This window comes from Netta rufina, assembly GCF_964035555.1.
Source record: "Netta rufina genome assembly, chromosome: Z".
NCBI classification, from domain to species: Eukaryota; Metazoa; Chordata; class Aves; order Anseriformes; family Anatidae; genus Netta; species Netta rufina.
The window spans coordinates 35,068,951-35,140,798 of record NC_140126.1 but is presented as its reverse complement, the minus strand read 5'-3'; the positions used below and the strand labels follow the sequence as shown (position 1 = coordinate 35,140,798).

Genomic DNA, 71,848 nt, shown 5'->3' with positions numbered 1-71,848 from the left:
GGTTTTGTTTTGTTTTGTTTTCCCAATAGGAATAGTTTGAGAAGGGAGTTTCTTTTTCCTTTGTTATGTTTTTTTTGTTTGTTTGTTGTTATTTTTTTTAATGCAAAGAATGTAAACTTTAATTTCAGTGCCAGTGGAGACAATATTGCACTGAATTACTATATGTATGTGTTGAGTATGGTTTTGGGGATTGCTTCAAACTCCTTCGATTTCAATGAGCTTAGTTTCATACTTTTATCTCACTGTCTGATGATACAAGGGCGCAAGACCTCCTTGTGCTCCTAAAATACAGTAACTGCATGAAAGTCTCACTCTGGGTCTATGTACGAGGGAACATGTGGCCTAGTATCGCTAACAACTTGCTCTGATTTTAACAAGCATTTTCAGAGCTTACATACATTTAAGGTTATGCCTAGATGAGACAGTTTAGCATCAAGCGGAACTATACAAGCTAGCTTAGGCATTGAAAATACGTAAAGTCATTTTCAGTGTGGTGTGTGTGTGTGTATCTTTTTTTTTTTTTTCCCTTGACGCAGAGTAGCCCTACTGAACAGCATGGTATTTTGGCTTGCATATGCCACCCTAAAGCTGCTGCACTGCTTGCTCATATAGAGTTAGCTCAGGTATCTTCACACTGCACTGGTCTGTGCTATATGTTTGCTAAAGTACACTCTTTTTTTTTCCATTATGTTTAATCATTCCTAAGGCTTTAGGATTTAAGATTTAAAATTTTCACATTCCATCAAGGCGTCTGCTTAAAAAGATTGTTTTTCATGTGTCCCAATTACATACATAGTAGCACACTTCCTTGGCAAATACAATCTGCAATTCTTTAACTTGGTTTCCTGATTCAGGGAGCATTTTTCCTCATGAATTTTGACATGAATTAATTGACCAAATTTCACATTCCAAAACCAAAGATCTGTGAGACATATGTTTTAATTCTCCAGTTACTGTCTGAAACTATTTTTAGGGAGTTGCATAATTTACAGCTTTGGCTTTCCTATAGGAATGTATTTTGGGACAGAGAAAGATTACGCAGCCTTGTGTACTATGTATGTTTGTGCTGTAGTTCTTTGCTTCCAGAGCTATGAATTATATCAACACTTTTGTTTAGTGGTAGTTCAAACCATGCCTGACTTTATTGCTTTCTTGCTATTCTGTGGGGTTGTTAAGAATGGGATTCAGTATTTCTTCTTGAAAGATTTGGCAGGGGGAGGAGGGGTTGCTTATTTGCAAATTGGGAATACAGAAAAAAATTCTAACAAGTTCAACACTAGCTCCTGCTGGCCCATTTACAAAGGGACTCCCTAGGAAAAGTACTGCCAGTGAGCTTTGGATTTGGATATGGGATGTGTAATGAGCAGTTTCACTCTTGTTAAAATTCAGGCACAAGGCAGGAACTCAGCTTTTTGATTATAGCTTTACTGGTGTCTGGTAGCTAGACACAGCCCAGACTTAGAACTGGAGAATCATCTTTTCAAGAATCTCAGCTGAAGAAGGAGCTCTTCCTGCAGCCCCATACGCTCCCTGCGAGCATGGGCCAAGATGAACAGTGTCACATTGAACATTCACATTGAGTGGGGTGCTTAGTGGTAAAGAAAAGAAGCCAGAATTTGGTGTGAGAGGGAGCCAGTGGAGAAATTAATATAGCCATGTAAAGAACAAATCAGAAGGTAGTTTCAATAGAGGCATCTTAAACAGAATTGAGTGAAGAAACACTCTAATGCCAGAAAAAAAGAAAAAAAAAAATTGAAGTAGGGCCCTCTGAGGTAGACCTAAAACCTCTTTCAGTTCTTTTCAGGCTTACACAATGAAAACTTAATGTTTTAGGAGAGTCAGAGAATGTGTTAGCCAGACTTCTTTGAAGCAATTTTGGGAAAGTAACTGAGGATCCCTCTGCGGAGTATTAGTCCTTGGGACTCTGTGGCTGTGTGCAGATAGCCAAGATGCTTGGTGCAGTAGGAGAATATCAGTAGATGAAAGTGGTTACTGCTGATACTCATACCTCTACACCGTATGCAGTCAGTGCCTACATATAGTCTGATTCCTTGGATGAATGTCCCCACTGCTTACATGGTTTGAAGCAAGCCAAATAATTGGTGCAGATGCTTGAAGTCTCTATTAGAGTTTGGAGTGTATTTGGCATGCAACTGAGCCTCCAGTGCAGATTCTTCTGAGAGAAACATAATCCTTTGTGGTATACCAAAACCGCCCTACAAACTGAACCAATATTCAGTCAGTGAGGCTGACTGGAAAATTCACTTCAAAACACCGCTACTATCTCAAACCAAAAATGCTGATAGAGGCAAGGACATAACACCATTCCCCCTCCATATTTATTGCCACAGAAAACAAATGAAAGCAACTTCCTTTCTCCTCCCTCCTCTTTCAAAAATATAAAATAATTATTAAAAAAAAAAAAAAAGTAGAAATAAGCCAGCCACACACTAAGGGGAGATGACTAAGTAGAAGAAAAGATAATTTTCAGTCAGCATAAATTGACATCATGCTACTGACTTAAGATAAAGCCTCTGGAAAAATGTACATGCAACTGTTTCCAGATGTCAGTCCCCATTAGTTGTCTTTCCAGATTGTGGATGGGATCTTTATTTTTAACGTTTCTTTGTGTTTAGCGTCAACAAACCTTTCAGACAAATTAAAATTAAGGGTAGTTTGTGGAAAGCTTGCTTGTTGGGACAATGTGTTTAATGTGTTCTATGTTCAGATGACCAGCTATTTATTATAAATGGAGTATATATGAATTACTTTTATACGTTGATCTCATTGTGTCACTTTAGTTTTTGATTATTAATGAAATGCAAGTAAGTATTGCTTATGCATTATGCAGAATTATTTGAATTATTCATGTTTGGCAAGTGGAGTTCTTCACTTTAAAATGTTGGCTTGGCCTAATGTTTATATTTATTGTGTGGTTTTGTGCAATCAGAAAGCTTTATAGGAAAAAAAAATATATGTTTGTTCATTGTACTGAGATTTTCATTATTGTAACTGGAATTTCTGTCAAAAAGAAATGTTAAAATGACCCTGTTTAAAAGTCTGTGCCTGATTGTACAGTCATGAATGAAAAAAAGTATAATGGTTTTATAAAAGCTGACACGAATAGTAATGTTTTAATTAAAAAATATATATTTACAGAGAAATAGATTTTTTATTCTAATCATGATTGTGCAGTGCAGATTAGCAAAATTTAATGATTCTTGCTAAATACCTGCTAGTCTGCTGAGCAAAGAATATAACTTTTATTGTATATTTAACAATAATATACATGTTTTGAAAAATAAGAAGCCTAACTTCTTTCACAGAATATCTCAATTTTAATTTGAAGTTATATTAACAATATTGCTCAGAGAAAGAGTTTCCAAAAATAAAAAAGTTAAGTTTTCCTATAAACAATTCTTAACAGATGACAGAGTGGACAGCTTCTAAAGTAACACTGGGTTTGTGTGAATAAATGGTAATATATTACATGCTGCCCTGTGTATAGTAGTGGTCAACACATCTCTAAAGAGATGGTGCACAAGTAGAAGGAACATCAGGAAAAAAGAAAGAAAAAAAAAAAAAGAAAAAAAGAAAAAAAAGAAAAAAAAAAACAAGGGATATGGGGAATTTGAGAAAAGACTGAAAAAAAAAAATCTGAAAAGATTTCAAAAGGCTGGTAGTAGAATGAAATATAATGCAAAGTAGAAAGAAGCTGGATTAGGGGAAGTCAGAAAATCACGATGATGTATCAGTGAAGTTTTAGGTGGGAAATGCTCAGAAAATAAGATATTTTTTTCAGGCTATATTCTGTTAAATCATAGACTTCATTCCTTCAGAAAGTCATTGAAGCCCAGATTTCCAAAGCAAAGCAGTTATTTATGTGCTTTAAAGAAGAACCCAAATTATCACAGCTAATTATAACACTTTTCAACCTCTCAAAATCTACTTCAAGATTTAAAACAAAATTACCTGTAATAACTCCAGTAGAAACCTAATACAAGTTATGCTTTATCTTCATGTCTCTTATGAAACATTTGGCATTGGCCAGGTCAGATACTGAAGCAGTCTGAACTCAGGGAAGAACCTCTGCTCATGCATGCCCCACACACCGTGCATCTCATGGTGCAATGATAACAGACTCCAGCACAAGAAGAAAAGTATCTGGTGTGGCTAGACTCCCAGAAAATGAGCTGTTTTAAAAATCAGGTTGTTTTCAAGTCCAGAACACTGCAGAGAGCACAGCACATTTTATACTGCACATACCTAATAGGGAACTTAAAGCTACCGGGAACTTTGCCCTGAAGTTTGTTGTTGTTGTTGTTGTTTTAAGCCCTGCTACTGTATGTGTAACAAATTGTGCTTCTCTCAAAAGAGAAGCAAGCAAATGACATCTGCAAGGCTCTCTTAAATGAAAAAACAGCAACAAAAACCATTCTTGGGAAGCCAAAAGGACATCAGCAACAATCTGCTATGTAAAGTTAATAAAACTGTTAATTTTCCTCAAAAGGCTGAGCAGTGCTTTTGGAGGGCAATTTCCTGGAAATTTCAATGGAATTTTTTTCTTGGAAAATGTCCTAAATCAGCGTGTGCTTCAATCAATGAGATCCCCTGTGGCTTCTGCAACCAGCAGCTATTTGTGCAGAAGTGAATGCAATAGGCATGCCTGAAGTCATACTTTCTCCCTGACCAGGACTCAGACTTGTGTGTTTAGTTCATGGTTTCTCACAGACTTCATTTTAATTTGAAAATAAGTGGTATGAATGAGTACAACTGGGAGAAGGATAAGGCTTGAAAGTCAATTTTACGCCAACCCACCTAAAACTTATACTCAAAAGATCTCTCCCATCAGGAAAGTATTATTATGTTTGCACAACTCTTAGGCTCAGTGTTTTGGCTTCATGACTTGAGTCAGCAGGTAGCAAACACTGCCAAGACCAGGATGTGAAATGTGAGCAGCTGACATAAACATAAGAACATTTTACCTTGGTCTGTGTTTGAGCCACAAGAAGCTTTGCTTAGCCTTCTGGTGGCTAGCTCCTAGGCTCCTTTACATAGAAAAACTCCCTGGAGCTAAGCCTTCAGTAGAAGGGACCAGTGTTGGTTACAACTGAAGATTTTGATCTCTGTGTCGTATCTGACCTGGCTTTGGGGATTGTTTGTGTGCTCCCTTAAAAGCTTTTGCTGATGAAGGTTTTAAAAAGTGATTACATGTATTCATTAGCTGTTGAAGATAGCAGACTGTCACCCTTGCTTCTATATGAGCCTTCTTTCCCCAGGGGAGAAGGAGCATTTTAATGCAGTGAGCTTTTCTGATTCTGGTCTTTGGTTTTGTCAGCTTGTCACCTATTGTGTGTAGGCTCTGTTTCATTCTTTCATGAGAAATACCAACCAGGAGTTATGTTGTTGAATGCCTCCTCCCTGTTGTGCTTATATGTAGCTTCAAGGAAGAACAATGTATTTGGAAAAAAATGCTATATGTGATTTCCTCTGTTCTGCTTGGTTTTGATCATGCTAAATGGGAACTTATGTGCTGTTGAAACAAAATAAAGTGGCCTTGTGTTTACACCAGCCCCCATCTGTTTCTGTGTTTGACTTTGGAGGAGAGAGGAGGAAGGTGGCAAGCAGACTAATGAAGATTTACAGTGAAGACCATAATACATGGCAAAGTGTCAGTGAAGCTCAATACTGGGAAACTCAGACACACCCACTGTAGGGGGTTGTAAACTGCTTCATATGTATGACATTATTTTAAGGGATCTTTTTCCAGACTCTAAATTCTTAGAGCATTTGATGTAGCTTTATTACCAGATTTGCTGGCTTGATAAATCAAAGCAAGTGCCTCAGTAGCATTTTTATTATTTTGTGTGGAAGTAGACTACCCTGAAATGCTTTTTTCTTGTGCTTGGCAGCAAGCACACAGAGTCACATCTCCTTTAATGTGTTTTTCTTCACTTTCTTTCTTTACAAAGCATAGACATATAAATGTTCCCAATCTAAGCAGCTCTGAATCACACCAAAAACAGATTTCCTTAAAACAAAAACTCCCATAGGAGAACCACTAATTAAACACTGAGGAATTGTGTGCTACAGTTTTGAGAATTATGTGCAAGTTGTTACCAACTAATGCAAAATTATGTGCACAAAAAATAAAGTCATTTTGTATTTTCATCAACCAATTTAGCATGAGTCATGCAAACTACAGAGGAAAGACAAAATAAAACTTCTTTGTTCTACTGTTTTTAATAGAAGGGCCTATTGAAGCTTTCAGCATTGGAATTCTATTGCTTAATATTTTAGTTTGGAAAATAGCAGTGAGAAATGCCTTCATGACATTTTGCTAGAGTACTATATTAAGTTTTTATCTGAGATTTTATTTAAAGCAGTATAAGCCCCAGACGTGAGCACAGTGAGTATGTAAGCCAGTTTGAAAATGCAGGAGCCTTTGGGTATGTTGTCAGTAAATCTCAGGTACAATTATCTGTTTCACTACAATTAATTGGTGCAGATATGGTGTACACATGTGAACGCAGAATTTGCAAGCTTAAAAAAAAAAGAAAAAAAGCCATTGTATAGTCATGAGCAGATTACCAGTGTAATTTTCACCGGTCTCTTCCCATGGCTATTAAGAAGAACACAAAGACTCTTCATTTGGGATGAGGTGCTGAATCATTTATAACTAAGCTTAATGGGTTTATAGTTCATGAGTTAAGAACATACTTAAAATGCAAAGGAAAGTTGCTTGCCCTATGCTTATATCCTGTAATTAGATGTCTTCTTTCCAAAGTAACAAGTTTGTGAGTTTAATTCTTGCATTAATTCTGATTAAAAATGCCCTTTAGGAATTAACCTAAAAATATGTTCAGAAATGCCATGAAATCCAGATGGAATGTGAGCAGTGCCTCTTTCTTTCCTATTTTGTCCTAAAGGTACCATTCAAAATATAATAGATACTCCGTCTATTAGAACATGGAAGTAATAAAATGGTCTAATCTCAGCCCCCAGTTAAAACAAATCGCAGCACTGGTGAAGGCCCATAGCTGCCATAGGCACAACTTCTCTGGTACTTCGTAAAGAATATCTGTTCCACTGCAAGCAGTGTTAACACTTGTTATATTTGCTATAGTGCCAACTAAACTGTTCCCTGAGCTTTTAATTTTGAAGAGAAGGGACAGAAATAGCTGTGGGACAAAGGGGGATTATAAAGATTGAACTTTGCAAAATTTTTACTGTTAGACTTACTGCTGCTGGTTCACTACAAGTTCTGCTTGGTAATACTTCTGATCGGTATATGGATTGTCCTTACATGTGAACATCTGTGCATTCCAATTTTGGCTAAATATACTTCAACTTTATACATTACCGTATCTTTGGAAAAATGCCTTTATGTGTGAAAATGTAACGGTTGCTTAGGAACTTAATTTATGATTCTGAGGTAAAAAAAAAAAAAAGAATGCGTGCACAGGTATTTGCATTAGCAACTCTGTTAAAATACTGTGACATTATTCATGACTTATTTTCATATTGTTTATAGAAGGATTACTACAAAGAGAATCTCCAGACAGGTCTACTTGTGTACATGCAAAGCTGTCTTTGAAAGTTAGTGAGTGCATCTATGTTAGCATTTTAGTTCAGAGCGCGAGTGAGCATTCAAAGAGAGTCTTCCAGTCACCTTCAATTCTGTGTTTGCTTTGCCTCACAGAGTGGTTTTGAACTGCATTGCTTTGTAATGAAATAGAAGATGTACTTAGGAGTGCACCTACTGTATTCAGTGGACATTCAACCCATGGGACTGGACCAGAGCTAGCCTGAAATAAAATGACTTGGAACGGAGTGTGAAATACATTTCTGTTACAGAATTTGAAGTTGGCATAAATACTTGCCATTGCTGAGTTGTAAAGCCTAACCCTTGAATCAATTCTCTTGTTATAGTTCATCAGTGCAATTCAATTTATGATTTATTCTCCCTTAAAAGATACATTTGTTCCTCCTTGACATTATTCTAACTATCATGTTCTTCATGATCTTATGAAGTGAGAAATTACTGGCAGAACATGATTTATGGAGATTTGGTTGAAGGTTACCTCTAAGATTGGAGTTAAATCTTAACCTAAACTGAAAGAAAATAAATCTTAATGAGAATAGTGGCTTTAATCACCATGGACTAAATATCAGAGACCAGAATGTACCATCACCCCCTGAAGAGCCAGTCCTGTTCCCCAGGTTTACTCACACTTGTACACACAAACAAGGATGTTCTTAGCAATCCCCTAGCACAGCACAGTGGCATACGATTCACAGACCCTTCACCTCATATGCTAATTACACGAGATGTCCCGATGAATTTGAAATTAACTAATGCCAAAAATGTTTAAATACAAAATTAGTTATCTTAAAAATACACAGCTGTGCCCTGCTCTTACTTCAGCAATAGTTCTTAGAGTAGGCAGTGGTTTCCTTTCACATTCAGCCTTGTGCAAATATCCTGCAGGTATCACATTTCTGACTGTTTGATTTTATTAAATTTTCCCTAAGAAACATCTAGGCTATTTAAAAAAAAAAAAAAAAAAAAAAAAAAAAAGTCTGCTTTTCTGTCTCTTTTTGCCAAACACATACCAGTAGTGCAATGACAGAGATTTACAGGTCACTGTCTTCCCTGTGAGCCCACTGTAAAGGGCCCTCTCATTTCCCAGTCTTGTCAGGTGGGCTTTTGGCACCCCCATCACCACATCGTTAGGTTGCAGAAGGCTAAGGTCACTTTTTAGCATCAAATATACAAAGATTATGAAAGAAAAGATTTGTGTTCTTTGGAAGTACCCTCCAAGTCCAGCTCTGCTTGCCACTGTCCAGCTTGGTGGCCTACCAATGACACATCCTACAACTGTGATCTTCTGCTCCTCCAGTGAGAGCTTTGCTCTTGCCTCAGTTGAGTGTATCAAGAATTTTTAAGCACATGTACTTTTTTTTTTTTTTCCTTCCCCTTCCCCCCCTTACAGTTACTTCAGAGCCCATCATATACACTCACAGTTGTGAAAACTCCATGTGTTAAAAAAAATACTGATTCTCCTGTGTTGGTCCTTAGGAGCAAGGAAGACAGGCTTTCATTTCACAAATGAAAAAGATAATACAGATCTCATGAAGCTTTGCCATGCATTTTCCCTTTGTTTTCATTTATATAGAATATATAATAGAACATATAATTTCTTATAAGTCTAACTGGACCAAATCTTGAACTCTTGCTGTTGTGGAAAGAGTGGCAACTATTGCTGGGTTCCTTCTGAAGTACAGAAATGATTCCTGACCCCAGAGCAAAAGGACTACTTCACTTTTCAAATGCCTATTGCATTAATATCTTCATGCTTAGATTTGAACCAAATGGAGTTCAGAACTCCAGCATTAAGATAAATGCACCTCTGTCCTTCCAATGCTGACCCACTGGCAGTCTCTCACATACATAAAACAGCCCCCCATCTGTTCACCCATTGCTTGAGAGCTTCAGTTTTCCCATCTGATGTGACCACAGTTGTGTAGAAAAGGTGAGGGTCACTGCGGCATTTGTACAGCTTGTGAAACTGCAAATAGATGTGCCAAAGGAGACCAGAACTGGCTAGCAGTGTATGCCAGTCAGCGCTGAGTTATCCTGACACCAACGGAGGGGCTGTGCATGTTGTGGCCCCTTCCAGCATCCTTATACCAAGGTGTGTGTGCTCCAAGAGACATTTGAGAGAAAAGAGGAGAATCTGAACTGTGTACAGAAGGTGCTTTATGGAAAGAGAAATTCACAGATTGTTAAATCTAAGCCTTTAAAGAGGTGAATGGTTACAATCCTCTGCTCTGACCTCTTCTAAAGACTGGCCCTGAGAGAGGCGTGGTTGGGGTGGCCCCACCTTCAGGGCAGAACCCTGTGAAAGCCAGAGCATCCCTTGATTATAAAGGGAAAGCAAATAAAGAAACAGAAATACCCCCTTTCAGGAAAACTTCACAATTGGTTCATAAACTAAGAACAGAAAGTTTAGATGCCATTGATTTCTTGTCTCTCATACCATTTTACAAAATTTACAAGATGTAGCCTGTAAGGGCAGAAATGTAGTGAGTATGTTTTTCATACATTACATGTTTGTGTGTTAACATAAATATATGTCTAAGAATTTTTATTTTGAAAAATAAAATCAACTTTCATATTAACTCAGCTGCAAAGAAGTAGGTTATTTTGTAAGGCCAGCACCGAGTACTAATTCAATGCCATTTTAGCTTGCAAACTGTATGTTTTCCCACGTGAGCCAGGCGCAGAGCTGGTTAATAATTTCCATTTTTGCACTTGAATAAAAAACTAGCGAAACAGATGAGAAGTTCATTCCAGTTCGACTCTGAGATTATGGATTTTTCATCAGATTTTTTTTTTTTCTCTTTTTTTCCGAGTAAACAGGAAGAAGGCTGTCCCCTCTGAAAGCAAAACAAGGAGAAGGGCTGCAGCCTACAAAACAAGGAGGCGGGCCGGGGCCGTGCCGTGCTGTGCCGTGCCTTGTGAGGTCCTCAGTGTCGGGGTCTGCCCGCACGGGGGCGAGGCAGCGCTGTGCCCGCAGCGCCCGGCTGGGCCTAGGGGAGCGGGAGGAGAGGGGAAGGGAGGGGGGGACGGGGGGAAGAAGGAAGGAGGGAGGGAGAAACAAAGGAGGGAGAAACAAAGCGAGGGAGGGAGGGAGGAAGAAGGAGGAGGGAGAAAAAGAAAAAAGAGTGAAAGAGCAAAGAAAGACATAGAAAATCGAAAGAGTAAAAGCAATAACGAAGGGAACTGAGCAGCAAGAACAAAAGAATACAAAGCCCTTTTCCCTGCTTTTCCCTGAACAGCCATCCTAGCCTCTCCATCGATAACACCCCCCAGCTGTGTTATGGGCTGCCGCTAGTCACTAGGTGTGCAGACCATCTTCACACCTCCAAATGTCGGTGCACCTCCTAGAGCAGCAACTGCTTGCAAGGAGCACACAGCTATTGCTCCACAAGGCTACTGCCATCTCACACTTCCTTCCCCAGCGTGTAAATGTTCCACAAAAAAAAGCTTTACTTGCGTGGGTATTTGAGGTGATGGATGAAGTCCAGGGTGGGAGAAGGAATGAGAATGTTACGTCCTTCAGTGTATGACAGCTGCAGTACTCCTCTGAACAGTCCTCCTTGCAACATAGAGGTCTGCACTGCAGAAGATGACACAACCTGCCCAAAGGAACACTCAGTTCCTTGGCATTTAGGCCTGGGAAACTGTATTTAGATTAAAAAACAACAGCGATAACAACAACAACAGTAATGCAGACCCTCTAGAGCCTGGGGAGTTCCCTGGTGGTTATTGCCCACAGAGCATGTGCTACACCAGCTGCAATGCTGAAGGCTGCAGCCTGCCAAAGCACAAAATACCACGATGGTGCTGGACCCCAGTGTGCCTGTCACCAGCACTGCTTGTACGTGTGTGGCTGCAGGATCACTGCCATGATCTGTGGCTGAGCTGCCCTATGGCATGCTGTGCAATAGGCTCAGATATGGTTCTGATGGGTGCAAAACCTCTTTATGATTTTCCATGCATTTCGTGCAAATGTAAGGTTTAAATGCCTAGGTTGGTAATACTTACCTGCAAAGACAAAAGCTGCTGAAGAAAAATAATTGAGATGTGATTTAAGGTGATGGAAAGATAAGCAAGTAACAGCCAAGGAGTGGGAGATGGGGTGTTGTAGCCACTTGTACCTTTCTGCCCCTGGCTTTCCTCATCCACACATACACACACGAGCACAGATCGCTCCGAGCAGCAGCCTCGGGGACTCTTATTCTGGGTTATTTTTCCCTTGAAAGACTGTTAAATCACAGAGATCAGGGAAATCCCTTATAGAGCCACAGCAGAAATAACTCACTCCCAAATTAGGCCCTGTCAAAAACCCACAAGTGAACTTTGACCCAAGCTACTAATGCTGTGGAAATATGACTGCAGGCAGTGGGGTCTGTCCCCAGACCATCTCCTGGGTGCAGTAGTGTGGAGGAGCTGTGCGGGGTGCCAGCCAGGGCTCATGCCCTCCAACACATCCCTCCCTGCCTCATCCCATCCCGGCACCTACCCAGCCTCTGGCCCTGCCCTGTCTGCCTCTATGAGGTTCACAGGAGCTATATGGTGCCCTTTGCTGCCAAAATACTGGTGACGTGTCCCCAGCTACATATGGGCTGCTGTCTAACTCCGTGAAGTTGAAGCTTGAAAATCAAAGCCTAATCCAGTGTAAGCGCTAGTTTGCCTTGAGGGAAAGTCAGCTCTTCCAGTCGCTTTATCCAGTGAATGTGTTCCCCAGCAAGGGATGTCTTTATATTAATGTTCCTGCATCTTGACCCCGAACTAGAAAGATTAAGTCCAACAGGAAGGAAGAATAGGTTACAATGGAATTTATTCTTAATATGCTTTTAGAAACATTTTTAATCCCTGCTTGAGTAAAGAGCATCTGCTGTTAATGATGGCAAAGGTGGTCTTTGCTTCTGTCTGTGATGGTAAATAACAACAGGAGATGCATGTATTCAGGCATAAGTGACCGTGTGGGAGGAATGAAACACTGTCGGTGCAGAAGAAACCAAAACTTTGTGAAATATGGGAATGAGAAAGGAAATGGCTCTGCCTCATTGTCACATCACCTCATTAAATCAGCACGTGGTTTCAGGTATGGAGTTTGTGAAGGAAACCATCAGGGGCCCACCGGGAGCCAGGGCACACTCCTCACCCCCTCCAGGCACAGTCTGGGCATGGGGTGGCTGGGAATGGGGTAGGTATTTGCAGAGCTAGGACCCTCAAGGGAGTCTTGAAGGGCACTGATGGGGGCTCAGTTCCCCACCAAACATGTGGCCACCCACCCCTGGCCGTTGTAAATACAAACAGTGGAGATGAGAAACGATTCTCCCCGCCCTGCTGAGGTGGCCCACTAAAGGTGATGTTAGCAGTGTGTCAAACAAGAAAAGGTAAAAATGTGCTATTAATGCACTTACTCTCTCAGCTTGATTCAAAATGAATTTTGTGTGGTGTATTTGTTTCCCATAATTAGTGCATGGAGGGTACTAATAGGGTATTTTTAGGGTATCCAGTAAATCCAGTTTCGGCTGCCAGCCACAGAAAGTTACCATGAGCAAACTGATGTTTAGTGGCATCTGCTAAACAAAATCAAACTGAACAGGTGGAAGAAAAAATCACCCACTGCAAGTAGAATTGATTAGCCACTGTCAAATGCTATCTGTAAATCCTGCCGAGCATACTAGGTTGCTGTGGGATAGTTTGGCCATCACACTGATGGCCCTGGCCCATCTTCAGACCAAAATTAAAATTAAAATAATAATAAAATAAAACTAATAAAAGAAACCAACACCCTTTCTCATTTATTTAAAATAGTCTGTCTGGGAAAAAGAAAGAAAGAGAGAGAGAGAGAGCAAGAAAGGAAGGAAGGAAGGAAGGAAAGAAGGAAGGAAGGAAGGAAGGAAGGAAGGAAGGAAGGAAGGAAGGAAGGAAGGAAGGAAGGAAGGAAGGAAGGAAGGAAGGAAGGAAGGAAGGAAGGAAGGAAAAAGAAAAAAAGAAAGAAAAAAAGAGCTATGTGAAAGAGGAGTTGGCTCAGGAGCCCAGGAGCTGTTGACAGGGCCAGGGTCTTCATGTGGAGAGCAGGGATGTCTTGGATGTCATGCCAGCCACTGTTGGTCACATCTGTTCTCCTGAAGGGGAAGCTGTGCACTTCTTTAAGCAGGGATGTCCTAACCTGGGTCAGACAAAAGGGATGTCCAGCAGGACTGTCCTGTTGCTAGTAAGGATGACAAACACAGATATCTGGGAGAACAGCAAGGTATGTCATGAGCCGAGGCTTCCCTCATAGCCTCTTGTGTTTTCAGCCAGGAAATCAAAGAATTTCAAAGCCAGCATTACAGAAGGGATGCTTGGTTTAGCTCTTCAGTTTGTCAAGTTCCTTCCTGAAACCATTTACATTTTTGTTTTCCACCACATCCAGTAAGAGTGAGTTGTACCTACTGATTATGTGATACAATCATTTATTCTGCTTGTTTTAAACCAGCTGCCTAAACGTGACCTTGTGTGCTCCCCTGGTTCCCAGAGTGTAGTCTATAGTGAATCACTGTCACCTTTTCCTTTAGCATCACTGTTCTTAAAATTAGTTTAAAGAAAAAAAAAATAGAAATATTTTATACTTATTATCATTTTGGCTTGTATTTTTAAAAAGGGTTTTTTCATTTATGTGTTTTGCAATTTGGCTTGGCAGAGAAATATTGTGGCAGGACAGCAAACTAAACATGAAGTAGACTGGGCTGATTTCACAGAAGGCATGGAGTGACAGCCAGTCCTGCCTATTCCTTTATGGAACAGGACATTTTATAGACCTGGGAGCAGCAGAACATTTTGTACATCTTGTGCAAGAGCCAAACCACTTGGGTTTGCCTGCTACCACAGAGACATCGTATCTCTGTCGGCCAAGGTTGGTAGACGGGTTGAATTAGACATCACTGAAGGATGGTGTCAGACTCAGCCTTGGCCAGAGTTTAGAAAAAATATTGTACAGCTAATGTCCTTTTTCTGATCCAAGACTAGATTAACCAAATCAGACATCCTTGGTTTCTTTCTGCCTGTACAAGCGTAGTGCAGGGGGGGAGAGCTGCTAAGAAAAAGAGAGGGCAAAGAGAGGGGAGGGGCAAGAGGAAGATATTTTCTCCTTCCTCTCCACTGGCTTTTACCAATATAGAACATAATTCTTAAAAGTGATCCTTTCCAATAGAAAAAGAATACTGTAATAACATGGTTATTTCATCCTCCTCTTAAGGACATGAGAGGAAAAGGCACTATCAGTGGTTTTGTTCCTCAAGAGTCCTTCCAGAGTAGTATTTTGAGTTCCTGCAGATGTGCTGTCCATGACCACGACACATATTTTATGTTCTGGGACAAGTTTAGAGCCCTACTTCAAAACCACCACCAGACTTGAGTTCTTACCCCAGCAAATTCACTGCTAAAGTACCTTAACTTTAGACACAAATAGTGCAAGATAATAGTACAACCCATTTGGGTCATGATTCATGCTCACTGCCATTGTTCATGCAAGTACTCAGAATAATAATATTTTGTTTTATAAATTGTCCCCAAGTACAATTAGATAAGCCTTCAGATACCACGGTAATGAATGTGGGATGGATGAATGAACAGCATGATATCAGTATATAGTAAGGATAAGAGTTTGTGTCTTGTTTTCTAAATCCAGGATTATCTTGCAACCCTGACATTCTCATGCACACAAAGACCATGAAAAAATCAGCTGGAAAAAAGGCTGCAAAACCAAGGTCCTAGTCATTACTAAAAATTACTTTGCAATTACATGACTGTCCTTTAATAAGACTTACTCATCGTTTTATAGGAGAGGGGAAGAAAATGGGCATCACCTCATTGCTTTGTCTCACTGTGGCAGAGGCCTGGGAAGACAGGCTGGATGTTGCCCTTTCTCTGCTGGTAGAGGGGATACAGTGATGTGCTTGAGAACTCACCTGCCAGGTCTGCATGTCAGGAGGAAAACCAGCCACTCCTGGCTGCTTGCAAAGGTCTAAGCAACCTGCATAGAAAAGCAGTGAAACTGTGCATCTTATTGCTCCTGAAGCAAAGTTCACATCACTTTGGGAGAGTTAAAGATTTCTGCATCAATTTTACCAACTACTTCCAGACTCAGCAGCATGGGAAGATGTTTATAAAGGAGACTCTTACCCGTTCAGCAAAGAAAGTTGCAGTTTGGTTTCTTATGTCTCCTAAATGATTTTTGGGTGTTTCTGTTTCTGCACCAGCCTTCTGAAGTGTTTGTACAGCAATACCAGTACTAAATGCATGGACCTGACTTTTGCATTGGCTGAGATCAGTGAGTTCACTAAATCTCTACGTGTTTAACTTTAAAATACGGGGGCTGAGCTAATGGATTTCAGAGAGGTATTTAATAAGCAGATTCCTCCACTGCTCGCAGAAGTACAAGCTAATAATCAGACGAAATTGAGCACAAGTCTGATTTACATGGTGCCTCTCACTGTCATAAACAGCTTCGTCATTCTCCTCTGCATTTTCCCTGGCCCATTTACTGCACAGGGGGTCATCACCTTTAGGGAATTGTGTCCTTTTCAATATTAAAATAACAGCTGTACATGACATGAGAGTTGAGACTCCTATTTTAACAGTTTGCTTGCACGTCAGACCGCCTAAATATGACATATAACCCCAGGCTGCAAACTTCTATAAAATCATAAAACAGATAGTATAAAGAAATTACCTTCCTTTCCCCTGCCAAAAAATAATTTCCCTGGCACTTTCATTTATTGTCTTCTGTTGTCCTCCCTGCAGTTTGCATGGGCAGGCAGGAAAACATTTGCTTCAAAATCTGGCAAGGTGGGTCAGACAATGGACAAAATTTGATTGGAGGCCTTGCAAAGGACAAAAACATAATACTGAAATTCTGTCTTAATTGTTTTTAAAAGAAAAACATCACCTTGAAAATAAATAAAATAAAATAAAATAAAATAAAATAAAATAAAATAAAATAAAATAAAATAAAATAAAATAAAATAAAATAAAATAAAATAAAATAAATAAGGCAACTGAGCTCGCTAGAGTGAGCCTCATGGCAGAACATGCAGCTTTGTAGGATCTTTGGTGGCACGTTTGTGCCTTTCCTCTGAGCACAGGTAAAAGAGAGGTCAACATCACTTGGGGAAATTCAATCTTTCTCCCACTTTACCACTTGCAGTGAGCATGGGGGTGTGGAACTGCTTATGCTAGAGCAATGCTGGCAGAGGCGATGCTGTCTTGCCCAGATGCGGGCTTAGCCAACTCCATCTTTTAATAATGTCTGTCTTTTAGTCATTTGCCCTGATGTTCCAGGGCCAGCAGAGGCAGTGTGATGGACCTAAATGCTTGACACCTTCACAGAGCACCTGGCAGCTGGCCCTGCCCTTCATGTAGCCCTTTGGGGCTGCTCAGAGCCCCTTTGAGTGCTCAGCGGGATAAAACTGAAGCAGTCAAATTTTGTGGTTCTTGATCTTGGCACTATCAGTGCAGATAGAACAAATATGCCTGACCAAAATATTTGCTTGGCCTTGAAAATTTGTTAAGGGACTAGCTGATGTGCTCAATGATTTCTTTAACTAAACAAATGGAGATATTTTTTTTTTCCTAGGTTGTAGCCTTGGGAAAGGGAAATCTTAAGACACTGGTTAATTTCTTTCCTTTGAATTTCTTTACAAAAACTATTTCCTTATATTGAAATGTCTTGTGAATAGACAGGGAAAAGAAAAAAAAAAAAAGGCAAAAAAAGACAACAAAACAAATGTTGATATTAATGTGCTGAGTCCCTGTTGGTAGATGCTTGCCCTGGCACTGCTGGGAAGGAGGTGATGGGACAGGCAAGGACATGGCAGCAGGTACGACTCAGGATCCCACAGATAACCCTTTCTCTCCAGCAAATTTTGCAATGTTCTGGGACCTACCAAAGCAAACGCCTTCAGATGTGTCTCAGATGTGTCTGCAGGGAGGCTGAGGCACAGGGAAGGCTGTGGTTAGCCACAGGTTATTTTAAACTGAATCAGACTCCTCAGCTGGTTTTGTTCCTATATTTGTGGGCTGAGAAAGGTATTTTCCTTGCAGTAGAAAAAAACCCTATGTGCCATGCTTTGTGGCTGGAATCCTGGGAACATGAAAGGTTTTTCAAGAGGCAAAAATGTGCATTTGATCTCTGCAAAACACAGGAGTTTGGTTCTCTATGCTCAGCACTTGGCTCAGGTGGGTAAGTGTGGGACAGGGATGCTCAGACCCAGCTCTCATCCAGAGCAGACCCATGTGCAAACAAGAGCTGTTTGAGCAGCAAACTTCCTAAGGGTCAGCTTTGGGAAAACACAGGGATTGCATACTTCTACCTGTATTCCACCTAGCTAAATTGTATTTGGTTAAAAAGATAAACAAAGGCTGGCAGTTGAACTTGTGATAGTGAAACATACCCAAAAAGAAGGTATAGTTAGCAGAAAAAGTGGAAGTTACCCTGCATGCTTGGGATTTGCAGTTGATAATGATATTCTTGTGTCAGCTTTTTCTAAAAATAGCCTTCTATTTCCAGCCCCAAATAGCACACTACTTATACTTAGAAGCAGGCTCTGCATATATTAGCTTTCTTTCTCCAGTACTAATAAGTTTTGCACAGATACGTTCTGGGCATGATCTTCTGGCTAAGCTAGTTAAAAAACAACCTCCTCAGCAGCTTCTCAAGTCATACAAGCTGCTTCGAGGAAATCAGGGGCAGGTCTGCTTCAGACAAGCACAATTCACGTGCCGCCAGGAGGATAGGGGACTGGAGTGAAGGAGGCGGGTGCAGGCCAGCGGGGTGTCACACATCAGAGGTTTCCTCAGCCACAGGGCACTGCCCAGAGGCTGCACCTCTGCCCTGGCAGCTGCTCACTCACCCACCCTTGGCATGATCTGCAGTACAGATCATTACAATGTGCCTGTTTGGGCAAAATCTAGCTGTGGAGTGATTGCATATGTTGAGGTGTAGGGGGTGAAAGGCTGGGGCTGGGGCAAATTCAGGGGCTGGAGCAGCACATGGGGATAGGTCTCAGCTGGAGCTGGAAGGGCAGGGCTGACCCGTGGAAATGAGCTTCTGCCTCCCACTCGTGAGCATTGGCTGGTGGTGGGCTCTGGGAAACAAGGACAGGGCTGCAGAAGTGCTAATGTTATTATTCACCAGTGTAACCTTTGCTCTCCAGCAGCTGTTTGTGTAGGGAGCTAAATGCCTCTGTTTATTGAAGGCTGGTGACTCTGTGCTGACCTGTGACTCACCCCCACCAGATGACAAACCATTAAACACAACAACCTCTGCTTACGTGAAGTGCTGAGTAAATTAACTTGGACCTTGAGGCCATTTCCTTACATAATATAATTTCCAAACTCTAGTTTAGAGAGTCTTGCTGAGGAGTCGGTGAACTCTTCCCACTGTTAATCTTTGTTTATTGCCAAATGCTTGCATGAAAGAGACTGGATTACTAGTATCAGAAGGAATCCCACCTTAAATCAAATGTAAACCCATTTCTGTAGCCTTCATGTTAAGGGCTTAGTCTCCACTAGCTAACCCTGAAGCTATGATGACAATCAGCAGACTTTGCATCACTGCTGTGTACTTGAAAACAATTAACCTCAACATTGAGACTGAAACTCCAATTCCGCAGCAGCCAAAGCAATTCTGCTCTGGTGGTCTCACCTCGCCTGTCTGTTCCTTCCTCCTCCTCACACTAAATCCAGTACCCAGTGATCTCTCCATGAGCTGTTCTGGTGATGTTTAGTCAGAAAAGCATCCAAGCCTTTTGTCCTACAAGGTCAGTCAGAAGGTGGGCTGTTAGAAAGACAAATCCGGATGGATGTTGGCCATCAGATGAGTCCAATATAGCAACCAGAGGAACTGACTCAATCTCCTTTTAACACTGAAGCCTGTAACTAGACTGAAAGGGATCAAGATTTTTCCAGGGTCAGAAACCTACTTTCGCTTCATACAAATCCATTAGTACTTAAAATACAACTAAGGAAAATCTACTTTAGTCTAATCCTGTTTAAACCTAGTCTGACCTGGTCTCCCAGAAGCATTATCAAAGTCAAATGGTGCGGTGCATAAGTGATTTCAAGGGCTCCTTTGGGAACTCCTGGTATATTCCTCATGTGTCTGACTTCTTGCTGACCTACTAACCTTCAAGGAAATCTACACTAAAAATGCTGTCTGTTTAAATGAAAATCATGATCAGCACACACAGAAGAGCCAACTCTAGGCAGATTGGGTAGACTTTGCAATTTTTAAAACAATGTAAATATAAACATGCACTGTGGTAAAGAATAGATAAACAGGAACAAGCAACACTGAATGAAATTGCTTTTAATTTCCTCAGGTCTGTGTTCCAGTCTGTCGTGGTTCCGCTCGAGTGGGCAGCCAAGCTCCACTATAGCCGGTCTATCACTCTCCCTCCTCAAAGAGGAATGGGGAGAAAATATGTGGAAAGGGCTCAAAGGTTGATATAAGGATGAGAAAATCACACAGTAATTATTGTAACGGGCAAAACAGACTCGGCATAGGGAGATAGTAAGATTTATTGCTTATTACTAACAAGCTAGAGAAGTGAGAAACAAAGGAAAGAAACCAAAAGCACCTTCTCCCCCCCATCCACCCTCTTCCACCTCCTCCCCCCAAGCGGCGCAGGGGAACGGGGGAATGGGGGTCATGGTCAGTCTACAGCGCTTCTTCTCTGCCACTCCTTCTCAGTCACTCTCGTCCCCTGTGCTGTGGGGTCCCACCCACAGGATACAGTCCTTGATGAACTGATCCGGCGTGGGCTTCCCAAAGGCAGCAGCTCTTCCAGAACTGCTCCAGATATGGGTCCGTACCACGGGGTCCATCCCTCAGGAGAAAACTGCTCCAACCTGGCTCCCCTACGGGCAACAGCTCCTGCCAGGTCACCTGCTCCTGCGTGGTCTCCTCTCCACGGGCTACAGGTCCGGACCGGAATCTGCTCCGGCAGGGGTCTTCCACAGGCGGCAGCCTCCGTCGGTGCAGGGCCACCTGCTCCACCGTGGTCTCCTCCACGGGCTGCAGCGTGGAACCCTGCTCCACCGTGGTACTCCATGGGCTGCAGGGGGACATCCTGCTTCACCATGGTCCTCACCACAGGCCGCAGGGGACTTCTGCTCCAGCACCTGGAGCACCTCTTCCCCTCCTTCTTCACTGACCTTGGCGCCTGCAAGGCTGTTCTCTCACTCCCTTGACTCTCCTGGCTGCTGTCTGGTGCAGCGTTTTTTCCCCTGTCTTAAATATGCTCTTACAGAGACACAAAATGTAGTGGGTTTACGTGGCAAGGTTTTGGTAGCAGGGAGCCATAGGGGTGGTTTCTGTGAGAAAGATCTAGAAGCTGCCCCATGTTTGGGAAGGGCCCCATTGTTTTCCAGATCCGAGCCAATAAGCGATGTTGTTTTGCGCCTCTGTGAGAGCATATTTAAGACAGGGAAAAAACGCTGCGCCACACAGCAGCCGGGAGACTCAAGGGAGCGAGAGAACAGCCTTGCACCAAGGTCAGTGTAGAGGGAGGGGGAGAGGTGCTCCAGGCGCCGGAGCAGAAGTCCCCTGCGGCCTGTGGTGAGGACCATGGTGAAGCAGGATGTCCCCCTGCAGCCCATGGAGTACCACGGTGGAGCAGGGTTCCACGCTGCAGCCCGTGGAGGAGACCACGGTGGAGCAGGTGGCCCTGCACCGACGGAGGCTGCCGCCTGTGGAAGACCCCTGCCGGAGCAGATTCCGGTCCGGACCTGTAGCCCGTGGAGAGGAGCCCACGCAGGAGCAGGTGACCCGGCAGGAGCTGCTGCCCGTAGGGGAGCCAGGTTGGAGCAGTTTTCTCCTGAGGGATGGACCCCGTGGTACGGACCCATTCTGGAGCAGTTCTGGAAGAGCTGCTGCCTGTGGGAAGCCCACGCCGGATCAGTTCATCAAGGACTGCATCCCGTGGGTGGGACCCCACAGCACAGGGGACGAGAGTGACCGAGAAGGAGCGGCAGAGAAGAAGTGCTGTAGACTGACCATGACCCCCATTCCCCGTTCCCCTGCGCCGCTCGGGGGGAGGAGGTGGAAGAGGGTGGATGGGGGGGGGAAGGTGCTTTTGTTTTTTTTTTTCTTTGTTTTCTCACTTCTCTCGCTTGTTAGTTGTAGGCAATAAATCTTACTATCTCCTTATGCCGAGTCTGTTTTGCCCGTTACAACAATTATTGCGTGATTTTCTCGTCCTTATCTCAATCCTTGAGCCCTTTTCACATATTTTCTCCCCATTCCTCTTTGAGGAGGGGGAGTGAGAGAGCGGCTGTGGTGGAGCTCGGCTGCCCACTCGAGCGGAACCACGACACAAAACAACATCGCTTATTGGTTCAGCTCTAGAAAACAATGGGGCCCTTACCAAACATGGGTCAGCTTCTAGATCCTTCTCACAGAAACCACCCCTATGGCCCCCTGCTACCAAAACCTTGCCACGTAAACCCACTACACAGTCTCAGCAACATTACAAGTGAAGACTTATAGTGGATCTGTATCCTGTCTGGCTGTTCTTCAAAATCGCCAATCAGACAAAAAAATTAGAGAGCAGCATTGCAGGACTCCAAAGATGCAAGGTCTGACCTATAGGGACCATCTCTCCACTGGCATCTTTGCCATGCAGTAGCTTGGCTTTTTCTTCTAATAGCTCTCTCACAAAAGAGTACACCAAGAAACTCATAGAAACCTCCACCAAAATTCACTGAGGAAACAAGATAGATTAACTACATGTACAGGCCACTGTCAATAAAATTTGAGAATAAAATCAACCACTAAATAGGAGGTCAAATACACATGGCTAGCATTTTTATGACAACTTTCAGAGACTGGATATACTTTAGTTAACGGCCCTGAGAATCGTTATAATTACAGTGAGATAATGAAGCTGAAAGAAAAGGTCTGCTGTGAGAAGGGCTTCATTCTGAGTCATGGCTTCAGCTTGTTCTTTGTTCATGCTGTCTCTATTTATATTACTTTCATTATTGTATCATCAGAGAGAGCAGTAAGAGCCTGAAAATACCTGAACCAGGAACATCAAGTTGAAAGTGGCTCATTGTGAAGAGTTTCCACAGTCCTACCAAAACAAACTCAAAAAACTAAAACCTCCAAACTAAACATATTAAAACTGTTTTTTTCCCTAAGAGCAAACTAAACCGTGGTGAGGCTGGCTCTAGGGCTGGAGATGAGTTGAACCAATTTAGAGGCAGACACATTTTCAAGTATATTTTGCTGGAGGAATAGCAAGTGGGGTGCCGGGCAACTAGGGTGTCTTGAGTCCAATTAGGTAAGTATATTTGGGCTATTACACAGTCAGTGACTCTTAATCCTTTCCTTGGATTTAAGCATTTTTCCATGAGAGATCTGATCTTGATGGTTCATGCAGCAAACTTGGCCCTGGTCTATCGCTAAAGAAGGTCATCTTATGCTGATATTTTTGTTGGTCTTACACAGAGATGGTCACTTTTTAACTACAGTGTACAGCATTGCAAATGTCAGTTCAGCTAAGGCCTTTGAAGTATGGAATATTAACTAGAAGAAAACTGAAAAAAAAAGGAGAAACTTTTTATGTTATATACAAAATTACTCAACACACACATGCCCCTACACATATTCAAAATAAATAAATAAACAAACAAATACATATACAGCAATTAAAAAAAAAAAACACAACAAAAACAACAATAAACACAAAGAGAAAACAGACAAAGTAAGAACATGGAAAACAACTGAGATGTTGCCACCTGTGTGGGGATTAAAAACTGCATCCTGACCCAGTGCCAACCATTTTGCACAAGAGGTGTCCAACCTGGAGTGCGTAGATTGTACAGGAGGTGCACTGAAGAGGGAATCTGTGGCAATGTGTTCTTTTGGCATAGGCTGCAGGTAATCTCACTGCACAGTGCTGGCAGAGAGGGAAGAATCTGACCCTACAGAACACTTCCTGGTTCCTGTAAGGTCAGTTCAGTACAAGACATAACCTGCCTTGGGTGAGGATTACACAAGATATTCGATTGCACATGCTTGCACTCAGATCTGAGTAGATATAATTGTCATACTTACTTTTGATTCCCTCTACACAACATAAACATGGGTTTGGGATAAACAGACATTTTTTTCCAATTGGGAATGTTAGCTCTGCAAGCTGATTTTGGACAAAAGGAAAGGGAACAAAAAAAAAAAAAAAAGCATGGCTACAAGGAGATTTAGTAAAGATACAGTTATCCTACTTAGGGGGCTTAAGCCACATGAGGAATGTAACTTCATTGCTGAAGCAGGGCTAGTGTGCTAGCCACAATCTTACAAGAGACAAACACACTGAAAAGAAACAATCACTAAAAATTCTTTCCCCTTTACATCTTATCACCTAGTATGAAAGCCGGTGGAAGCAATGGAGAGACACATCTTCGAGAAGCTGTGATTTGAGACATTTTAATCATAGACTCATAGAATTGTTTGGGTTGGAAAGGACCTTAAAGGCCACCCAATTCCAACCCCCCGCCATGGGCAGGGGCACCTCCCACTACACCAAGTTGCTCGAAGCCCCATCCAGCCTGGTCTTGAACACCTCCAGCAAAGGGGCATCCACAGCTCCTTTGGGCCGGCTGTGCTAGTGCCTTACCACCCTCTGAGTAAAGAGCTTCTTTTAAATATCTAATCTAAACCTTCCCTCTTTTAGTTTAAAGCCATTCCCCTTTGTCCTATCCCTTCACTCCCTGACAAAACGTCCCTCCCCAGCTTTCCTGTAGGCCTCCTTTAGGCACTGGAAAGCCGCTATGAGGTCTCTCCCCAGAGTCTTCTCTTCTCCAGGCTGAACAACCCCAAATCCCTCAGCCTATCTTCAGAGGAGAGGTGCCCCAGCCCTCTGATCATCTTCGTGGCCCTCCCCTGGACCTGCTCTAGTATGTCCATGCCCTTCTTGTGCTGGGGAGCCCAGATCTGATCACAGTGCTCCAGGTGGGGTTTCATGAGAGCAGAGTAGAGGGGGAGAACCACTTCCTTGCCACAGCCACGTGGGAACCAACCTCTCAATGCACCCATTACCCAGCCTGTATTTGTGCTTAGGACGGCCCCAGCCCATGTGCAGAACCTTGCACTTCATCTTCCTGAACTTTGTGAGGGTCACATCAATACAGGGCCCACCTGCCAAGCCTGTCAAGGTCCCTCATCAAGGTTTTTTGAAAACCAGTACATATTTCTATCTACAGAAAGATGCAAACCACATTGTTCTGGATTGCAATTGTAGTTATTGATTCTTTATATCATTCTTTAACAGCTTTACACCTCCGTTTTTGTTTCATTTAAATCACAGGCCACCAATACTCAGCTGCTTTGTATCCCACATGTAAACACATACTTATTCTATTGAATTCAATCCTTTATCCGAGTCAGAAATATGGTCCTTGGTTCTGTTTCTGTGTACTAATATGTCCTTCGACAGGTTTTCTCTCAAAATCAGGCAGAAATGGTCTCAGTATTTTCTTCAATCAGATACAGAAAAAAAAAACACAACAAACAACAACAAAAAAAAACCACACCACCACCAAAATCCCACTCCTTTCCAAGAAGTTTCTTCACTGCCCATCACTAATTTAACACTACCAGGAACAATTTAAAAGCTGAAGCGCTCTCTGCTTAAGTGTTTGCAAGAACATTAAGGGGTAACTCAAAACTGTAACACTGCATGTAAAACTTTCTTCTCTTGGATATCGTTCTTACTTACCATGGTGCTAACTCCCTGTTTCTCCTGCAGAGAAAACTGTTTATGGACTGTTTGTACTTTTCCACACATAGTCCTTCTCATTCTTTTTCCACTCAGGTATTCTAGCTGCTTCCCCTCCGTTAACAGTTCAAGTTTGTCATTTATTAATTCCAGTGGCATCCAGTTACTTTCAGGAACACTGCCAGAGTCCGTTGTGTCTCATGAACCTGAGAACAAAGTCCATCAGGCTTCCAAGGAATATAATTACAAAAAAAGATCGAGGGAATCCAAAACAGAGTATTCGTGAGAAAATATATTTTGTTGACTGACTGGGAAACTAATTAAATAAACCTCAAAATCACACACCTACGTAGACAGAAAAGTTCCTTTTCTTACTGAATCATTGCTTCTTGCCTAACACACATGTATAGCCGGAACAAATTGATTTCCTTCAATGGTGCACATTCCCTCCTTCAGCCATATGTATCAAGTGATATTGCAGAGCTGCTTGGGAATACTGAGAAAATGTCATAAATCTTGACCCCACTATGATATGAGTCAAATCCTTAATTATCCTTTGAGTGAATGAGACTAACAAACATGATGAACACTAGCATGTAAGCCATGCCCTTACAATTTACATACAAAAATGGAGGGCTGTTAGCGTTAGGTTGGAGGTTGGACTCGATGACCTGGAGGTCTCTTCCAACCTAGAAAATTCTGTAATTCTGTAAAATGAGTGGCTGAATAACTGATTATTGATAAGTGTATCACAGAATGATTTGTGTTGGAAGGGACCTTAAGGCCCATCCAGTTCCAACCCTGCTGCCATAGGCAGGGGACACCTCTCTCCAGACCAGGTTGCTCAAAGCCTCATCCAACCTGGCCCTGAGCACTTCCAGGGACAGGGTATCCGCAACTTCTCTGGGCAGTTTTCTCAGGGCTAAACATCAGAAAAATTACAGGGTGTAGTCAGGGCTTCCCAATTCCGCTGCATTCTTGAAAGCCACAACCAAGCCTTCTGGTGGCCGCTGATCTAGGCCATCATCATTACGGCAACAGGTTAGGGTTGGAACCAGCAGAGGAAGCCTGTTGTTCAGGTTTAACAGCAACAGCTGTCATGTCAGTCAGGTTGCACAGAGCTCTGCGGAACACAGCACTGTGCAGGCAGAACACACAAGCTAGGCAGATGTTTAATAGACTGAAGATTACCAAACCACTTTTAGTTACCTAAGTGCTTTAGGATTTGTTTCTATGATCCTTTTTATATGCTAACGAAAAACATTGCTATCATCTGGTAAACATGTTGGGGGCATAGGAAGATTCTTCCCAGAACCGTGTGTTTATGTGTAAGTTCAGAACATCTCAGTCTAACAGCCAAATGTTAAATAAGGACTGGCAGCACGTGAAGTGATGGTGTTTCTTTCTTGGAAGATGGGTATACTATTCATAGTCATTTGTCATTTTAAATCAAAAGAGCAAGTGACAGCAGCTTTTTGAGTGACTTCTGTTTAGATGTTACAGAAAACAGGTTCTTTACCTCAAAACATTTTAATACCACTGTATTAAAACTGACTGGCAGCCCAGTTAGATGTAAACAAATCAATCTCTGGTAGTACCTGTACCTTTTAAACAACCTTTCCTACCTTTGGGTGTTCAGCATTCCTCACCAGCATTAGGGCTCCTGAATGACTATAATCACTATTTAAGCTATTAACACAGAACAGAGCTCAGTGGGAGCTCAGAGCTTACTTTTGAGTATACACTCACACTCCACTTGTGGGCAACTTACATATTTAACACAGTTCATGATTTTACAGAAAATGAGGTATTTCTCATTCCTTACTTTCACACACAGATCTACCAAGATCAATTGCTTCAACAAGCCTTCCCAAGTACAGCCTGTGTTCAGATAAAACAGATAGCAACACTGAAACCAACAGTCATCATCTACTGGTACCAGCATGGTTAGCTTTCCTACAGTATTCTAGCCCTAACTAGGGCAGTATATACATGTCATTATATACACACACAAACAGTACAGACACATTCTTCCCAAATACTGTTAACACGGTGTTCTTAGCTTAAAATATATACAATTATGCTGTTCTTGAATAGTTTACAGATTTACTACAAAAGGCATAAAAATGAAATTTTTGATGCTTTAAAGCAGTTCTATGATTAAGTCATAAAAAACACCCCAAAAAATAAAGTTCCAGAGCATGCCCTTGTTCCATTATTGAAGGTATATACAATAGCTGCAGTACAAGCTTACCACGTGAGTGTAGTACTAGCCGTTAGGATGAACATTTTCCATTCTTAATATAAGTAACTTTTGTACATTATCCAGCAGTGAGCATGTTTTCTTGCAAGTCATCATGCACTTTGTACTCATCTTTCTCACTGGAAAGGATACAGCTGACATATTTAACCTTCACATTTGGATGCTGACCTTGACAGTAAGCCTGCCTGGGTCTGCTGGTGAAGATGCAGGCAGAATGACATTGTCAATATACCAGCTTTATTAGAACAGATTCTTTGGAAATATATATTTTATTTTTTTTTGGGGGGGGTGGGGGGATGGGGCTGGAAGGGGGACAAGCAAACAAAAACCAGAAAGACCCTACTACCTTTGAAGATCATTATTGTTTTCCTTTGCTCCCTTGAACCCTTGAAGCACATCACTGTTCACTGGCATTTTTGTTTGTCCATCACATAGTTATTCCAGCCATTCATGCTTCTCTGACCTCAGCCAGTCACGTTAGAGAAGTTCGTCTATCCAAATCACAAAGTCAGACATACACAGGCTTAAGCAAAAAAAAGAACATCTGTGCAAACCTATTAACTTTATATCCAAGCTCAAGGAGGTCACCTTTGGTTTATGGCAATAACTAAAACAAAAACTATCACAAAAGTATTTCCCTCTGTACATGATTTTTATTATTTACATAATACAATATAGCATAGATGCTGGGTAGCATGATTATGTGCAATACATAAATATGAACTATCTGTACATGTTTCATATCTAATAACTCAATTGAAAGAACAATGTTAAAGCAAAAACCTGATGCTTTTAATAGTGAAGTAAAAACTAGGACTGAACACTGCAATAAAAATCAGAAGTTCAGAAGTAGCGCCTTGTGTACATACGTATTTACAGATGAGAACAGGCATTACCACAACACTAGTCTAAACTGTACTTGTTTATATAAAAAAACACAAGTTTCATACGTCACAAAAAACCCTTCCATTATAACACAGAAGTGATATTACCAGACAAGCATCAGTGAAGTATACTGCCTTTTCTAGAGTTGTTATTGTACAATGCTGTAGATAATGCAGCCCATGCAATACACCCAAGAACACTACAGTCCTACACCCAAGTACAATTAAAAATGACAAAGCAGCCCTCCAAGAGTGGTTCCAGCTACCACTTAAGTCTACAGCAGCCATGTTGGGTATGATTTTCCATGCAGAATGGTGCAAGTGTTACATTAAAACTAGAAAAAAATTGTAATATTCTTTTGAACTCAGAACACATTGAACATAAGTAGTACATGAATAATAAACTGCTCTAATACTTCAGCAACTTACTCAAACACATGTCGCTTGATAGAGCTATTGTGGTATGTCTAAAAACATATGTAACTTGTGTTTTGTAAACCAATCTTACAGTATTGTGCTACACAACAATTTTAGCTATGCAAGGAAAAGCAGACAATTCTGTTGCAGGCCATTTCTTAAATTCCCAACAAGACATCTCCTTTGGGAGCCTATTTTCATGATTATAAAGTTAATGTAATCTGTTTCAAAACCGTTTTCTTCTCACATGTATCCGATTTTTTCCATTTTTCCCTCAGTGCAACTAAGTGGCTTTCTTAAATATGGCACCAACACTTATCTTACTGGAAAGGTGTACCCCTCTACATAGCTGACATTCTGGTGGAAAACAATGGAGCACTGAAACTAAGACTAGAATGAGATATTAAATGATAGAAGTTGACTGCCAACCTTTCTGATGTATCCTTCTCCAAAACAGGCACATAACGCTCATCAAAGATTATATACCTCAAACACATCTCAAAAGGCAGAACTGCTGCAAACATGCAGATAGCATACATCTGTTTGGCACATGTGAACTAAAGAGTCTGTCCTCTGTGCATGTGTATTCCTGTGCAGGTTTCTGATCATCCGATTATATTCTGGGGAGGGCATATATGTTTTCAAGGGCTGTATCTATCCAATTCTGCCTGTAACAAACACCCAAAGATTCTGAAATATCATTAAGACAGACGAGACTAAAAGTAAAACTTTGGAGAACATCAAAGGAAAATGGCCATGCACCTGCTCATCAATGTTTTCCTATGATATATTAAAAAGAAAAAAAAAAATCAGTCTTTTCACAAGCAGGTTAATTTATATTCTCTGGATTTTTTCAGCCACCACAACTGGGTTCTCTTTCCTGATTTTTGCTGCAGCTTCTGCTTTGTAATCATATGGGCAGTTATGCTTGTCAGAATAACGGTGAAGTCCACAAAACAAGTTTCCACATCGGCAGTCAAATCCTGTACAAATAAAAATACACATAATCACCAGGAAGCTTCATATGTAAGTAAGCTGTAAGTTAATGCCTTAGTCACTGCAGACAAAGGTGGCACCTTTGTCTGATACCGAGCATAAGAAAAATGAACGTTTCCAATATACCAATTGTACTAAATTGTTTGGATTTCAAGTCAGCAAGTAAGTTTAATGTTCATGGATATTTCATTAAGTTAAAACTAGTGAGAGGCAGCTATTCAGCTGTTGAACGCTGATGAAGTGTTCCCATACCTGTAAGGCCAACCTTCTTTCTGCACATGAAACATCTGTTCTTCTTTGGTTTGGGCAGTTCAGGAGCTCTCTCTTCGCTTTGTGAAGTACTAGGCTGAGAAACTGATGGGCTTGGTTGAGTAACAACTGTTAAAGCAAGCAAAAGAAATATAGCTTAAATTTTCTTCCTTTTCTTATATTCCCTAGTGAAGTTCGTTAGCAAGTACTTATTTCTTAAGGATTAATTCCCCTTACTAAGACCCTAAAGTCCATTGTCTGAAGTACTATACAGACTAGTCTGTGAACATGTAAATCATGAATAAAGAGTTTCAGGTACTCCACAGATTTCCCTTTCAGGTCTGCACAAGACACTAAGATTTGTTCACAATTCCACCAGCCAGAAAATCTAAGACACTTATCCATTATACCCATACAAGTGTTAATGGTTTGGGAAGCACTCCGCAAGCTCCATGTATGCTTAGTATTTAAAAAAAATAAATAATAATCAGGCACAGTTTTAGATTAAGCAGTAACAACAGTCATGGTTGAAGCTGTTGAACAGACAATACCAGCAGAGAATACAATTAATTGAAACATATTTTAGAACCAACCAAATTTTCAGGAATATGTTACTGTCAGAATACTGGGTTAGTATGCCATTATACTTATGAAGTCAGATGAACCAAAACCTGAAACAGTTAACCAAAACAGTTCCTAGCAAACCACTGATTCTAAAACAGATGCAGCAGAAAAGCACAACATTCACAAGAGCCTCATTGAGACACTCTCAGTAATTTGAAAAATTAAGTACAGATTCTCACACTATCTGCATTCTTGTACTGAATTCAGCTTTAACATGCAAGCAGGTGGAGTCAAAATGACTCATTTTTCACTTGCCTTTTGTCATGAAAACATTTGGTCAAATTTGCGTCACAAGTTCTCTGAAGGATAAAATTTTGCCCTTTTGTGAACTTTTGTAGATCTGTTTTTTAAGTATTTTCTTTTCAAATAAATTAAAAACCTTTTCATTTTTATTTAATATCCTCTTTACGGAGGACCATCATGGAAGAAAACAGATGTGCCTGTACACCAACTTTAACACATAGAACTCATGAAGTCTGCTCCTAGTACAGTTAGCCTGAGTTCTCCCAGCTGTATGATGACATCCATTGTTTTAAAATAAAAAAAAAAAAGTAAACTAGATGTATTCCAGAATAAGTGGAGTACATAAGCCTTAAATTTGTAATTGATTTGTAATCAATGTTATGCACTCAAATAGAGTTTCTCAGTCCAGATTTGTTTGCATCCTGTGATAAGTGGAGTTCTCCAGACAAGAACTACTTATGTTGACTATTTTTGCTCTTTACTTTCATGTAAATATCTAAGTTGTATTTGTATTGACATGTTTTTATTATATAAAAAGCTCACAATTACCACTAACACATAAGAAAACTCTCACAATTCATTGTACAAAACAGCCCCCAGCCAGGAGTCCACAGCCTAATCAAGGCTTGAAAGTGACAAGTTCTCACATGTAATAAGGAGCCCTCACTGCTCATACCCCAGAAATGTTACACAGTAAGACAATGGCTAGTGATATTCTCTTAGAAGTAGCAGTTCATACAATGAACCACTAAGGTCTTTTTTTTTTTTTATATACATTTTTCATCTTGCAGAGATTTTTCTAAAAATTTAGGAAGTCCCTAATATTAAGTCCAAGGCTAACAAGATACTACAGAACTTGCACTGCAATTACTACTGCTACCAATACTTTTTGGAGTAATTTCTGCTACTGAATTTGTTGAGAAAACAACTTTTGTCTTCACAATTGATTAACATTTTCTAGATCAGCAGATATCATGCTCTGAGCTTGTCTTTAAACCCAATGGAAGGAACATTTGGTATCAATTCAAGAGCTTCTAACTAGAACAGGTTAAAACCACAAATAATACCACAAATAATGTGAGACACTTGGATCCTAGGCACCTTAACTAACAAGCCTCAGCTATGGAATTAAAAAAAAACTGATAAAATACCTCCCAACAAGTACAGCCAAACAAACTTCTTTTAGATTTGTTATACTGCTAATTAAAAAAAAGGAAAAGAAAAGCTAATCATAAGCCATTACAAATAAAAAAGAACAAAAATACTTCTGCACTCTGCAATTAGGTGAATAGTTAGCCAGAGGGAAGCTTCATCTGCATCAGAACCAACTCATAGTATGAGCCATAGAAGGATGCATGCTGTTTCAATCAGATGAAAGAGAAAATGGAGAAGGGGCAAATCAAGAGTGACCTAAGTAATTGAAGTCACTCACAGCATGAACCAAGAGAAAATGAAAACAAGAAAAGGAACAACCTTTATCACTGCCTAACATGCTCACAAGGAAGTAAAAGTGCAAATGACAGTTTCCCAGGAATCACCAATGCATAAAGAAGGTCTAGTAGATCACTCTGTGCCACAAACGCATTAGAGTATAAATCCATCTAAAGGAGAAGAGTACCAGCTACTACAGGTATGCTTCCTCCTCTGCATAAGGAAATTTTGATAAGTATTCACTGCCACACATCAGCACAGGATTATTTTCATTACTCCCAGTTCCTAAGAAACTGCAGAGGCCCATTTCCTGAATGGGCCGCAGAGTAGGATCCTTCTCCCACAAACTATATTCAGGAAAGAAGAAGCAGTAGGCAATATGGAGAAACAGGCACTATAAAAGTTCCAGTATGACAGGGAAGAGCTACCTAAATCCAAATTCATAGAGCCAACAGAAATTCATCAGTTACTGTCCTGATGACAGGTTGTCACAACAGGCTTCCTTTGGCAGAGAAGCCTAATCTTACTGGACAAATACAATTCTAGTCCTCATTACATAAAATTCAATTTATATCATAAGCCACGTACTACAAACACCAGGTGAGCACCCGAGATGTTTGACATACAATCACCATAGCTTAAATGGACTCACTGCATCAAGCCTTGGGATAGCTTCTTTCCCATGTAGCCTGAACATAAGATGCATCTTTACAGAAGGCGTGTGGGTACAGTGAGACCACTGGGGAATGAAGTTAGCCACGTGCCACAGCATGTTCTATTCAACCTATACATGGGGGCATCCTACAAAAAGAGAACAAAGCTCTTCTATGACCAAGTTATTAAGCCTCAGTGAGGTTCTCAAAAGTGACAACCACTTAAGTAACTAGATTTTCAATACTAACAGTAGTTTTGCTCTCATCAACCAACGTGGCTGCTGCAGAAAAGCATACCTGCTGCAGGTATTTTTCTACTGAAAGAAAGAATCTGCTATTTTTCACTCCAACAAAACTTGATAAAAAGGCTTTCAACTGCTCTTCAACCCTCCCTATACTACAAGCAACCAGAAGAGGATACCAAAGTAAAACAAAGTTTCTTCTGACCGTACATAAGTTAGCCAAAAATAAGATCCCAGCATCTTAGACTGCATAACTGCCAAGGTATTAGCAAGTAGAAAGCCCCACAGTGGAGCAAAGTTAAGTCCTGAAGGCATAAAACAGAACTGTTTTTAACATTCTGACTTCATGAAGGTAACACAATCGGTCACCATAGAAGAACTGGCAAAAGTTAGAACAGAGAATAAAAAGTCAAGAGTCATCAGGAAGACAGACTGCACTCCTGCAGTATCAGAGCAGAAACTACATGTTATTACAGCCTTGTATTGCATTTTACATACAAAGGGCTTGTATGTAAAATTTGAGTCTGGAGCAATGGACAGTACTTATGCTGTATTTAAGTTATATCAAGCTTCTTGAGAGTAAATACTTTATTTTGGAGAAAGCACTGCTGCTATGGCAATATAGGTGCTCATGAGGAAAGGCTGAAGAATAAACTCCATTGTTAATTTCATGTCAAAGAAAGGGGATGAACGTATTATGCAGCACGTAACATATCTCCCACATACCCAACTAAGAGGCACATGGAATATCTTTACCACTGCCTTAATAAAACAAAGATATCCAGTGTAATTATCACACAGAAATACACTTTAATTTGGACACCATGAAGGCTTCATCTCTGACGTATACTTCTCTGTTAAAACGATTAAATAACATTCTATCAGTAACAAGCACAGGACCACTTTCCAAGGTGTACAGCCTCAAGACTTCCAAGAGATTACTGATTACATTTCTGAATTATTTCAAGCAAGGATATCTACTGGTGCTGTAACAGACATGGGAAATATGAAGATGAACCAATTATTTTGAACAGAATTTATGTCAGATAATTTTACTGACAGCCACAAAGGAACTACCTACAGATAGCAACACAGTTATATACTACAAGCATTTGTGAAGCCAAGTCAGAATTAACAAGGCAGTTATTACAACACCAAGATCTAGAGGAATACCATTTAGTCACCATCTCAAGTCTACCGTATTTCATAAGCTAGCTGTCTATTCAGCATCTTACAATATTATCTGCAACACACTGTATACATCACAGATAAAACACAGTGACTTTATCTACAACGCAAGTTAGGGCAACACATAGCAGGGTCTGAACCTGAGTGCTGGACAGCTGTAAAATAACTATTCAGATTGGCTTTGTAGAGTCAAAAGACAAGTAAGCCAATCACAATCTTCCACTGTCTTCTGAAGCTCATTAAATACCAATTTCAAGAACAGAAAGGGTAACCTACAACATGGATGGAATTAGACCTTAAGTTAGCAGTATTTGAGTATTTTTAAAATATGTATTTTACATGAGACATGACATCAATTCAATTCCCTATTTTTTTTTTTTTTTACAGGCAGTGCTACTCCATAGCTGTGGTTTCACAGAAAGAACTTACCACACTCTACTCCCTAAAACAAAGCTATTACTGGGTTAAAAAACAAAACCAAGTCTGTTTACCATGCTGATATTAATTACGTCTGGTAACACTGACAGACCCAACAGGAGACTCATCATTGAACAAGGTAACTGACCTGCAAAACCACAAAAAAATGCTAAAACTATGCTGCAACTCAAAACAACATGATTGTCTAAACATACTTGTTTTCAAAACAGTTTACTTTTAATGCTTAATATGTAGCTCAGTTCTCTCTCTCTTTTTTTTTTTTTTTTTTTTTATTTCCACTTGTATACCTGCTAAAACAAAACAGATTTAAGGAAGGGCTCCAGCATGCCTCACCAACTTGGTAAATATACTGTTCTGATTATCACAAAGAAGGAAAAATCCAAAACCTAGCTAACTTTTAATTCCTGTAACACAGGAGTGAGGAAAAAAACAGCTGTGAATCACATTTCTAGAATGCTTTGGGTAAATTCTAACATTAAAGACTGTAGTAGAATTCAATCCTTACTAAGGAATGTAAAAGCATATCAAAAGCTTATAAAAATGTTATTAAGAAGTGCCCTCTTATGAATTGGAGTTTGGAAGTAAAGGGATTTAGGTTTCTCTGACTTGTGAGCAGTTCATCATGTAAGCAGCTGAACTGAACACACCACAATTCAAGTACGAAATCACAAACAATAAAGCTGAACTAAGAATTATAAGTCACGAGAAAATATAGCATGATAGATATTAATTACAACCAACTGTGTCAGTTACATCTGCCACGTATTTCTTCTTTCAATTCTTAAGACATGGTTGTCTTAGAACTTGATTTGTCTGAATGAAAATCCAGGTTGAAACTTCAACCTGGGAAAATAAGAGTTCAGTATTTTATTGTTCTCAACTGCAGCAACTTCTGAAGTATGATGCTTCAACTGTAACAGCAAGCAAGTACAATTTCATGCTATACATCGCTAAAAAAAAGTCAATTGACCAGATGTCAATAACAGATGTTTATTACATTCTGGCTTCCAAGGGAAATATCAAAAAATTTCATTTGCTAATTAAAATCCGGCAGAAGAGAACACAACTTGATACCACTGAACTGTTAAAAGGAGAAAGACCTACTTTAATTGAAGGCAAACCTGTTAGTTCGCAATCTACTATTATCTGAAAAACAGATACAAAAGTTGGATTGTGCTTAAACTAGACCATGTTTTCATTAGCAACTTCATGACTGTGGCATTTTCTTAGAGAATTACACCTCCCAGAAAGCATTAGCTTTGCTGTTGTGAGGTGACATGAATTATTTATTCTTTATTATTGTTCCCTCCTCAGGAAGTAAGAGCAGCACACATAAGAAGTTGCAGGAAAAATGAAGAGAAGAAAAATGCAACCAGTTCAGACTTGACAGGATTCTGAAGTCCAGGCCAGATTCTCTGGCATGCAACATATGGAGATTGACATAGCACTGAATATACCAATTTGTGAATCTTACGTATCCAGCAAACCCTAAGAATAATACGTAAGGACATCATCCTATGCTGTCTACAATCTGTGCCAAACTTTACCACTTAAAAGGAAACTTGCACTTTACAGCAGTTTCAAAGATTTATGAGTATCACTGACTGCTCTGGATTGGAAAGGACCTTCAAAAACCACCCGATCCCAACCCCCCTGTCATAGGCAGGGATCCCTCCCAGTAGACCAAGATGCCAAAAGCCCCATCCAGCCTGGCCCCAGGGATGGGGCATCCACAGCTTCTCTGGGCAATGTTTTCCAGTGTCTCAACACCCTCACTGTGAAATGTTTCTTCCTCATATCCAACCTAAATCTACTCTTTCAGTTTAAAACCATTACTCCTTGTCTCGTTCACTACATGCCCTTGTAAAAAGTCTCTCTCCAACGTTATTATAAACCCCCTTTAAGTGTTGAAAAGCTGCAATATGTACTAAGGCAGGCAGTTCTGTTCCAGAACTTTTATTCCTCAGACACATTTAAGTTTTATGGTAGTTTTTCCACTGACGTCTACACCAGCTTGTGACAGCTTTGTAGCTTGTTTCAACCTGAGAGATTATTTAGAGCAATACATAAGTCTCTTTAGTCTCTTGTCAATACATAAGTCCTTTAGTTGAGCTTTTGGATTTTTCTCCCCTTTTCTAATCAACCAAGTGCTGTGTGACACTAGCTAACACAAAGTCACTTGTTAAGGAAAAAACAGGTGCTATGTCAACAGAAACTGAAGATTGCCCTTTACACCTGGCAAAACGACAAACTCCTATTGGCAGTTCTAGTAAGAGTAGATTCACTAGTACTTCAGCACTGCTACCATCTTATGTATTCCTCTTTCTTTCTTGACACCGTTTCAGATAAGAATTCTTAACAAGGACGCATGTATTTATAAAAATAACTTAGACTCTGCTAGAATATTTAAGTTACCTAGAGAAAGTCTACTTATATACAAAATTAACAGTTGTAAAAAAAAAAACAAACCTTCTGTGAGAAACTAAGTTGTGTTTTAGCAGCAGATAACTAATTTTCTGTATTCAAAGGTAGTTGTGTAGTCATAAGAAAAAACGCTAAGTAGGTGAGTGGACAGTAGAAGGCCTCACTGTTCCAAAGTAAGGTAGAAGCTTGAGAAAAACAGGATGAGCAGCGTGAGAACAGTAAAACAAAGATCACAAGTTCTCAAAACATAAGAAAGGAGAAAAAAAGGAAAAAGGAGAAATTAAAGGGTTGAAGAAAAAAATTGTACAAATGGTACAGAGAAGCGTCAAGTAGCTTGTGAACCTGTAGTACTCAGCCAATGAGGAAACAGGGGAGGTGATCAGGTATTGAGTAATCAGGAATAAAAGGTGATTTGTTTACTATAATGCGCTCCTAATGGGCAGGATGCCTGCCATTGCAAATAGAATAGCTTCACAGAAGATCCTGTCTGAATAAAATTATTTGAGATTTTTCTCACACTTCTCAGTCTGTACATAAAGTTTATTTTTTCTTGGCTTTAGCTCTCACCACAGAATCCTAACTTAACATGATTTATTGCAAATGGTAAAATCCTTTCTACAGATAGCAAGCAATTAAATATCAGATGTTGATGCAGTCATTTTTATGGCAAAGATTAGCTAAAGATCATTGTTCTATGGTGTTGAGCAGCATCTTCTGCATTTTTTGTCCCACTCGGTTCAAAACCAAGAAAATTAATTTTGTCTTTAGTTTACGTGAACGAAGTTGCAATCAAATTTCAGCTTTCAATGTTTTAAGACTGTTCAGAACTGTTAAGTTGAATCAAAAAACGTGGACACATAGGTATGGAACAAGTGCATTAAGGTATCCATTTGAACAGACCAATACATGAATTCAGCCACTCACTTGCAAGTACGGAAGCAGTCCCTCTCTGACTCCCTCCATGAAGTTTACACTTCAAAGTTTAACTAACTACTACAGCTACAACCTTCCAGTACAAGGATAAAACTTCTGAAGGTTCACTCCCAGCAGCTAAGGCTTTAAGCATTCTACATTTACAGGACAATGCTTTGGTTATACCTGCCGATTACGCCATTTCAAGAACCTTTAACAGTTTTGTTAGTATTTTTAAACCATGTATTCCCTCCACCCACACTCTCATTCCTCTGTAGAACAGAATTCATAAGAACTTCACTCTCTAAATGCAACAAGACGTTTTGACTGCCATGAGTCAGCAGCAATTGCACTGCTAGATTATAAACAGAAATCTCAACACTTTGACTTCAAAACTTACCACCTTGCCATCATGTAATTTCAGAGTGCCTTACTTTAAAAATAAATAAATAAACGAAGGCTTGGAAGCCAAAACTACCTTCATAGGTGTGAACTTCTTTGTTACTAACATCAAACATGGACAAAAAAGAATATATTCTAACACTGGTCATTTTTCTTGATTCCAAGGGGAGAGTACTCAAAATGCATCTTTAAGAACCACCTTAACAGCTGCTCAAGACAATGGGAAATGTCTCTTGAGGAGACAGTAGGCCATCAGCCTCTTAAGTCACCAGTGGTACGCTGCAAACATACCTGGCTCCGTCTCTGTTTTCGGTGTTACTTTTTCCTCTCTTGAAATGCTCATTTCTGTCATTTGCTGCGTAACAGGCAAAGCGGCAACAGGCACATTTCTGTTTATGTACAGTGAAACACGTAATTTTACATTAGTTTTGAGTACATAATAAAAGCTTAAGTTGTCCAAACCCATCAACAAACTACCTGTTTAATTACTACTAATACATGTTGCTGACCTCTGCTTCTACCATCTTCAAAACACATTTTGAACTCTACTTTAGTTCCCCCTAGAAGGAAATAGTCAAATCTGCAGCAAAGTACCTCTTCAGATAATCTGAAAATGCAGCAGCTGAACAACAAAAATTGTAATTACTCATCATTTATAAAGATTCATAAAGTACTGTCAGGCACACTGTCCCCTTTTGCTCTGCAGAAATTCAGTGCAGTAGGTCAAGATTACTGCCAGCCTTTAACTTGCTACACACTCATAAGCTCAACCAAACTCAAAACAATACTTTCAACTTACCTTGATTTTTCAGATGTGCTGCCAGCAGCACCTTCACAGTTGTTTAAGCTAGTAGTGTCTGCTCTCTGTACAGATGCAGAGTCTGAGGTAGGACTGTTTGAACCACTGGCTGTTCCTATGTAACAAGGATTTGAAAAGCCATTTAGAAACAAGTTGTGGAATACATTAGTCAAATATTCTTGTACACAGTTATGAACTGTGCACAAGAATACACTGCACACATTATTGAATTATACTGCATATTACTTCTTACTTACAAGGTAAACTATACTGCTAGCAGCCAAAATACAGAGATTGTCTAAGAATATACTTACACTGAAGGGTAAGTGGAAAAAAAAACTAAAGGTGGACCTTGACACATTACACAAATGCATTTTTATTTTTGCTATGTTTAAAGTAGTATTCTCTTTGACATTCATTATACTAGCACATAGCCTTAAGAAGTTCTTATGAAATGCGTTCTGGGATTCTTCATCATCATCTGCATGTTTTAGTTAAAAAAAGACATAACAGCAACAAACAAAAAACACACACATTGGACACCCTTACCCATTGGGCTGATTCTGCCACTATTCTGCTGTCGCTGAAGATGCTCTTTGTAGCAAACAGAACACATCCCATTTGTCCTAGGATTTCCATAAAATCCACATCCTGTACTACACAGCATGGGCCCTGGGGTCTGGTTTGTCTCCTGAGTCATCTCGATGCTGTAAATAAAACCAAGGACTGCATTAGGAGCTGGCATGTCACCAAAATCAATTACAGGGTTACAGAATTAAAGTATGCCTGCTCACCCTGCCCCTAAAAGGTGACATCAGCATTCTTAAAGAGGTTTATATGGACATTAATATACCATTCAATACTGCAATCGTATTGCTAAGTAACATCATTATGAACCTTCATGGGAAGGAACAGTACTTCTCAGCATCAGTATAACAACAATAAGCTTGCTGGACACAGATTCGTGTGCAGGTTACAACCAAGTCCAATGTAACGACAAAAACAGCCCTTTATTACCAACCTCTGAACATTAATGTGGATATGCAGAATAAGCAAGACCAGACTTGTGTCAGCCAAAGAATTGTGGCAACTAATATCGCTAAGTTTTCCAGGCTCCATCAGGAGAACCTCACATTTTCAGTAAAGTTGATCTTGCTTCGCTTTGATGCTAGTTCCACTATTAGCAGGCCTGATTTTCACAATATACTTATTAGGAAGAGTAAAAATCCCTTAAGTATTGGCAACAGCCATTAGTCTGTATTCCTATCTTTAGAAGGAGTTTCCAAAACAAGGACTTGAATACTCCTCAGGTTGTGTATGAAAGCTGATACTCAGTATTAACTGGCAACGACACGTGTACAACAGGCTCTTTAACAGAACCTAAACAGCATTTCTGAAATAAGCTTAGACCTGATCTTACTCTTCAAAGAAAAAAAAAAAAAAAACACAAGAAAATCAACAACTTTAGGCTGCTGGATTCATTCTATAACATTGCCAGTTAAATACTTCATCTTAATAAAGTTACAGCGAGACTTCTGTGGCTTCCAAATGTAGACAACACTAGCTCTCTGCCACAAACTGCAGTTGCTAGGAACAAAAATACTTCACCTTCACTGTTGGTTAACCTCTGCAAAGCAAGGTTAGTAGAAAAACTGATACAGCAACCAAATCCTTCATTCCCAAGGGCAACAAAACTGGAGCATGGCAACCAAGCAATCTACTACAAATTGAGGACACACACAAGAATACTGCACTTGTCCTCCCAAGATTTAGAAGAAGCACTATACATGGCACTTGGAGAAATTTATTTTAGCGTCATCTCATGATGACTGTCTTCCTGCTCAGGAGCACACATAGTAATGAAAGATACTTGACCACTTGATGTTTGGGAGAACTCAAAAAATGTCAAAAGCAGGTTTACTGCACTGTACAGGAAAAAATACTTACAATTCAGAAACGCTACACTGAAATTAGTAAACTTAGATTTCAATAGTATGATAACCGCAACTAAGGGCAAAGCAACCTTTGTTTAGTTAAACTGAATTTCTGGGAAAAAAAAGTAAATCAGTAACAGAAGATGAACAAGTAAAATTAATCTGTTTGTCTGCAGGTGATCATGGGACCTCATTTCTCAAGGTACGGATAGCAGTATAGGTACAGGTAGTCCTGCAGAACAGCTTCACACTTGCTCTGGTAGAACATATTATGGATTTACAGCCATATAAGCCAGACAAGGAAGTCAGCACAAATTATGACCACACTCGAGAAACCAAAACAAGCAAAAAAAAAAAAAAAAAAAAAAGCTAACCTTATCTACATTGCAGGTTTATGCTTGCCTAAAGCAAAGACCCTACTTCTGCCCTCCTGGTAAGCAGGTAAGCTCAAAGCGTTATCAAACATGCTGCCACCACCAATCTCACTTTCAAATTAACGTGCTGTTTCACCACTCACTAAACCTATCTTTAGGTGTCAACGCTGTTTTTAAAATGCTACAAAAAACAGTCTTCACGGCTCCTTTGTCAGCACGTTCTCCCACTACTCGAGATGCATGCTCCTGATCGAAAGGGTCAAGTTGTTATCCAGCACTTTACAAACTGTGCTCTTCAGGCTCTTGAAGAAGCTCTGGGCATCACTTGTTTCTCCTAAAAGCAAGCACCACCAGCAGGCAGACAGTTACAAAGCACTTACCCGAAGTGACTCCGCTACCCACCACACCACACCCGGCTGTATAACCTCCCGAACCAACAACAGCAGAAGCGAGGGTTTTAGACGAGGCAAACCTCCCCTGCTGGACCCCTCCTCGGAGCACCAGCAGCGAGGTGAGGGCTCCCCCCGGACTGCGCCCTCCTCCCCTGGAGCAGCAGCTCCTGAAGCCACCCCCGCATGCGCCCGCCCGCCGCGGCGCTTCCCCGAAGCGCGGGTCACATGTGCGAGCGCGTTAGCTTCCGCCTGTCACACGGCTGCAATGTGACAGGCTGAGCCACGGGCTCAGGCACAAAACCCCGTCAACAGGGGCCTCTGAAATCAGCTTCTATTTATATCTCCGGAGGCTGCCAGCTCCTGCGCAGCCCACGGAGCCGCGCACACACACGCACACACCCACGGCGCGGGGAAGGAGGAGGCGGCGGCGGCGGCTGCCTTCCCGGAGAGCAGCGGGGAGGGAGGGGAAGGAGGGAGGGGAAGGAGGCTGCATCCCGGCCGGGAAAATGCAGCATCACCAGCCGGGCGCCTCCAACAGCCATTTTCATCCCCCCCCCCCAAACCCAGCTGGCAGCACGGGGCGGCGGGCTCACAAAATTAATAAATAAATAAATAAATAAAACAAAAGAAAAGAAAAGAAAAGAAAAGAAAAGAAAAGAAAAGAAAAGAAAAGAAAAGAAAAACCAACAACCCCCCCCCCACACACATAAAGCTCTCAAGGGGGGGAGGGGGGGTTATAAAATAAGAAGCTTTCATCGTGCCTCCGCGTGACTCCACGCGCAGCAGCAGCAGCAGCAGCAGCAGCGCCGCCCGGGCCCGAGACAAAAGGCACGGCAGCGCCAAGCGCTCCGCACACCCCCCCCATCCCATCCCATCCCATCCCATCCCATCCCATCCCATCCCACCACCACCGCCGCACAAAGCCCCGCGGAGGGCCGTGCCGGGCCGGGCCGGGCCGTGCCGTGCCGTGCCGTGCTGTACCTCGCAGCAAAGCCCTGAGTCACGGCCGGGCCGCGGCCGCCTCCCTGAGCGCGGCGGGGCCGGCAGGCAGCGGGGCTGCCACCGCGCGCCCCACCCCGCCCCACCCCGGCCCGGCCCGGCCCGGCACCCCCCTGACCTGTTGGCGGCGGGGGCCGGGTGCCCCGCGGCGGGCTCGTCGGGGGGCTGCGGGCCGCTGGCTGCAGGGCGAGGGGCGCGGAGCAGCCGCCGCTGGCGCTGGCGGTGGTGGTGCCGGTTCCCTCCTTTGTTCCCGCAGCAGCCGCGGCCGTCGGGGCAGCGGCGCCGGCGCGAGGCGAGGCGCGCGCGGCGCGGGGGGCGGGCGGCGGGAAGGAGCCGGCGGGAGGGGGGCGGGGGGGACGAGGAGGAGGAGGAGGAAGGGGAGGGGGCGGGGCCCGCCCGCCGGCGGCTCCGCCTCCTGCTGGCCCGCGCCGAGGCACGCCGACGGGGCATGCGCGCTGCCGCGAGGAGGAGGAGGGGGGAGCGGGGAGCGGGAGGGGCGGGGCAGAGCCGCCGCCCGCAGAGCCGCGCCCCGCCCCCTGAGGTGACGTCACAGAGGCACGCGCGGGCTCGGTGGGTTGGAGACCCCCCTCCCGCCTCGGTTGGGGAGAGCCCCGTGAGGGGCCCCGCTGGGTGCTGGTTTGCGGCGCCCCCGCCGTGTCCGGGCTGCTCGGCGCTCCTCTGGCCCGGCCCAACCCAACCCGGGCCACCAGCCCCGGTCTGAGCCCCACACGTCAGCTGTTCCGTCCCCGAGGACCTCCTCGTCCACGCCTGTCCCCCCTGTGAGGGGCTCAGCGCTGCCCCCTCCGGTTGCTGGAGCTGCCCCCCCCCGCCCCCTCCCGCCCCACCAGGTGTTTTCACGGAAAGCATGAAGAATAAAACACGTTTTTAATGGAAAACACCTTGTTACATGCGCTCCTGTTGAGCATCTGAACATCCAAGTCTTCCTTAAACAGACAAGCAATAGTGCTGCATGGCAAGAGCCGTTGCCTCTCTGGCTGTCGTGTCCCAAGTTTCTCTGGGGCTTTAATTATTAAATTAAATGAACATCTTCATTCCGATCTGCAGCTTCTCAAATGCAAACCTGAGCTGTAGAACAGTGGTCATGGGCTCACCAGGAAAATCCTCCTCCATATTTTATACTAATCTGAAATCCTGGGCAGTTCTGGCATGGGTGATGTTACATTGATCTAGTTGCAACCAAGAAAATGCATCATTGTGTATAGAAAGGTCTTTATGCGACTGAAACGCCAAATTCTTAAACAGATGAAAGTGGTCTACGTGATGGGTGCCACGAGAGCAGGCCACGGTTCAAGACGTGCCAGGCTGTGAACTTCTGTGGCGGATGGTGCCTCAGTTTGGCTCCCGGCGCTGAGCCTAGGCTTGTCCTGTCTCAGTCCCCTCTAGGTTCATTTTCGCTTTCAGAACCTAATGGGCTCCTAAAGACATGTCTATTTGTGGGCTATTCTGAACAGTCTGCTCTCCACTCTCATTTTTAGCCTTTAAGAACTTTTGTTGATACTTTGAACTGCTTCTGAGGGTGCTTTAGATAGCTTTGTATTAGTGGTTTACTTACTAGCTGGTTTGACTATTAGTTTAATTTCTCTGACTGCTACATTTTCCTAAAACCAAAATCAATAAACAGAGTCTAGTCTGTAGTTAGTTCGCTAGCCTGCACTTGATGAGCAAACTGTATCTGACCACGGGGACTACAGATTTCTGCATCCAAATGTGCTCTATAATGCAGCACAGGAGATGCCCGGGTGTCTCTGTCATCCAAAGCAACTCTTCTGTGGTCTGCAAAATGGGGTGTAGGAGATATGTTAGGGTGCAGCAGGAAAATGCTGGAACTTCAGAAATATGTGTTTATATTTTATAAACAAATGTGCACATATGGGGTGTGCATGCTCAAGAATCTGTTGCTAATAGGGGCGTATGACACAAAAAGTTTGGATACCACCGATTTAAATTATGTCCGTCGATCACATCTATCAAGTCTGGCTGCTGCAAGAACAAAATTTCAGTGTTCAGAGAATTAACGCTGTGTTCTGCACCAAGAAGCACCTCAGATCACATATGTTTCTGATATTCTGTTTGAAAAAAATACATTGATTCTTTCATAAAGTAATTACTAAATCTTTTAAACCAAGACTCAAGTGTGTTGCGGACATTGATCACATTGTATTAGGCACTGATTGATCAGCTTTTAGCAGATCAGACCGGAGACCTTTCTGTGTCTCCTGGAACTTTTCTTGATTTTTGAACTGACAGTCCATATGGAAAGGCTATGCTGAACTACAAAGGTATGAGTTGGGAATATGCTGCTTGTATCTCAGTCTGTTTGAAACCCGTTTCATAGACTAAATCTTGACTATATTGTAGGTAGTTAGGAGGCAACACTATATGAGTATAATTATGTTTTACATATTTAAAGAATGCAATTTGTAGAATGTAGTAAGAGTAGAGATAGATAAGGATTTTGGTTAAAAAAAAAATCCAAATTATTCTTCAGAAGCTATTGTCTTACAAAAATTAAAGTTTACACAGTAATTTTGTTAACAGCCATATGTCCTGAAATGAATATATGTAGAATATATGTATTGTTCATTTACTGAAATCTCTGTTGCTGGTTAAATTATTTTAATACTTTTTTTTTTTTCATAATAAATATAAATAATAAGTAGAATCATTTGAAATCTCATAAACAAATTTAATTTCTTTCATCATCTTCAGATATTTTTCTACTATTGATCTCTGTAATACCCTTGAGGTCTGTCTCTGGTTTTCCCTAGTTACTTCATATTTTGCTTCATCTTCTTTCATGTTCTGTGTTTCAGTCTTGGCTGTCTATAACTTCTGTGGAAAAGGAGCATGTTACAATTAAATATGTACATCAATAAAATACAAATGAAAAACGCTTACATTGTATCAAAAGTGTGTATGTCAGACAGTTTCTGAGTAAATTACCTGTGGCCTATTTTTTTTTTCCCTTCTGTCACAGATGTTTATCTCAGCTGGGTTGAAAAATGAAATAGGTAAATACACAAACCTTAAAGATTTTTATTTTTTTTTTCAAATTTTCATCTTCTTGGACATAATTCTGACCTTAGATACTTCCATGGAGATTTGGAATAAGCCACATGGTAAAAATGTGGCTAAACATGGTAAAAATAAGCCACAGGTAAAAAATGCTTAAGGAACATCATCATTTGAAATGTTGTAAATTTCTGCTTGGTTTTCATCCTTGCTGCATCACAGTTAAAAATACCAATTCAATTGACTTTTACTGTAAGCTGGAGTGAAAGCAGAATTACAGCAACACTGGCACTCTTGAAGATGTCATTCTGAAGTGTTAGCAAATTATAGCCAAGGCATGTTAGGCATTGTTTTTGTTTGTTTGTTTGTTTGCTTGTTTTTTAGAGGGACAGAAGGACAAACTGTTCACTCTGTTCAGTCATGTATCTTCCTTACAATGATTTTCCTGATAAAACTACATTACTGCTTGAGTGCATCCATTTCTGTTGGTAATATTATATATATATTTTTTTCTGCATTTAAATAGGAATCAGATATGGTTACACATACAACAGGGAGTTTTTGTCTAACCCTTTATTTTATTTCACCTCAGAATTTAACTTTGTCTTCATTTTCCTTGTCAGACTTCTTTGTATTTTTGGTCGTCTCTTGGGCAAAGATCATACTGTACTTCTGGTGTTGCATAATCACACACCCTGGCATAGAAAGCCTGAAACATGACCAGGTCTCATTTGCTTTAATTTTTCAGAAAGGAGGCTAGTAGTTAAAGGTAGATGTTGTGGCTGTACTGTTGATAGATGATGAGATAGGAGGGCTTAGGTAAGCAGAGAAACTGCATTATGAAAGCAGGTGAATCTGTAGCATGTGTTTAATACAGCATATTAATGCCCTGGTTCACATAATGCAGCTGTTGGTGGCCAAATTTGCCTTTCAGCTGTGTCTGTGCAGCTACACAGACCCTGCTAAGCTACCCAGCTCTACTTGTGAACAATTTCCCTTGTTATAATGCAGTTCTTTTTCTGATGTAAATGTAAACTAATCCTTTTTGACCAATACAGGAATATGTATAATATAAGAGATCATTTCTTCAGGGCACAGCAGTTACTCAGATTTCTGTGTGAGACAATAAGATCCTTGCAAGGACTTCATTTGGAACAGGTCACCTTTTCATCAAAGTGGATTTTTTTTTTTTTTTAAATAGCTGTTTTGCATATGGCTTGTAATTTGCTGGGTTGTAAGGATTTGCCAGGATACCACTTGTAATGATCTTTGACTGTCCTCACACAGTCTAAGGAAAACATAACCAAACAGACAAACAAACAAACAAAAAACACCACAGCAAAACCTTAACTGTCTATTGCTAAGAGTTCTTGTGAATGTAATGTCTTTGTTTTCTCTGTATGAGGAAGAACTCAGGGATAACTCATCAGTTTGCTCAGAAAATACCTTCTGATCTCCATTACCTATATACCAACACTTTCATGTGCTTTTCTGTGGGAACCCTATAGTATTGGGTCAAAAACAACCTAGAGTAAATTTCCTTGGAGAAATGAAAATTTGAGTGTGGATTGGTAGAAACATAAAAGAAATTTACCCTTTTAAGCTACTTAGATCCTCCACACAAAAGAACCCCAGGACCCCTTGTGCCTTGGAGCTAAGACCAGATCAATGAAATGGAAAGGATAAAGCTTTATATATGCTGCCATATGGAGACTCATGCAATACTAGCAAAGTTGTAAAGAATGTGTTTCCAGGGCATTGGGTGTATTGAAGCCAAATTTATTTTATGAGTAACATGGACGGGAGTTTTAAAGGCATAGCTCAAACTCACACATCAGGAGGAATATGTTTTGTAGTAACTAAAATAAGATAGTCCTGATATCTTTAGAAGGCTGTATATTATGCAAAGCATTGATCAGAGTTATTGGTCCTTGATAATTTACTTCCCACTGAAGTTTTCAACAGTGCATAACTGAAGGATTTGAATTATGCTAACTTTTTGCTGAAAGTAATATTTTGTGGTATAAGCTATTGATAGACCCCATTTCTAAGAGTTAGTTATTATATTCTTTTACAGCATTACTTACATTGTGTATTATGTATTATTTATAGTGTTATTTTGACTTCAAAGGTGGATAAGAGTTCATAAAGATTCATGTAATTTGTAGAACAAAGAAAATAATAATTGTCACATAAGATAAAGCTAGACAAAGTAAACTGCTAAATAAAATTTGACTTCAAAATAGTTTAAAGGCAGTATTTGTGTGCTACCAAAATTAAACATAGCAAATATTCAGACACTTTAGATGGGCAAAAATCTAAATCTAAACTAAAATCTAAATCTAAACAATAATTTTTTTAAAGAAAATTAACAGGGTAGGGTCTGATTTTCTCTTCTGATATAGCTATGCATTTCAGCACTGAGGGAAGACTACTTTAATATTGGCAATTTAAAAGCAGTTTGCTTGAACTTTGGTTCACATCACAGGTGTCTAAAAATGACAGCCACAAATATTTGCCTGCAAAACTGGATGAAAAGTGATCAGTACACATATAATTTCTCTCTGCAAACCTATATTTCTATATTAACATGCTCTTCTGGAGAGTTAAGACCACCTGAAAATTTGGTTTATGTTGTATAAAGCATATCCCCTTCAGAAAGCTTTAGTTTCAAAGTTGCTTGGTGTTGAAACTGAAAGTATACAGACATTTTAAGTTAAGACACTTTTTAGTATTTTAAGTTAAAATGCTAATACAGTTCTGAGATACTGTATTAACAATTTTTACAATTATTATTCTGGATTTTGTAAATTTTATGTGGCATGTGAAAGATGCAGTACAGTGCTTCAATGTAATGTAGCACATGCAAGTATGTAAAATGGCATGGTAGCACCCCTTAATGTTTTAACGGTGACTTAATAGGCACTTCCCTGTAACCACATAATTACTCACCAGAAGAATTTCATTAACTGATAATGCCAAATTTATATGTAACACTTTTAGATTTGCAAGCACTTCAGGAAGCTAAAACTTCTCCATTATATCCCCTGTTATTCCTGCTATAACTCACATTGAAGTTAAAGCACTGCTTTTCAAGAGAAGCTAGCAGTTTGGTGCATACCCAAGCTGAGACATCCCTTAGAGAAGATGACCAAAGTTCCCATAAGACAAACCTTAAGCATAATGTTTCTTGCAAAGTATTGTAGGTATGGCACATGAAGAGCAATCTAGCCAAAATTTCTGAAAGCCTTCAAAAATCTTAAGTGCCTTCTAATAGCTGTGCAGTAGATCAGTGAAACCAGGATGTGAATTAATCTATTTCCACAGACTCTGTTTTCTGTTTTGTTTTGTTTTGTTTTGTTTTGTTTGTTTGTTTGTTTTTGTACTGGCCAGAGTTTGGACTTCTGAAAATGAATTCTTTTCATGTCAGGCAGGTGTATACAGCAGTCTTCTTGCTGTAGAGCTTTAGAAGATGTTTGCTTAAGTTGTGAATTTAAAAACATTTGTGATGATCTTTCACTTACAAACCTTTTGCCTCAGACTCCTTTCAGAAGTGTCTGTCTGTTTGTCTTGGCAAGCCTTTAAACTCCTTGTAGCTTAGTCAACTTTAAAAGCCTTGTAAGTGTAAACAAATGCATGCAATTTTCATTAAGATGTCAGTTTGTCATTCATGTTTCATTTCCAGAGGTAAGATACTTTTGGAAAAAGCATGCAACTGCTGCTGAGAATGCCGTTTGAAACATAATGAATATGCAAAAGTAGAAAATCAGTGAAAGCATTTCTTTCATTGCACTCCAAAGGCAGCACAAACCTACAGAAAACTTTGATATGTCTCAGCACTGTGAAATTTCTTTGTCTAAGTATTCCTGACCTCTTCCAGGTATTTGACAGCATCAGTTTGTAACTTGTGCTTTTCCCTTTGGTAGTCTTAATACAAATAGAATAGTAGGGGATTTGTTTATTAAAACAGTAAGAATAGTATTTAACTGGGCTATTATATACAGCGATGATGGCAATGCAGACAACAGGCAGGACTGTCATCAGTCATTTGCCAGACTGTCCTGCCATTTTGGGTAATGCTGCATGCTCCCTTGCATTTTAATCTGGAATAATAAAAACAAAGGCAACATTTACACCGTTTTGTGTGTAACACAGATACATGCATGCATAGCCATTTTGGAACTGCTCATCTCATCACATTTACTTCTTCTTTTAGAAAGTCCATCCCAGCTGCAAGGGAGAAGATGCATTTCTGTCTTCAGATGGAGGGGTCTGGCTGGACAGGGATTAAAGTGGGAATTATGCAGAATGCACCTAGAAAGCAGGGCCACATAGGTTTAGGTGCCAAAATATGCATTTATCTACCTATTTTTTGTTGAACTTCTTGACCTAAGAGGTTGGGACAAGGACATAGCTCTGGGAGAATCCAGGAAGGACACCAGAAGTCTTGGTACTGTGCCATTGTTTTAATCTCTAGGAGACTCCTTCCCAGCAGTGTGCCCTGGCAGCCAGGAGGGCCAACCGTGTCCTGGGGTGCATCAAGCACGGCATCGCTAGTAGGTCAAGGGAGGTGATTGTCCCACTCTACTCTGCGCTGGTGCGGCCTCACCTCGAGTACTGTGTGCAGTTCTGGGCACCACAGTATAAAAAGGACATGAAACTGTTGGAAAGTGTCCGGAGGAGGGCTACGAAGATGGTGAAAGGCCTGGAGGGGAAGACGTACGAAGAACGGCTGAGGTCACTGGGCCTGTTCAGCCTGGAGAAGAGGAGGCTGAGGGGAGACCTCATCACAGTCTACAACTTCCTCGTAAGGGGGTGTCGAGAGGCAGGAGACCTTTTCTCCATTAACGTCAGTGACAGGACCCGCGGGAACGGGGTTAAGCTGAGGCAGGGGAAATTTAGGCTTGACATCAGGAGGGGGTTCTTCACAGAGAGGGTGGTTGCACACTGGAGCAGGCTCCCCAGGGAAGTGGTCACTGCACCGAGCCTGTCTGAATTTAAGAAGAGATTGGACTGTGCACTTAGGCACATGGTCTGAACTTTTGGGTAGACCTGTGCGGTGTCAAGAGTTGGACTTGATGATCCTTGAGGGTCCCTTCCAACTCAGGATATTCTATGATTCTATGATTCTATGATAATACTCCAAGTACTCCTCCTTGTAAGAGGTGAGCCCAGTCGGTCCCTGCTAGTTCATACAAACTCATTTCAATCTGTTTCCAGACATTGTACAACTCCAAAAAGCAAATTTGCTCATATGAGTGAGACTCTTCATGGCGTTGGGTTGCTGTTTTTACTATGCTGATCTGCAGAGATTGGACAGTTTGTTTACTCTGCTGCTAGATAAGTTTTATTGTTTGATAATATGGAGTTTAAAAGCTGCAGAGGCAGGGAGAATCTCCTCTGAGAAATGGCATTCAATCTGTAACTACTGATAGAGATTTCCAGGTCTGTCCTGTGCAAAGTCAATGATACCTCCCCAAGCACTTTGGCTTAATTCACCCATCCGTAATCTTGCATCCTCTGTCATCCTGGGCCTAAAAATGTCTATTTTTTGTTGTTGTTGTTGATTCTTTGTGTGAAAGTGATATTACCATCACCATTTAACAGAACACCAATGAAGTATTCATTCTTTAAACTATACTTGTATTTTCCTGCTTCTTTTTGCACTAAATTTGAACATCCTAAATATTCTATATACTTATGTACTTCCAACCTGTTAGTTGTTCAGTGCCTAGGCTTAATTGACTTGTTTCATGCAGTTCTGATTTTTTCTTCTTGTTCCTTCTGTTGGGTTTCTACTTTTGATAACCTGCATGTTATCATCTAGTTTTAACATCACATTTTATTTTTTAAGTCTGTTTATGAATAAAAAAGATTTTGAATCTAAATAGCCAATAAGGTGTTTACTGAAAATTTGTCAGATTTCACTGAACTCTCAGGACTTTGGATTCTCAGCCCTGCAGAAGTTGAGGTCTTTAAAAGATGTTTAGATGTAGAGCTTAGTGGAGGGTTTAGTGGAGGACTTGTTAGTGTTAGGTCAGAGGTTGGACTAGGTGATCTTGGAGGTCTCTTCCAACCTAGAAGATTCTGTGATTCTTTTTTGTTTGTTTTGTTTTCCTGGAAAGAGATCCAGTTATCAGGTACCTTTATTAAATAGCCAGCTTTCAGCAAGTAATTGAATGTCACCTTCCTAGCCTAGTCTTCCCTCCTATTTGAGCAGTTTGTGGAAGGAAATAGGTTATCACACTGAGATCTTTTCCCTTCATTTGATGTATTGCTTCAACATTTGAAGTGCACAGTAAAATACAACACCCAGATATTTAGTTCAATATTTAAAATATTTATTTCAATTCTTACAACTTCTGCAAGACTGAGGCAATATACCTGTGAGCCATGTTTTGAAGAAAGTGAATACTATAACTCATAAAATTTGAAACAAGGATAAAATGCATAGTGTGGATGAGCTCCATGAAGTCTGATTTCATTAACAAAAAAAGAAGCGTGTCTAAAATATAACTAATAATGTAAAATTACATTTGTGACATATTTCTACAAACAAACAAACAAACAAACCAACAAGAACAGAAAACAAACAACACTTACAGCTTTATGCTTTGAAATTTTTCGCTACTCCAGTCCACAGAAAGTGATAAAAGAAACTGGAGGATGTTTTAGTAGGAGGCCTCATAGTAAGGTCTACAGGAACAGTTGCTAATGCTGAGACCTGATCTTTCAGTTGCCTTTGGCCCAAATTTGGGATTAGATACCTATGGGGCAAGTTTATTGTACAAGCATGTTTTTTCAATGTTATCTCAGACTGACTGTGCTATAGACATTCGGAGTGCCAGGACATTTGTAATGACAATAACTGTGTTTTCATCAACATAGCTTCTTTCATTTGTTAGAGGAACAGCAGTGAGATTTTATTATACTAGTGCCAGAGGTACTTTGCTGGAACATCAGTGATTTGCCAGTAATAATAGATCAGGCTTTTTGTAAGGGAAAACTTGCTCTGTCAAAGACAGAGATGTCTGCATTGTAACCCGTTTGCAAGCTTAACATTAATACTGGTATCTTGCAGTTTATTTGCTTCACTTGGAAATCTTATCCATCTTTGCAAGCCCTATGAAAATTAAGATACCATTTGAGATCAAAAATTATTTCCTAACGTCAGAGGAAAAGCACAATCTAAAACAAAACAAACAAAACAAAACAAAACAAAAAAACAGAGTTAAGATTTGTGCTGCTGTTTGGGATGGGTGCACAAGAGAGACAGAAGAGCAGACAGGAGGTCTGAGCACCCCTGTACTACTGAGGCAGGATAGTGCATGCAGGCAGAGCAAGAGTCTACCAAAAAATACACTAACCCAACATTTCTATTTGCCTAAATGCCAGCTAACAGGCCACGTTTGGCACTTTCTGTTTCTTCCCCAGGGCTACTAATTCAGGTACAAACAGGGACTACGCACGGAAATCCAGGGTTCAGTTTGGAGAGGCACTTCTCTTGAGACACAAATTGCACAGTCCAGTTAGTTGACCCTCATACTCGGCAATATTAAAGCCATAATGATGAAAATAGACCCAAAGCCAATTATTGACAGGATGGAAGGCAGAGGTATAGTGGGGGAGCAGAGGAGAGTGGGCAGGAAATTGGCTGAGTCATTAGAAGAACCAAAAGAAACACAAATGTGATTGTCATCAGTCTCAAAACGATGACCCCAAAGCAGTTAGCAGTGATGTAACTGAGGTTGGGTAATAGTGATAAAAGTTGACAGCCTACAGAGGCATACAATTAGGCCTACCATATTATCACATATGTAAGTGGGCTCCTTTTGTAATTTTGTAATGGTGAAACTCTTGCTGGCTGTAGCAGAGCAAAACATAAACAATATTAAGCATTGCGTACTTTTAGTTAGGACACCAGAAGAGGGCCAAAGATGGATAAACACAGCATCTATCAAGCCCAATCAGATGCCTACGGGTAGAAGATACCAAATACCAGTTTATGTCTTTTGGGGAGGCTGCTTTTATAACCAATGGATAATGAAGACAGAGAACTCTTGCAGATATAGAAGAAAGATGCCAAAGATGCAAAGAAACTGAAGCATTTAAAATGACATTAACAGGGCATCAAGGTGTTCAAACTATGAAGGGATTATATTTTGCAGTTTCTCATCCTCTGCTTCTATTTGCTATACAGTAGGAAAAATAGTTCAGCGGTATTATTAAAGTAAACACTGTGGTTACCTTCTACAGTGAGAGCTTTCCATCCCGGAACTTTTTGAATATTAGTCTCAGGACTAAAGTCATTACCAATGAAGGAATAAGATAATATAAAAATATAACATAATGAACTAGTAGTAATGAAGGGAAAATACAAAATCTAAAATCCGTACAAATTAAAAATTATCTCAGTGTAACTCTTGCTTTTAGTTTTAGGATTTCAGTGGAATTGTAGTGGAGAACAACACTGATGTTAACTTTTGGTCATAGTGTCTCATCTCGTCCATCCAAGAGATGCTTGGAAAACTTTGTTGCTGAATATTGGGCATCAATCACTTCTCAATGTTAATTCAGCAAAATTAACCTAGGCAGTGCATGGAGTTAGTGTTATTTTATTTTATTTTATTTTATTTTATTTTATTTTATTTTATTTTATTTTATTTTATTTTATTTTATTTTATTTTATTTTATTTTATTTTATTTTATTTTATTTTATTTTATTTTTTCCTGCTCTAGATTCAGATTCTGGGACTCTGCCCTGAGGCAAAAAAGACTGGAAGTAGCCACCAGCCTGGATGCAGGTAACTGAGGGCTTCTGCCAGCCACAGCAAAAGCTGGGGATTTCTTGTGTCTACCAAGTCTGCAAATTAGTTCAGGGCAGCCTTTTGGAAGGAAAAATCACATCTCAGCTGGAGATGTGATTTACACTGCTGGCAAGACTGTATTTAGGGGCAACAGTGAGGGTTCTGCCTGAATGGCTCTTGCTTTCTGTTTGCTCAGCAATGTAATGGGAACATCTTCATGGTGTTTGTTTGCTCACAGCCTGACCAGTTCAGATAACTTTAGTTCAGCATAGATTTTAATGGTGTCTCAAAGGTGTTATGCTACCTGGATTTGATGAGGCTAGTCCACAGGAAACAGGGATAGGTATAAGTTGGCAAAGGTCTCGAATATTATACTCTGTGAAGAACCTAAGAATGGCCCAAGTCACATGAAATCTCTCTGTTCAGGAGTGCACCATAACCTTTGTGTTGATACTTTATGAAGGTTTTCTAAGATGGCTCCTCCTACTTTAAAGAAAATGGAAGCATGGTAAGACAAAGACCAGGTAAAGTGTTAGTCTGTCATATGCCTCCTCACATGGACCATAACCTGCAGAGTTTTGCCCCACTTGTGCAAGGTGACCAGAGCATTTCTTCCCCATCTTCTTCTCTCCTAATCTTCTCACAGTGGTGCAATACTTATTAGGAGGAGGTCTCAATGAATCCACCCAGGTCCCCCTCCTGTGATATACCGATCACAACAAGCCTGCCATTTAACCTGCATGTTCAATATATCTGCTTTCATTCCTATTACTATGAAGGCTTTCTACCTGGACTTTAAAACAGCCCTGCATCCATTAGCAGAAATAACGTAAAATTAAAAAACAACCATACCACATGAAAATTTTGTAGTTTATGACTTGAAAACTCATCTTGGCACATCCACTACTTACTGATTCATTTTACCATTCCCTGTATAAAGACAGAGCCAGCCCACACTCAGGCCCACTGCTAATTTTCAGTTTTCTCTGATAGCCTTGGTGCTGCTGCTAAATAGCCAGGAATTAGTAAGTGCTTCAGGCCTGATGCCTGGTCAAACAGATGAATATTAATGCACTCAGTCCCTCTCCAGCTTGCAGCTGTTTGGTGGTGGTGCTGGTGTGCGCTCTGGGAACAAAGGCAGACAAAGGCAGGGCTTGTCTGTATGCTGCTGCCTTTTCTCATGTTCAGGTTTGAGCAGAAGTGTGGTGGAAGGCTTTCCACGCTTCTGGCTCCTGTCATCCCTTTGTGCAACGACTTTGCTTATTTCAGCTGTAAAATTAGTCATGGTCGTAAGTGCTTGCGCCAAGTCGGTGGGTTGGTGACTTTGGGGAGGTTACAGTCATGAACTGTGGCTTTTGTTAAAAGAAATGAATGGCCTGCTAGCTGCTTGTAGGCTAAAAATTGCTGAAAAAAAAAAAAAAGAGGGGGGGGGGGGATATGCAGAGCACACTTGGCAGTGTTTGTTTGCCTTTGGGAGACATCTGTCCTGGTGCCAATGTCTGGACACTTTGCTTCTCTCCCCCCTAATCAAAATTTCAAATGAATTCTCACAGTGTAGGTAGTAGATTTTGTATGACATACTGTATTTAATTTAATTTAATTTAATTTAATTTAATTTAATTTTATTTTATTTTATTTTATTTTATTTTATTTTATTTTATTTTATTTTATTTTATTTTATTTTATTTTATTTTATTTTATTTTATTTTAGGCTCCCTACATTTTACCTGCTGTGGTATTTTGGAGAAAAGATGACTTTTTAGTACTCTTACATTGCCAATATATTTTGGTAACTTTTGTTGTGCTCCATACTTTCCCTGCTTTCCGCCCTGGACAATAAGCCCCATCAATCATCCACGCCACCATGGTACATCTAACTATTTCTTCTATTAACTGTGGAGTGTAAAAATGCTTCTCTCTTTTCCTTTTTGTGTTCAGAAGTGTGCTGATTTACATCATATTAACAGGTAATCAGAGTGTGTAGGTGGAGCAAAGGGGAAGCCAGCCTATTTCATGGTAATGGAAGGATGACAAAAAGGCTGTATGGGGCTCTGGTCGCACCCTGGCAATTGAAGGAGTTATCTGGCAGCTCACAGGAGCTGGTGGCAGAAATAATCCGATGGACCATCTTTCTAGAAACCACAGTATTATTAAAATGTTCATTTATCTGAGTCCCAATAGAGTCAAATGATAAGAACAAAACAGCTGCAAAGGTTTATATTCAACTTTGATGTGCAGCCTATTTGCAAATAGTCTCTGTTTCTGTGCACATCAGTAATTACCATGAGTCACTGTGTGTCTGATGTACAATGCAAATTACTAACTCAGATTAAATTTTGGAGTGTCTAAGACTGCAGATTTTAATATTGTTGATTTTCACCTACATCTCCAAAGAGAGCAACTTTTTTTTTTTTTTTTTTTTCTTTTACATATTCATATATATACATACATTCAGGATGTTCAGTGAGCAGTGCCGCTTATATTATTGAAACGAAAAACTGTGGTAAAACTTTACCACATGTATATTCTGACTCTGAGGATCATGATGCCATTAATCCACACATAAATTCATGTCTGATAAAAGAGGAACTCTTACTGGTCAGGGAAATGGACAGGAACTGTATATTTCTTACTGCTTACCACCCACTGAAGAATCTTAGCAATTTTATTAATAAATTTAGATTTTTTTTCTGAAAAATGATCTGTGCATCATCTTCATCAAATTTTCCCTTGGCTCAAGAGTTCCATTGCTTCCCTGAAGATTTTTCAGCTGCTTTTTCTAAGATTACACAAGCATTTTCTGATTATCATGCTATATATTTTCAGTTCCTAGTGTCACTGACATTTTATAATTATTCTTTTTCTAACTGGGAAATTCTGTTTTGAGATTGTACTTAAATGCAAAATAGATAAATCTGATCATTATTTGGGGGGAGGTAGGGGGGGATGACGACAACTTTTACTGCTAATTTTACACTATAACAAAGTTCAATCTTCTATATAATGTTAGTGCTTTAGAGGAAGATGTTATTCATTAGAGAAATTTGATCTCACTGCTGAAAGTCTGCTTTTTCATTATGTTTTAAGCCACTTTAGACCGCAAGTAATCAAGCTCATGAGATTAAAAGGTTATTCTGAAGAAGTAAAATTGCATGCCTGAAGTCACCCAGCTGTTACAACAAGCATTTCCAAAGCAGTGACAAATGACACAACACTGTAGTAACACTCAGCTCTGCTGGCCTTTTGAGCTTTGGCCTTGTACTTGTTTTAGAAGCTTTCAAAGTGTTTAAGGATGACCTGGTTTTTAAGATCCATCAACGATGGCAGTTTGCGAGTCTTAATTACCATCATCTGGTTCTCCCTTTTCTCTGTCCAGTATGAGTAATTTAGTGGGAATATTATGTCACTATGTACCAGGAAGATCTTTGTTAGACCTGTACAAGGCTGGCAAAGCCTACAGATGGGGATCTGCCAAGTAACATAAGAGCTTAGAGAAGTGCTAATACTGGAAGTGCCGGATCCAAACTATCAGCAGCTAGGCTGTGTCCTCAGTGTAAGAACCGGGAATTAAGATGTATGCTTTCTAGGAAGAAGGTTTTGTGGTTGTTTTATGAAATTCAAAAGCAACTTCCTTCCTTCCTTCCTTCCTTCCTTCCTTCCTTCCTTCCTTCCTTCCTTCCTTCCTTCCTTCCTTCCTTCCTTCCTTCCTTCCTTCCTTCCTTCCTTCCTTCCTTCCTTCCTTCCTTCCTTCCTTCCTTCCTTCCTTCCCTCCTTCCCTCCTTCCCTCCTTCCCTCCTTCCCTCCTTCCCTCCTTCCCTCCTTCCCTCCTTCCCTCTCTTCCTCCTTTCCTCCCTTCCTCTCTTTCCTTTTTTTGTTCCTACAAAAATGTTTTAGAGTATTTTAAAAATTCATATTTTTCAAATTTGTCTGTGAATTCATGTCTTAAAGAAATGTTTTCCATACAGCTATAAGCAAACTCCAGAAACCTCTGAGAAAGAAACATTAATGCTGTGAAACCTCACATTTAAAAGTCAGGGCTGCTGAATAGCTTTAGTTCAGCCTCCCTGAGGTTATACATTATGCTACAGACTTTGATTACATTGTTGTATACATTTCTTTCTACTCAAAATCTTGCCTACCTTAACACTAAGTTATAAACTTTTTGATATCTGGCTTTGCACTGTTAAATTTTATCTAGCATAAGGCTTTTCTTTTTGTGTGGAGAAAGCTGGAAATGCGGGGCTGTAATTTCCAGAGATTTTTTAAACTTAATGGAAGTTACCCTTTAAGCTTAAGAAGTCATCTTGCTGAGCTCTCCTGACAACCTGTCATAGGGGTCCTACACAGAGACAGGGAATCATAGCATTCTTCTACTCATTTCAAATAAGAGAGTAACTGATAGCTGTAGCAGCCCAAGTGACTTAAGTTTCCTCAAATGCTAAACATTAAAACCAGAGATGCGTAAATCAGCCTGGGCTACAGACCTCTCTTCCTGGATGGTGTACAATAAAAAGCTTTCTCCTTTCCTCTCTTCTTCTAGTCTGGGAGGCTGAATATAAATGTGAAGATGCTCCAAGTGGAATCCAAGTCCCAGACCCACAATACTGGATTACTTTCAGTTCTTTCTGTCAGCTAATACAGCCTTTGTTCTCAGGGCAGCTATTCATCTGCTTTTTAGTCGTATGGGAATTGCATTCAACCTTTACCCAGTTCCCTCTCAGTGCTCCCTGAGGGATGCTGTCTTGATCCTTTCCTATGAGGAGCTAGGCACTCACACTTTTCAGGAGCTGCCGAACTTCTCAGAGGAACCAGACCATGTAGTAAATGGCAAAGTGTTTTTCTAATGAAAAGAATATGTTAGAGGAGAATAGAAATTAATATTGAAACAAAGCTCTGGAGACAGCCTAAGACACTGTTCTTAAAGAAGGGCAGGCATTTTAAAAGACTAAGAGGAACAATAAGAACATATTTTTAAAATCAAAATCTCATGGAAAAATATCTTTGGGGTTGAGGGGATAGAATACAAATTTCAGTTCTACCAACTGTAATTAAAACCATAATCTTCTGTTGGGATCCTATAAAAAAAAATCCAGAAATCCTTATGGAAACCATTATTTGACCTCTTGGTGCACCACTTAAAGAGAAAAGAAAGCCCCAGTGTCACAAGTCACTCCGTGTGGGAGTTCCAGCAAACTCCTTGGTCTGTCACGAGCCCCATTGATTTTACTAATACAATGGTAGGGTAGTGCCCTAAAGGGAGAAACCTGGCAGCTTTGGGGAACATCACTCCTTGTCTGGATCCTTGCTTTATGGTCTTACCAGCATGTATTTATGTTGGCTGGGGATGTTTTATGATGATGGCAACTTTGCTCACTGGGTCTGGCCTTCCAGGACAGCGGGCCGTACTGAGGTATGAGGAGAAGCACTGCCCAGTCTGTACGGTGCCTACATTCCGCATCTGGTCGGTGCGTCCACCCACACAACACCACATGTTGCACTTGTAGTGAGGCTACATCAGCTTTGCCAGGTGCATGTGGCAGTGAGGAGTGAGCCTGAGCTGTGTCTGGAAGCCACATGGCCAAAGAGATGGGCCTTGGGGATCACGCTGGCTTCACCCACAGTGGAGTCTTGGAGCCACTTGAGCATGGTTGGTTGACATTAGCTGTGCTGGTCAGAGGCATGGGTGCCTGTCCTCTGCAGACACCAGCAGTGTGGAGACATGCTGCCACACAAGGAGAGATGGGGTCAAAGCATGAGTACCTGCAGAGATTCTCCAGCATTTTTAAATGGGTATCAGCCTATAACTGGTAAAGGTCTAGCTCTTCCCACGTTGAAATTGTATAGATAAGAGCTTTTCTATCAAAAGGGTGTTCTCTTTGACCATTATAGCTTTATTCTTTAGCCTTTTTATTTTTATTTATTTTTATTTTTTTCTGAAAATGAGTAGGCAGTCATTGTCTCAGGAAAAGAGACCAAGAGTAAAAGATTTACAGTGAAAAGGGGTTTATTTTCTTCTCTTTCTTGCTATGAAAGAGTTCATTGTTCCACCTCCACAGTTTGTTGCTGGCTGTGGAGAAAGGAGAAAATTATTGCATGCAGGCAGAAGAAAAGAATGATGTTAAACTGGGATGAACAGGGGTTTTTATCATGATGGGAACTGGACAGATAAGAAATCAATGGATTTGTGTCAGAGGGCTGATGTTATATTTTAATATTCCAGTAGTGACCATGTTATCTCTGATGCCTTTTGGAACTGTTTGTACTCTGATTTAATCTAGAATTACAGCTTTCAAACAGATTCTGTAAGTCCCTCAGGAGAACAATTATTTGTCAGCTATGAGTTTAATCAGTCTGAGTAGGAAATTTGCCATTTCCCCCCTTAGTTGCATCTCACCAAGTACTATTTTGCCTTATTGGGGTGTTAAAAGGAATGAACAAACAACAGAAATAAATAAATAAATAAATAAAAACGGAAAACGCTGTATTATCATTTGATTTCCTGGGTTCTGAGTTACATTACACTACCATATGCTTGATGTGAGATTTTATAGCAATTATTGTTGACACAGAAAATTATGGTACACCAGACAATGTAAAAGAATCCTTCTTCTGCATTATGCAGAGAAGAAAAATTATTTTCTTATCTAACAAAAATGAAGTGAATAAATGTGGCTAAGCAAATTAAAGTAAATTAGTATAGTTTCTTCTTGTAATTCTGATACCACTTTCTAGATGAGAATTTTTACCAGTAGGACTATATAGATCTAAATCTACTGTTATAGTTAAGCTGGAATGTTAGGAAGGATAGTGTTCATGCAAAGATTCACGCTGTTATAGCTCTAGTGGGATAATTATACCAACGCTGTTTGACCTATAATTTTCTCCACAAAGAAAAAATGCTTAGCAGAAAAGCCTAGATCAGAGACCAACATCCCATGTACAGTAGGCCTTGCCCATGTACAGTGGGTTGCTCAGGAGTGGCTTAACTACCCACCCTCCTGTTCCACTTGTGTGTCAGTTCTTCTGCAGAGCTTTAACCATGAAAACATCTCAGCATCATCCTGGAAAGCTCTTCCTCAGTGACGCATTATAGATGCTTCATGATATATTGTCAAATACGGTAGTTTTTTTTCCTCCCTGTATATGGCATTCAGAGAGCAAAAACAAATTGGGAGGCATCAATAGCTAATTTTGGTCTGGAGGGAATGGGTGGAATATTCAAGGACGTCTGTAGGCCAGGGACATTAACAATGACACAGGCAATGTGCATTTGATGTAAAACGGTTAAAAATCTGTGGGTGGTGCTGCTGTAAGTGGGATAGTTACTATGACAGTATGTACAAATACTCTGGTGGCTGATTTATGTGCAAAGTCATGATTGACTTCAAGTGGGTTTGTAGGTCAGCATTTATGTTTGACCTCTTTTTCTAAAAATACACTTCTCAAATTTCACAAGAACCCTTCTGTGACAGAATTTGGTCTTTATTAACTCTTAATAAATACCTTCAGTTCATTCCGGTGTTGTATGATCAGGTCTTACCAGCATGAACAGCACAACAAGGAAAGATTAACTTTGTGGTTCAATATTTATTTTACCTGGGGACTTGTGTGCGTGTGAAATTTATTTAGTAGTAACTCAGGCTGCATTGATAAAAAAGAATCTGCATAAATGCAGCATATTCCTTCAGTTTAACTTTAACCTAATTGGCAGTTATGCTATATATCTGGGTTTTGTGTTGTGAGAAAAATCTCAGTAATTTTCTTCAGACAGGATCTTCTGTGAAGCTGTTTTATTTATGATTGCAATGGTAGGCATCCTAAAGTCTCATCAGCAGTAGGTTCTGAATACTCTGTGTATTCAGCTTCCCATAAGGACCTGTGACTAAGAAACTCCAATAATAGCTGGGAAAAAGTAGGAAGCTTATTTATTTATTTATTTATGATCATTGGTATTTTTAAGCAAAGCACCAGGTTTCTCTCATCTATATTAATGTATTTCATGTTATCCCTTTAGGGAACTGATACTTCTCCAGAATACACAAGCTCGGTGGATTGTGTATATAATACACCCTTTGTATGACAACAACATTGGATAACCAATCAAGATGCAGAGATTACAGGGTTGACGGTCTGTGGACAGGGTGCCATTCTGAGTTGAGAGCACTATGCAGGAGTTAGTGCAACTGAGGTTATGTCTATACTGCAGAGCAAGTGTCCTTTGGGATCTACCTCCCAGGTTCTGACTCTATGACTGTTCATCTAGACCAGTGGAGCCCTTGGACCCCACTGTGACCTCATTCTGACCTCTTGTGCTTGGGTTTCCCTTTTGGAAAAGCAAGGCACAGGAGATGTTGTGGGCTATACCTCACACTGACCTGGCATTACCATGTGTCTGTGTGTTTGCCCAGGCTCCTGCAAAGGTTCCAGGGCCCCACGGTAGTGGTTAGGAGCTCTACTCCCTGCAATAACTAATCGAGGTCCCACTGATGAATTATAGTCAAAGGGTTCTACAGCAACTAAGACATATTCCTGTTGCTAAATATAAACAATGATTTCATTCACATTTGCTTTAATTAAAAATACTTATCTTGTTGACTTTTTTCCACTAAATGAACCTTCCTTTCTTTATCTTATAAAAAGCAAGAGTGGAGACAGTGAGAGAGTGGAAAAAGAAAGTGAATCAGGGTGAAGCAATGTGGTACAGTGCTTCAAAGAAAATAATAAATTAGATGTATATACAGATCTATATATCTCACCTGGACACTGAGAAGGGTTTAGCAAACTTAGGGGCTGGTGAGATAGTTCCTGCCGCTCTGAGAAGGATCAGCACAAGGTCTGGTGTTGCCAGGCAGTGAGTTTTGTTAAGGATTTTCCTTTGATAGGTATAAATGATTCTATCTCCTGCAAGAAACATACCTTAAAGTGTCTTAACCCTTCAGCTGGTGATTCCTTCGATAGTAAAACCGGTGACTCATAGAAATTGAGTTGCTTTGATTCCTCTGGACATGAAGCTGGTGTTTAACTACTTCAGCTTCTGAGGATTGCAAAAGGGCTCCAAGAGGCAACAAGGGACTGTGACTCTGAAGGTTAATGTTTCCAAACTGAGATGTCTCTGGTCCTGCAGTTCAAGCCCCCACTGTCTGCACAGCATGTAAGCAGCTGCAGTTTAAGGAAGACAGAGCTACTGTTCAAATAGAATCTAATTTTCTCTTTTTGCCCATTAAACAAAACGCTGCCAGCAACAGATCCAGCTCTTCTTCCAGTCTTTTAAGAGAAAATGCTTTTAGAAAGCATTTGAGAAGGTATTCCTCACAAAGTAGTCACCATTTCTCTGAGTCTGTAGGCCAAAATGCTTACATAGGTCACAGTAATGGTACACTTATCACTTATTGATAAGTGCATCCTCATGCCACGGTACCATCAGGAAGGCACCAGTTCATGTGCAGCAAAAGCATGGTTTGAGGAGATCATGGACCTTGTCTAACACTGTCACACCCCATGAACTAGAATAAGTGGCTTACTATGTTAGTCAAAGCTGTGCACTGCAGAAAAGCCTCTTTCATGTAGGAGACATTCCTGATAGTGCGTCCCTGGCAATTCTCCTGTAGGTGAGTCTCTTAGTGTGCTCAGACTTCCTGGAAAATTGGGGACTTTGTCTCTCCACAGTGCTTCATATGCTGCTGTGGACAATACTGCTGCCAAGACATCAGAATTGGATTCTGAGGCTGTTACTGAACACCAAGGATCACTACTCTGCAGTTACTCTGCAGCTGCATGGGTGATGGTTAGATGGTTCCTGGTATAAATCTCTGTCAGCTATGGTGAAAAACAGGAAGATTCAGAAGACAGAAGAACAGACAGTGATGTCTATGCATCCAAATGATTAGTAAAAATCTTGAAGGCTGCTGTAGTGGGTTTACGTGGCAAGGTTTTTGTAGCAGGGGGCCATAGGGGTGGTTTCTGTGAGAAGGATCTAGAAGTTGCCCCACGTTTGGTAAGGGCCCCATTGTTGACCCGACCTGAGCCAATAAGCGATGTTGTTTTGTGCCTCTGTGAGAGCATATTTAAGACAGGGAAAAAAACACTGCGCCACAAAGCAGCTGGGAGAGCGAGAGGAGTGAGGAACAGCCTTGCAGGTGCCAAGGTCAGTGTAGAAGGAGGGGGAGAGGTGCTCCAGGCGCCAGAGCAGAAGTCCCCTGCGGTCTGTGGTGAGGACCATGGTGAAGCAGGATGTCCCCGTGCAGCCCATGGAGTACCACGGTGGAGCAGGGTTCCACGCTGCAGCCCGTGGAGGAGACCATGGTGGAGCAGGTGGCCCTGCACCGACGGAGGCTGCCGCCTGTGGAAGACCCCTGCCGGAGCAGATTCTGGGCCGGACCTGTAGCCCATGGAGAGGAGACCACGCAGGAGCAGGTGACCTGGCAGGAGCTGCTGCCCATAGGGGAGCCAGGTTGGAGCAGTTTTCTCCTGAGGGATGGACCCCGTGGTACGGACCCATATCTGGAGCAGTTCTGGAAGAGCTGCTGTCTGTGGGAAGCCCACGCCGGATCAGTTCATCAAGGACTGTATCCCGTGGGTGAGACCCCACAGCACAGGGGACGAGAGTGACTGAGAATGAGCGGCAGAGAAGCAGCGCTGTAGACTGACCATAACCCCCATTCCCCCGTTCCCCTGCGCCGCTTGGGGGGAGGAGGTGGAAGAGGGTGGATGGGGGGGAGAAGGTGCTTTTGGTTTCTTTCCTTTGTTTCTCACTTCTCTAGCTTGTTAGTAATAAGCAATAAATCTTACTATCTCCTTATGTGGAGTCTGTTTTGCCCGTTACAATAATTACTGTGTGATTTTCTCATCCTTATATCAACCTTTGAGCCCTTTTCACATATTTTCTCCCTGTTTGTCTTTGAGGAGGGGGAGTGAGAGAGCGGCTGTGGTGGAGCTTGGCTGCCCACTCGAGCGGAACCACGACAGCTGCTAAAGTCAAGTCAGTGGCAATATCTCTATTTAGGTGTTGTGCCTACCTTTACCACATCAGCTCTGTTTGTTGGACTGTCAGCACTCTATGGTTAGTGTCTGCAGCGCCACAACTTTCAGCTATACACCACTAACTTCCACGTGTTCTGGGTGCTTTCAGGAGGTCTCCCGTGTGCATGTTTCTGTTGCCAAAATTCATGGACCTCCATCTTCTGCACCCATGGATTGATGTGAGTCTGCAGTATCAACTGCTTCTCCCTGACAATGCCTCTTTATTACTACCATAACAACAGTGCACAAAATGAAGCTATTCTAAGTGTTGTCCATGCTTCTATTCCTCCTTGGCCTTATTCTTGCTCTCCTTCCTGGGCAGCTGCAGATGAGACAGAGGAACCTGTGACTATGGCCATTAACACTGTTGTCACAGTTGTTGACTAGCACAGTGCTTGGCCTGCAGCCAGCTTGCAGTGATCAGCACCATGTCAAATACACACACACTCTGTGTTGTGTGTCCTCCTGACAGACAGACTGAAGAACAAGCTGCCTCTAGTGGTTATGCCTATGGCTATTCACATTTGCTGGCTGTTCAAACGAGTCAGATTTTGGGATGGTAGGAGAGCTTCCAAGGATTCTTCATGTGTGATGCCCAGGTGGTACACAACAGTTCTTGATTGCTTCATGGCCCACATCCAAGCATGCTCTGCCAGAAGAACGTCACAATGAATAGAGGCTGGCAATGTTGTGAACAAGTCAAGCCATCAGAGGGAACCTTCCTTTCACGAAAGTGCTAACTCACTGAAAAATGAAAGCCAGTAGGACACAGACACTCAGTTTACCTGCTCAGATGGTGCACTTCAAATGAAGTACATCAACTTCACGCAACCTGAAGAAAGCGGGCAAGCTCTAAATCTTTTTGTGGGTTGATATCACTGAAATAAGTGGATTTGCACAGGTGAGCTATATTTGTCCACAGCAAGTGCTCTAGACTGCTTTTTTAGGCAGCTGTTGGCTTGATAGATATGATCCAAAAGCCAGAATAATGCTGTAATTGTACTAGAACTTAACTTCTTTTTAGCATTCAGTAGTTTGGAGTACTCTTGCCTTTTTGTACTGCTGCTCCAGCTATAAGCTCATAGTGACATCTAACAATGTCATTTCATTACCACAATATCAGGGGAAAACTACCTTGAATTATTAGGTACTGCTCATAAACTAATTGTTAAACAAAAGATACATTGTCTTCCAAGTTCTATTCAAAGTTACAGCTTAACTACAGACAGGCAAGATTTGTGCGCTGCTAAAGGCCAGAGTCATGAGGGTGTCAGGGCCTGGAGGACAAGTGGCAAGGCCTGCTGAGCACCATCACATCGCTCAGAGATGCTGCTGGTCTGGGGGACTGCCAATCCCCTAAACACTGATTCAAAAAGCCTGCCATCAAAATGACGGGGAGACACAGGACATTTATATCCCTGCTTCATTATTGCTGTACACATGTCAGAATTCTTTCCCACCAGCAACTTTCTGAGGAAAACAATAAGTGCATGAAAATGAAACCAGGCTGTCTCTCCAAACACTGGCAGAGCTAGCGCTGAGATGAGATCAAACTAGGAACAAACCCTGTTCCTTTGCTCACAGTTTTCCTGTCTACCTTGTATTGTCCAGCTGCCTTTTCAATGAAAAACAAAATTTAATGAAAAGAAGCCACGTAAACTTGTTAGACTATTGTGAGATAGAATTACTTTTTGTCTTACAGTTAGCTGCTCCTTACTCATTTGCTACATATTACATTGGGCCACAATCACAAAAACCTTTCCTAGACTACAGGAAGGACTGTGTGTGTGTGTGCATGTCTGTTTGTGTGTGTGTTAAAATTGTCTTTTCTCTCTGTGTGGTAAGAGCTGAACACATTGTCATCATTATGGAAATGTAAATGAACAAAAATAATAAAACATTATGCAAGAAGTTACATGTGCACAGGGTGTGCATGAAGATCTTATTGGCAGAGGTTTGCAGGCCAATTGCTTAGCACTTTTAAAGCTCTAATAGCTTTATAGCTTTGTTCTGTGGTGTCTTGACACAAAGCTTTCTGTAAGCCATGTTGAATGCTGTTGTCTTGTTATTTAATTTTGCAAAACACAAAGACCCCATGTGTCTTTCTCATGTGGCTCACTAGGGAAGGTATAACAATCAAGAACATGCTTTAGATGGGGAGAGAAATACAACAACTAGAAACTTGACATATCTGGTTAATATTCAATGCCAGCCCTAGTCCTGAAAATAATTGTTCATTTATTTGACTTTGAATGCATTTGAAAAGGTCGAGTTTTACTGTCCTTCCTTGAACTGTCAACATGAGAAAAACAAACAGAAAAACCCAACCAAACCAAACCAAATCAAAACTACTACTACTACTACTACTGCTACTACTACTGCTACTACTACTAAATCCCCTAGATTTCTTCTTCAAGGCTGCTATAGCCTCCATTCACTCGTAAACATGCTTTGCTTGGACTCTTTAAAAGAATATTGTAAGTAGAAACAACTACAAGCTGGGGCCTCTCCTACCACATCAGTGCTGCTTTTGCTCTGTACTAATGCTGAGCCTTTCTTAGAGCTGACACTGCAGTTCTTTTGTGAACCCCAGTAGTTGTCACAGTCCCTTGGGAAACTATTTTTAAAATGTCAGCTTTGTTAAATACTCATAACCATGAAAAGTCTCTGTGGAACTACAAAATTAAAGGCAGTTTTGCAGAAGTGTCTTTTAAACGACAGCAAAGCATCCCTCTTCCATTCACAGTCAATTAGAACACCCCCTCCACCACTACCTCTTCCCAGCATTTTAACTGCAACATGGTGTGTTTTCCTCTCCTTTGAATAAAATTTATTTTAAGGAGGTGTGCACAAAAGGTTTATGTATGTGATGAATCTCCAAGGATGCATTTGGGAAATACATATACTTATTTAGAGCATGTTGGAATTCACTCAGAAGCATACACTCTGTATACATGGTATACTTTATTACACATGAAAGTAAAAAAAAAAATATATGAGTGTTTTGCCTTACTTTTAGGATGACATTTACTGTGGTCAAACAAAATGAAAAATATACGTGCAATATTACAGTTCTGATAAGCTTTCTGTTGGAAAAAGCAGTGAAAGTGTGTAAGTATCAAAATTCTGTAGAAATCAAGGTTATTTTTTGCTGGCTGGCACTTCTCTTAAAAAAAAAAAGGGAACAGAAAAATATTTGAACCAAATAAAGATTTCCCAATCACTATTTAGGCTGCAAATCTACAGTGTTTAAAAGATTCAAGTGACTTTTCATTTTAATTATCAGGTATGTGTACAATATGTGTTATATATAGTCTAATATAACAGTTGAAAAAATTACATTAATAAAAGAAATAAAAGATGATTTTAAGATGTTTTCCGTGTTCCAAGATATCCCTTTTCAACCCAGGTCCTGGAATTTCCTTCCTGAAAATAAAATAAAATAAAATAAAATAAAATAAAATAAAATAAAATAAAATAAAATAAAATAAAATAAAATAAAATAAAAATTGAGGGTTATTGATCTTACTAAGGCATAAAAAGTGAAAATCCTTCATAAAACCTAATTCCTGGCACTTCTCAGTATAAGTGATGACTGCTGTAATGACAGATTTGGTGCTGAAAATAGATTGAGTGTAACATTTCAAATAAAGTGGAGGAAACTTATTTCATAGAGTCACAATCAGGATGAACAAAGCCCTGGAAAATACATTTTAGGGAAAAAGCAAGCACAAGACTGTGTGAACTAAATTCGCCCTTCTTAGAAGCAAAACAAGGTGTATTACTCATGCTCAGACTCTTGCCTGGCATTAGTGGGTGGCTGTGATCCGACACTGTTAGAAGATGAGGAACTGCCATTCTGAGTCTTTCCTTGAGACCACCGTGTAATTCATGAGCTAACTACCGGAGTAGTTACCAGATTTTCTTTTTCTAGCTCTCCTGTGTGCCAGTTAGGATTTTATTTTATTTTATTTTATTTTATTTTATTTTATTTTATTTTATTTTATTTTATTTTATTTTATTTTATTTTATTTTATTTTATTTTATTTTATTTTATTTATTTTGTCAACAACAAGGATGAAGACATCTGAAGATATCAGTTAAATCAAATGCTGAATCACCTAATGGGAAATGATACAGTCAAAAAAGTAGTTGTAATTTCTATGGTACTGTCTTTGTAGTGGGAGAAAAGGAGAGGAAGTAGGAAGGAAGTGAATACAGGTACACAGTCTCTAGAGTCCAGACTTTTAACCCCAGATTTTTAATCCAGGCTCCTGGCATTCTAAGCAACTGATATGCACTAAAAACGGATGTTCATTGCAGGACTTGAAACTTCAGTCTGAAAAATAAGTAGAAATAATGATAGAATATGCTTCATACAGAAGGGCTACATTTGGAACCAACTTGGGTCCTTTAAACAACAAATACCCAGCAATGAAGAATCCATTAGAATTGCCCAGTTAGACAAGCCATTCAATTTCCAACACAGGAAGTCTTAAAGAACAAGAGGAAACCTCATATTTTGGATTGCAGTATTTTCCTTATAGATTCTTGTTAACATTTCATGAACAGACTGCATGAGATGTATCAACATTCAGAAAGCCTGTTGTTCCTCATTAATGGTTTAGTCATGCCTCCACTAGCAGAAGCCTGTCCCTATACTTGTGTGTAATTCTGCCTTTCCTTCTCATAGCTGTTCACAATCTACCCCAGTGGCCAAGCCATTCTGTTCAGATTGCTTTGAAAATTGTTGAGGATGCTAAAAAGAGCCAGCTTTGCAAATCTGCTTCTTTGCTGTGGCATTTGACAGGAATGATGTGGCGGGACTGAAATCAAGTGGAAAGAAACTTAAACATGCTGAGTAATTGCTGAGGGCATGCAGAGGAAGCAATGCCATGAAATTAGGCAAAAGTTATACACTAAGTAAAGTTTTCTAATTTGGGAATCATTAGGCATGTTGAATGCCAAAAAATGGTGGGTGTCTGTGTGAAACTTTTATAAAAGGACTAGAAAGCACTGCTGAATATATGGCAGAGAACAGGGTTGCTCTGGCAGGAGAAAAACAGATGAGCTAATAGATCTTTTCTATCTTTATTTTTTATGATTCATATTCCATCAGTCAGCACATGGTACAGGGAGAGGAAACTCAGTGCCAGCCAATTTGGTGCAGTTTTACAGATGGAATTGTTTTCAGCAGATAGTTTGTGTCTGCCAAGAACCACTTGCATAAAGTTCTTAACCCATCAAACACTGGCACGTTTCAGCATGCAGGGCCTAATTTATACCAGGGGAAAAAAACAATCCACCTTTTTAAGTTCTTGTTCTCCTTCCTGAAGGGCGGTGCTGCACTTGGTAAGCAAATGGTTGTCCCAGCCCTGCAGTGTTGACTCCCTTTCACTCAGAAAGACCAGGACCTCCAAACAATTGTGAAACTATAACATACCGTCTTCTTTAAATGTAAGATTTTTAAAGTTCATGGTATTTTTTTATTCTTCAACAACCTTAAGGTACATGTATTTTAGACATAACAAAGATCCTCAAACTAAATGCACACACATATTGAAAAGTAAGGTGTTATTCTGGGTGTACAACTTGGGTACCTGCATGCACAAAAATGTTACTTAGAGGCCAAACTAGCTGCTGTGGACTTTCACATGGTTTGGAAATTCAGAATAAGAACTATGGTTTTGAGCATGGACTGCTGGCTTCATTTCAGTCCACATATTTTAACTTATACTGACAGGAAGAAACAGTGATCTTTTGGATCACTGAAGACAA

The 71,848-nt window shown here is 40.7% G+C and overlaps 1 protein-coding gene across 3 annotated transcripts; it reads right to left on the bottom strand.

The window, feature by feature from the left end:
- Window positions 1-27,987: 27,987 nt before the first annotated feature.
- Window positions 27,988-43,534, bottom strand: ZFAND5 (zinc finger AN1-type containing 5). 3 transcript variants are annotated; one of them, XM_084305672.1, is made up of 7 exons: window positions 43,330-43,534; window positions 41,964-42,154; window positions 40,062-40,219; window positions 39,513-39,627; window positions 39,005-39,102; window positions 30,160-30,285; window positions 27,988-29,894 (listed from the first exon to the last, which is right to left on the bottom strand). In XM_084305672.1, the coding sequence occupies exons 3-7, from the start codon at window positions 40,210-40,212 to the stop codon at window positions 29,746-29,748; spliced, it is 639 nt and encodes a 212-aa protein (XP_084161798.1). In that variant the 5' UTR covers window positions 40,213-40,219; window positions 41,964-42,154; window positions 43,330-43,534; the 3' UTR covers window positions 27,988-29,745. The 3 variants fall into 3 exon arrangements, with proteins under 3 accessions (XP_084161798.1, XP_084161799.1, XP_084161797.1); XM_084305673.1 differs by lacking the exons at window positions 41,964-42,154; window positions 43,330-43,534 and adding an exon at window positions 42,201-42,380; XM_084305671.1 differs by lacking the exon at window positions 41,964-42,154 and having other exon boundaries at window positions 27,989-29,894.
- Between the last annotated feature and the right edge of the window lie 28,314 nt (window positions 43,535-71,848).

Coding starts and splice junctions, on each gene's coding strand:
- ZFAND5 (XM_084305672.1), bottom strand. CDS start 40,212: ATGACTCAGGAGACAAACCAGACCCCAGGGCCCATGCTGTGTAGTACA. Junction 39,628..40,061: donor TGGCAGAATCAGCCCAATGG/GTAAGGGTGTCC, acceptor CTTGTTACATAG/GAACAGCCAGTGGTTCAAAC. Junction 30,286..39,004: donor GAAAACAGAGACGGAGCCAG/GTATGTTTGCAG, acceptor TTGCTTTAACAG/TTGTTACTCAACCAAGCCCA.